General features: G+C 44.6%; 1 protein-coding gene across 2 annotated transcripts; it reads right to left on the reverse strand.

The window, feature by feature from the left end:
- Positions 1-41653: 41653 nt before the first annotated feature.
- SPP2 (secreted phosphoprotein 2) lies at positions 41654-53691 on the reverse strand. Of its 2 annotated transcripts, none has more exons than XM_075029266.1 (7): positions 53500-53691; positions 53271-53395; positions 51900-52022; positions 50323-50433; positions 48585-48639; positions 48101-48208; positions 41654-42102 (listed from the first exon to the last, which is right to left on the reverse strand). In XM_075029266.1, the coding sequence occupies exons 1-6, from the start codon at positions 53606-53608 to the stop codon at positions 48111-48113; spliced, it is 621 nt and encodes a 206-aa protein (XP_074885367.1). In that variant the 5' UTR covers positions 53609-53691; the 3' UTR covers positions 41654-42102; positions 48101-48110. The 2 variants fall into 2 exon arrangements, with proteins under 2 accessions (XP_074885367.1, XP_074885368.1); XM_075029267.1 differs by having other exon boundaries at positions 41654-42105.
- Between the last annotated feature and the right edge of the window lie 7257 nt (positions 53692-60948).

A 60948-nucleotide genomic window follows, 5' to 3' on the forward strand; every position in this document is an offset into this window, starting at 1 on the left:
CATTTAGTACAACACACTTTCTATCTCAGCCAGGTCAGCAATCTAAGCAGTGCTTGATGCTCATGGCAAAGAGCCACCTCCACCCGCTGAGAAATAACACAGTTTCTGCCTGGTGAAGACTTGGGGCAAACTCCCTCATCGCTGTGCAGCTTTCAGTGTTGCCTCTATTTTTGCAGCAAGCTCATCTTCAGGAAGGTCCAGTCTGACTCAAATTCAATTGCCCTACACCAAGGGGTGGTCATCACTTGGGGCAAGGAAAAAAAACCAAAACCACACGCCTTCTTCAAGCTTCAAACTACAGAGCATTAGAAATAGAAGAATCCTGATATGTATCAGAGGGCCCTATTAAGATCATTATTTGCTGTCAGAAAGTCTTCAGGCAGCGTGCAGCCTGTTCTAAATATAGATCCATTTAAAGCTTTTGTAGGAAAAAAAAAAAGGGGGGGAAGAAAACCCCAAAGTAACTTAGAATGTGGAATGGCATGAATACAGAGCCACAGCAGCATAGACAGACTCTGTGAAGGTGATTTTTAAAAGCAAACCTTTGCACCTGCACACACACACTCCTTGGGGAGAAGATTTTTCAGCAGAGAGCTACATCTCCAACACTCTGCTGCATTTGGTGTTGCAACACCATCAGTGATTCCTCCTCCGTCTTTCTGGGAGATGCCTGCCAAATCCCTGCCCAGGAGGGAACCTGCCTTTGTTAGGTGCTCTGCAGATAACTAGCACATAAGTGCTTGTGACTTACACCTTGACCAAAACCAGTTTCATGGCTTTATGCACTCCCTACCAAGATCTCTGCACCACAGCAGTTCCCAAAGGGTTGGATGCCTACGTGTTGCAATTGAAGTCAGCAGGAGCATAAATCTCGTGGACTGCCCTTGTAAGCGGTTGTTATAGGGAAAGGACAGGAGACTACTGGGAGGAAAGTTGGGAAGGGTATCAGCAAACATTGCCAGAAAGCCTCGGTCCCTGCTCTGAACTATTGTGCTTTTTCAGAGCTGTGGCATAGCCAAGGACATTGCTGCATGTGCCGCAGATGCACGACACAGAACAGCCCCTTCCACCCACAGCAAACCCCTTTCTCTCCTTGGGTAGCTGCAAGAGCCACAAGTTTGGGTCTCCAGAGCCTTGTCCTCCCTTTCTGGGAGGGAGCCAGCCCGGTCATCCAGCCTTACAGCAGCAAAATTCAGTGTTGCTTGCACTGCTGAAAAGCATCGAGCCAGCTCTGACGTGCTGACGCTGAAGGATGAGTCTCACATTTCAGACACAGAAAACAGACTACTCCATGGCTGATATATTGAAAAGCCAAGGGCACCCGCCAGCCCTTCAGGCTGGAAATGACTGTTCAGGGTGAGACCCAGTACAGGCTGTGCTGACTCATGGACACTACCATCTGGGCTTGGAGAAGGAGCCCATGTGGTCCCCAGCCCCACCAGCAGCCACAGTGTGTCCCAGTCCTTCTCCTTTGAAGAGGCTGGTGTCTGTGGGTGGAGAATTCCCAGTGGTCTGCTTAATACGGGTAGTTAAAGGTGGCAGAGCCCCAGATGTGAAGGTTAATTTCCTTTTCAAAACCCCAGTTCACTTTAATATTTACTCTGGGGGATATTGTCATTTGTGCACATAATCCCCTTGGGAATCCTGAAGCCCTGGCTTGTCAGAGGTTCTTACAGCAATAAATCCCTGGGGCTGGTTATAAAATGCAAAAGTGCTTTTGATCATAGGGCACATGCCGGTATGCAATGGTGGGTTTTGCCTCTTTGTTCTCCTGTCAGAAGGGAAGATAAACACAGGATTCTCCTTCCCTTCTCTCTATGCCATTGACAATGTCATAGCATTTTCTCCACTTATTAAACTGAGGGTACAGAGGAGATGGCCTCTCCGTGCTGGGGTGCTGAGAACAACTCCCGCACTCCCAATACCTGCTGCAGAGGAAGGTGTCATCTGCAGCATTTGCCTCTTACAGCATCCCAGGTGAGAGCAAGCCTGGAGGGCGGTTCTCTTTTTTTACATAGCAAAATATTGATAATATAACTATTCTGTTCACAGGCAAGTCCAAAAGACAGATAAGAGAAGGGTTTGTTCAGAGTATATGCTTCCACAGGCAGCATGGGTATGAACATCCTTTTGAGAACAGCCACTTAACTCTGTAAGCCAATTAAACTAAATCAAATAAAAAGCTACTCTGATTCCAAAAGAGTGACTTTAATCATGTTTAGTTTCTCAAATTAATCCAGATTAATTTCCACTGCATATATAAGATACAGTATTCTTACGTCAATATATTGCCCCAGCTAGTAAAAAGATCTTTATTAACATGTTCACGGTAAAGCTTATTCTTTTCTTGCATCTACATAACCATTTAAGCATTTCCTGGGTGACGGAAACTTGCAGACAGGCTGTAACTGGACTCCAACTCCTTCCATACTAAACATCCACCCAACTCAGAGAGACACTGTGTCCTTCCTCTGCATAACCACCTGCTGTTTATTTTCAAATCATATAAAATCACCTGGTGTTCCAGCAGCCACCTATCCCTTGCCTACCCATCTCTTGCAGGGGGCTGTTCGTTTTGCTTTTAAGAACACCTACACACTCTGAAATGAGCAGGCTTGCCTGCCTTCAGGCTAGCCGAGCACATGGTATGAAGTTCACCTCGAGCTCTACACCAAGTAGAAATGTAAGAAAAGAAAAATAATCCATTCAACCCAACATCGATCAGAAGTTTAGCAGCAGACCAAACCTCCTTGCAGCCATCTATGAGGCTGGCTCCAGTGCAGGACAGATTTGCTGCAGGATTAGCGATGCTCCATAGGGCTGCAGGAGAACAGAGTCAGCTCCCGATTCTTCCGAGAGGGACAAACAATTCTAATTTGGAAGCTGCTTTTTAATACAGTTGTTTGTTCTCCTGCTTTTTAGAAATCTGTTTTGAGACTAAATGGAAGCTTTGAAGCAGCACTGAATCTTAATCGGCCTTGCACGTGCACAGGCAGCTGCTCACTGCCAGACTATAGCTGCTTTGGGGAGCTGCTCAGAAATGTGTCTATACCCTTTTCTACAAAAGATGAAGTAGCCTTAAATGCTTTTTTTTGCATTTGAAACAACTGCCTCCACCAGTCAAAGAACATCCTCTCCATTGCAATCAATCTCTCTAAAGGAGAATAAAACCACTGGATCAAAAATAAGGACAGGCACTACACCACTGGCAGAGGAAACCCAAGCAGCTTTGTGGCAGAGACAAAACCAAAGTAATACAAAGCTTGCTCCTATTCCCTCCCTCCAGGAGAGTCATAACTGGATACCCTTACCAGTCTTAGGAGAAATGTTATAGCCGTATGTCCTGTACCCAATCCAAGGAACGGTGATACTGCATCTCCCAGGTGAGGGTCAGTGTGAAGTGAGGAAAACGCAGTTAGTGTTGGTCTGCCAGCAGCAGCAGAAGAGAGGTGGTGCAAAGCTCCCAGGAGAGTAATCAAAGCTGCCTAGCACAGGATGAAACCTATTTCCTCCTTAATGAGCTGCTCCATTCCCAAGAGCTGCGACATTTTTTTTCCCCCTGCATTAGCTGCACTAACTAAAACTCAGCTCCCAGAGGAAACCAAGGTCTTTCCAGAGTACAGGCATGGCAGAGGAGCTTGGACAGGCCACCACACCTGCATTGCACCCTGCAAGGATCACCTTGCCTCCATCCCTTGTCCTGTGCGAGCTCAGCCTTCACACTCCTGATTTCCTAGAACAGCTAGGGCTACTTGTGCCTCAGCAGTGATTTACAATGCCACCACGACAGTGGAAATTCAGAGATCAATGACCGATGACCAAAGGCTTTGTTCTGCTCTGTAGGTTGCGTAGGAGTGTCCATGCTTTCCCCAGCACAGCTGCAGAGGTGTGGGACAGGCTGCTCAGGACACTAGCCACCTCCTAGGAAGGCCTTAGGGCTCCTGAGTTTTTCCCCCAGAGGTGCTCGTTTTGCTTTCCAGAGCAGAAGCAGCCCCAAAGCAAGTTCCCAGCTCTTGCATCCCAGCCTCTTCCCTTGCTTCCAATGCTGAAGGAAAAGGCCAAGGCTCAGCCCTAAGAACCTCTATAAAGAAGCCATCATGGGAGATGTTTTCTCCTACTTTCTTACAGAGCAGAAAAAAAAATTTAAAAAAACACCACAGTGATATAATAAAGACTTCCACAAATCTTTCTGGAAACTCAGTGGCAGAGAAGGACTCTCCTGGCACACCACTTCAGCCCTAGACCCTCTTTCCTTCCATCAAACTGACCACCCCTGGGAACTCAAGTTAGCAGCGATGAAGGATTTACCTCTTTCAGGACCAATATCCTGAATTTTGAGCTGAGAGTTCAAAGAAGGCAATTTATTGATGCAGAGGCTGCGATGCTGCACATGCACTTCTGCACACCAGCCATTTAAGGGCAGTGTTTAGGATGCAGAAATCACCCCAGAGCTTCACAGAGGATGAAAGCACTGAGGGAATGACCTCAAGCAGCCCCAAGAAGTAGAAGACTTATGTTAGCAAAGACTTATGGCAGAGCAGGGACACTTCATGCTAATCTACGCCTGCCAGAAACCACTGTCTGCATCCACTTTTCAAAAGAAATAGAAACTTCAGAGTCTCAGGTAAAGATATTTGATTGCAAAGGAGATATTCACTGACAATGAACTGAAGGAAGAAAGCCAAGTCAGGGCTCTGAGCCCAAGTAGCCCTACTACAATGTATTGCAAAGTGAAGAGAAGCTGCTCTGACAGACAAACCAGAACAAAGAGGATTTCTCTTCACAGATGACAGGTATGAGAGAGCCTGGGCTGTAGCCCACTGTTTGTCTGTCTTTGTTTACCAAGCATATCCCACCATTCATTCGGTCAAACCATTTCCATTAATGCTCTGGGAAGTCAGCATTCCTGGTAGCTGAGCATCCGTCATGGAGGTGGTGAGCAAAGGGATGGCACCATGGGCTAGGGACTCTGCAGGAGAAAGTAGAGCAACTAGACCACTGCTCGAAGAGAGACAGAAAACTAGGGACTCGGCTGCTCCCCAAGTTGGGTATGAGAAACAAAATAAATAGGGAATATACCCTGGGCTAATATTGGAAAGCTGGCTCTGTGGTTTGTACTCAAATCAGCAGCAAGACTCCATCTGCCACCGGGAAATGGACTGTTTGAACAAAAGGACTATTACTTGGCTGCATTACCCACAGCAGATACTGTGCTGCTAGCACTGCAGTTTAGGAGACGTCTCCCCAGTTCTGCATAAGCAACCCTATGGCTCCGTATGTCTCCTGAAGGATCCTGGCACACAGTTGCTCAAAGGAGCTGCTGAGAAGCCTTTTTTTTTAATCCCCAGTCCTCTAGAAACAGCTGTCAGCAAGTAAGACAATCTAGGGGACACCATTTACGCTAGGCTGAGATTAAGTGCTCATACAGGCAGAACAGTGCTGCTGGCTACACAGCTATTTCTCAGTAGGGTGGTGGAGAAAGGAGAGAAGTCTGGCTGGAGGTCTCGGCATGACGTGTGGCCCTGCCTACACCTAAACCAAGCCAAATTTGGCAAGGTTAAACTGAAGAAGAAAAGGACATTTGTCTTTGTGGTTCCTGACGTCAAGGTCTGGAAGGGACCACATGATGCTCCCCAGCACCTGGTACCCTACAGCAGGATCTCTTCCACTTCAAAGATTCTTGGTAAGTGTTTCTCCGAAACCAGTTCTCCTAAAGGTTCTTACAAAACCTCCCACAGCAACGTTGGCATGATCTCCCCAGTTGTTCCAGCACCACACTGTGCTTACCATACTATTACAGCCCAGTTTTGAACTGGTTTTGGCAGCCTGATCTAGATTGTTGAACCTTTTGGATTCTCTTGCAGTCAATCAAGCTTAGCTAAAGGCTCAGCTAAGTGCAGATGCTGCAGCATGATGAGTGCCATGACAAGACACCACTGCCACACTCGCTACACATGCAGCGACTGTCCACACCTACTCACAAGCAGATTTTCATTGTCCAGTCACTGTAGTCTGGATGACGATCCATTTCATGGCATTCATCTCACTCATGAAAACCTCAAAAACAGTGTCTAAGATCCCCCTAAAACAACCCAGTAGTGTAAGACATTCCTTCTGGCCAAGTTTGTTAACATGACTGAAGCTAGAGATCCATCTTGCTGTACAAGTCCACAAAGACTCTTACAACTATGATCTCCATCTCCCACACAGAAGAAACTATTCCCTGGCAGACAAGTGTATCTGATTCCACTTCAGTTAAAATAAAAAAAAAAAAAATCTTCTCTTGTCCACCTCTCAACAGGCCCAGTGCCAATCCATACACATGCCAAGCTTTCCAAGCAAACACAGTAGTTGTTTAAAGGAAGAACTAGGACAGATTTTTCTCCCAAAGAGCTCGGACATCACCGTAACTTTAGAACAGAAGTACATACGGCAGCTGTTGCTCACAAACTCTTTGCAAACTAACATACTCAGGGCCATCATACAGGTACATATGATATACACTGACCAACTCTTTTTCACTGGTACAATCTTAATTGAAAAAGTCTATTGGCATGTAGAGCAGTATAGTGTGCATCTTGGTTTAAAGCAAAATGCTACCTAATTAGCTAGACATAGGGAAGAGATCAGGTGATTCAGGAAATCATTAATTATACTTTTCATGCTGAACACAAGTGTCAAAGGCTGGAGAAGCAAGTGGCAGCTCAAGTTCGAAGCCCCCTGCAAGTCATTTGTGACTTGAGTGTAAATGATACTAAGCTCTATTTCTGAGCCAAGTCCCAGAGCTAGTACTGATGACATTCAATTCATCCTTAGAGTGAAAGACTCTAATATCACATTTTAAAACCCCCAAAACATGAGATGACTGAATATTTTCTAATACTTGTACACAATAAAATTTATGAAACAGATAACAAAAGCCATCCATCTTCATTTATAAGTCATGGCTTTTGCCTTTGTTAAATTTAATTGCTTCCCCTGTGGCTTTAAATCAAGGGCAGATTCTATTAAAAGTAATTACTTTGCCATGCAGCTGGCATAGCAAAGTTGCTTGATAAAGGTTAATCTACTAAGTGGTGGCAGCTACTAAATGAGGGTGATGATTTCCATTAATAACTTCATGGTAAAGATGATGCTAGAATTTACTTATACATTGACATGATAGCCACAGCGACAGCTCCAGAGTGTCTTGTGTGCTGGTTTGTGCTGGAATAGAGTTAGTTTTCTTCATAGCAGCTAGTATGAGGCTATATTTTGGATTTGTGCTGGAAACAGTGTTGATAATGCCAAGATCTTTTCGTTACTGCTGAGCAGTGCTTACACAGAGCCAAGGCCTTTTCTGCTTCTCACCCCACCAGTGAGTGGGCTGGGGGGGCACAAGAAGTTGGGAGGGGACACAGCTGGGACAGCTGACCCCGAAGGGATATCCCATACCATATGACATCATGCTCAGCATATAAAGCTGGGGGAAGAAGGAGGAAGGGGGGATATTCAGAGTTACAGCATTTGTCTTCCCAAGTAACGGTTATGCACAATGGAGCCCTGCTTTCCTGGAGATGGCTGAACACCTGCCTGCCGATGGGAAGTTGTGAGTGAATTCCTTGTTTTGCTTGCCTGTGTGCGTGACTTTTGCTTCACCTATTAAACTGTCTTTATCTCAGCCCATGAGTTTTCTCACTTTCACCCTTCCAATTCTCTCCCTCATCCCACTGTGAGGGAGGTGAGTGAGCGGCTATGTGGGGCTGAGTTGCTGGCTGCGTTTAAACCATGACACTTCTTAGCTCTTGTATCCAGAATTCATTGCCCCAGCTAACCAGTGAATTGGGACACACAAAACACTTGCCATGGGGGCTTGCTGCAGATGCCAAGCTTCCTGCTGAAGACAGGCATGGACCAAGCCCTGGCAGCTTGCTCATTGCCCACATGGTTGCCACTCACGCTTAGCTCCAAGGATGTGCAGACTGGTCTGTAGTCTGCCGGGCTAAGGGATTAGTACCTTGCTGCTGGTCCAGTGTAGAAGCAGCATCTCCCACATGAGTTTGCTCCAAGGCATTTGCTTTTTGGTTTGGGGTTTTTTTTTTTCATGGAAATAAGTCAAGTTCCTGCTGAAAGGAAAGCAGGGGCAGGAGGGTCATAATAATCATGAGATGAAGTGGGACAAAATGCGGAAGGAAGGGGGGAATTGTACTACTTAAAAAAAACCCTCACTTTTCTTTCTATTCTTCCTCCCACTTCAACTCTTCTCCCTACAGAGCAGCAGCCCAGAAATGCAGCACTTCCAAATGCTGCAGCATTCTGGGCAGAAGGCCACCTGTGTTGCACAAATAATAGAAGAAAGACTAGAAGATCAAAAAATACACTTTTTTTTTTCTAGTGCCATCTTTCAGCAGTTTGACAGTCTACTGGGTGATTTTGCCAATTCTCCCACTTATGACCTGAGTGTCCAACTATGCAGCAATAGCACTGCCATTCGCTCCAGACTAACTCTTTGCCTTTAGGCACCAGCATTCAGCCCAGGACATAGATGCCCAATATCTGCTCTGGCAGTTTAAGAATAAGTCAAATTTTTCATGTTTTTAACGATCAACTCCTGGAAACACTGAACCTGGTTTTAGAAGAAAGCTGTAGACACTTCATAGAAAGCTAGCCTAGCTCTCTCAACTGCAGAGAAATTTTACACTAAATCACAAATTACTCTGAAATCAGGAGCACAGACAAAAAGGTGAGAATTAGAAGCTTAACACAGTAGCTATTTTTAATATAATACTGAGAGTAACACCCTGCAACTGACACGCACACACACTCTATGAATAAAGTAAAAAGACAGCCTTCTGCTCACGCTTGCCCCTCTGCGAAGGGAGCTGCCATCTGCACATTGAAAGGATTATTTTCCATGTGGGAGGCCAGAGAAAGAAAAAAATTCCAGAAACCTGCTACAAATGCAGTCAAAAGGGCCAGTTGTCTCCTGTTTCAGCAAGCAGAGGTGGTCCATATGGAATGGCTCTGGCAGAGGGAATTGCTGGCTTTCCAGCCTTTTACCATTAATTCCCCATCTAGTGTACTGCAACGGGCCAAGTAGGAGTACAGCTTTCCCCCTCTCCATCCCAGGCAGCCATCACCAGATTCTTGCTCCTAGCTCCCTCCACACACCCTGGTGACTTCTTGACAGCATCCTCATGCACTGTGTGACTTGGTAAGAAAGAGGACAGTGCCCCTCCAGCTCCGATTTACCCACACTCTAAAGCATGGGTTCCTGCCATTGGTGAAGTGCATACCAAACCCTTGTACAGGAAGCCATAAACCTGCAGAAAGTGGTCTGAAAAGCAATGAGTGCTACCAAACAGAAGGCAGACCCTCTCAGCAGCAATTATGTTCTCCCACAGTCACCCCAAGGAAACAGCAAGACTTACAGACCTAGAAGTGCCCATACTGAAAGCACATGGTGGGGGTTTTAGGACATTTTAGGCAGCAGCAGGGGGCACAAGTAGTTCAAGCACAGGTTGCCTTGCACCTCCCATGGGCAGAGAAAACAAGCGTATCTAAACCAGCAAACACGCCCCTGTTCTGTTCTTGAAAAGCACGTTTCAAGATGAGGTACCTTCAGGGCGAGGGTCAGGACAGCAGAGACTGAAAGTTCTGGCTGCAACCCCTTCATCCACACAAAGGGGTGACTGCTAGATCGCCCCACTGCTTCAGTATTTACCTTTTAACTTCCTGTAAGCAGGTAACACCTTTGCATCTTTCAACCCAAACTGCGCAGTCTTCACCCTGTTAACTGTCGTCATGTAAAGTTTCAGCTACCACAGCCTAGCCAAGTCCCCATCTCAGGTAGTTCCCAGATGGCACGTCCAAGCTCCAATTTTTCTTCCATTAACGAACGACCACCACAAGCATCTCTACTACTGGCCCAGCTCCTCCAGCATGGCAAAGCCCAGCCAGAGCAGCAGCTGTGGGTGCAGTGGGGGACATTGCTGCTCCTTCCTTGCCTGCTGCACATCACATACCTCCAAGCTCCCCCGTTCATCTCTTGGACTTAGAAGCCAATAGCCACCTTGGAGCCATCAAGGTCTCCTTAATCCTCGGTTTCTCTGCAGAAGCAAGTCTCTCTGCCTTGCCCTTGTGTCTGAGACAAGGGATCAACTGGGACTTGTACATTGGGGGTTTCTGTTCTCATTTGTAGTTATCACTCCAGAGCAGTAAAAATCTCCTCAGGTCAGATGCAAACAACATGTGGCTACAACTACCTATAAACCAAATTCTACTGAAAAGTCATGGGAAGCTCAAATATTCCTGGGTCTAGAAAGAGAAAGCAGTTATTTATTCCTGCAGCTACACCAGGCAAGAGCTGAAAACGTGTTACATTGCCGCCAGCTTAGCTACACATTCGAAAATAAATCTGTTTTCTTGGTGGTGGTGAGAGAGTGCAAGTCACCAGGGAAAGCAAAATCAGAATGGAAAGTTGGTAAGGAAGAGATATTTATTCAGACTATGGCTGTCAGAAGGGTCTATTCCAAATAAAGGCTGCACTACTGCCCGTGGGCCACCTGGGAAACATGAGATGCCTTGCCTGCAACTCACAGGGGCACTTGTAAAAGGACAGGTACTCCTCACTGTGGGTCAGGTGAAGTAGCCGTGCAGCGACAGCTCATTTTTAGCACATGTGGGATACCCAGGCATGAACCTCCATCACCACCTGTGCAACTCAGCAACACAGAGCAGCACTTGCTAGCAGCCTTAGCAAAGGGCAAGGGCTGCGTCTGAGCTCCCAATGAGCAGTTTGCTGTGTAATTACGAGGGAACAAGCAGCAATTTCACTGGAGTCTTCTTGAGTTTAATCAATCGAGCCTTCAGTACATAAATGAAGTGGTTTCAACCACCCTGCCACAGTGTCACTACTGTTGTATTGCTACTCCAGGGGAATGGGCTACAGAGGGGACAGCTAATCACTTGGGGACATGAGAGGAGGATGTTTCCAGAGGGAAAGGATCAGGCAGGCCTCATTGCACTGGTCAGAAACTGAAGCAATCCCTAGCACAGGGATCAAGTTTAAGGCAAGGCAGAACAGTCAGATGAATTTACAGGCTGACTCAAATTGCAATCTCTAGAAACAGTAAAGAGGTATTTTAAATCAGTGTTTTTGTGTGACTAGTTTTATGGATAAGAATCATATCATTAGAATCAGGCCACAAGTATATCCCATTCCCCTGCCCAAGGTTTGGTTTTGGAGTTTTTTTCCCCTTCTCGTTTTCTTTTTCTTAGCGTTATTGCTAAGAAAATTAGAACCTGAACTTATCAAAATGGAGAGAAAACAGTAACCCATAAGAGACAGGAAGAAAGAAGGAGCTTAATTGTTCCTGGACAATGCAAAATGCCAGAGCAAAGGCACAGAACAGACTATACTGTGCATTTCAGCTCACTGGGGCAGCATGCAGGAGATTAATATGCAGCCAATGAAGGCCAATGGAGCAGAAGCGTTTCTTTTCTGCAAGGCTGTAGCAGCCTTACAAAGGAAAAAAAATTGATGTCATCTTTTCAAGCTCTGCTGCGCATTCAAGTCAAAAGGCAAATCTCAGGACAACAGGGGAGGAAGACGAAGATCAATCAATCTGCTGCTAGTAACTCCTGCAACATTAATGAAAGCTTTCCAGAGGACGGTGGGGTTGTGCTTCATTCTCTCCTCCTGCCCAGCTGGAAGGAGGAGTTTGAAAGATGCAGGGTGGGACCAGGCTGAAAGCAACTGCAGAAGTAGCTGGAGTTTAACAGAACCAAGCCACCACTGCCATAAGCTCTCACACATTGCTTGTGCAAGCTGGAAGAGCTTTGGAAATAAGATGCATGCTCTGAGATGATGCCAGCTCAGTTGTGCAGCTACCAAATACATTTGATTGCCATGTGGCAGAATGCAAGACGAAGCACTAGGCTTTGTATATGGTTCAGTAGAAAAGCTGCCATAAACAGGCTTCGGCAGAGTGCATGCCCTTCGGCAATTTTGGGGTAGCAACGTGTAAGTTGCATTGCAACTCACACTGGTGTAGTGCGGCCAAAACTGAGGCACCTTGGTTTTCTTCTCACAGCAATGAATGTACCAAAGAAGTGGTGTGTGCTGGATCTTGCCCCAGCATTATGGGTCCACAAGTTCACCCCCCAGTCTTGGCACATCCCAGACATCATTTGCCAAGAGAATGCCTTAAAACATTCCAGACATGCTCAAACTCCAGTTTTCTGTATGCATGTCCTCTAAAGATGGAATAAGATTTATGGGAACTATTCTGAGTGGCTCAAACCTGAAGAGATGTTACATTTTCAAAAGAATCTGATGTGAAGAACTTTAACATAAAAGGGAAAAAGAGGAGCTAAAACTGAATGTTTTGTTTCTTATTTTTATGGCCACTTTCTCTTTAAAAGCTCTTTAAAGGGCTATTAATGAAAAGCAATCACTAGTATACTAGTAGAATAGGATTTCTTTGTACCAGTTACCACATCCCATATAGTTCATCCCACTGTTCCCTAGTGCAGACAGGCTTGGTGAATTGCTGTGCCTGCATTATAGTTGAGGAAGGGAAAACAAGGACTACAATGCATGACCACCACCTCCAAAATAAATAAAAGCCTTCCTACACAGTATTCTTAGTGAGAAGGAAATTATCTTGTTCCAGCACTATAGAGGCATCAGCTGCTGCCCTCTGACTCCACTGGAGATCAAGCAGAGACTGACTTTAATGCAGGAGTAGACCCTGAAACAGGCAATACTGGGCATATGGTATCCATATGAGCTTTGACATTCTCTGTTTATAGAGATACCATTATGGACATGTGTTAAACCCTCTCTGTTTCTACAGCCAAAAGTAGTTACACCAAAAAGCCAATGCATATTCACAAAGATCTCCTAGGCTAGCAGGGACAGGCTGGAGACTTCTGTAGCCACACACAGGTTTGCAGGGCTGCATCTCCAGTAGAGCCCTGCAGTTACACAACCAGCACATCTGAGGCCATGCAGAAACACAAGCATTGCAGCAACCCATGCAGGTACAACTCCATTTTTTCAACATGCCCACAGTCATCAAGGGCTGATGAGAAACCAGCTGCAGATGTCAGAGAAAGAGGAAAGGAGTTTGGAGGGGAGACAAGTGCAAATACTTAAACCAAAACAAACTACATTATTTCACACAAAAAAATAGCTCCATTTGCCAACACAGGAATCCAGTTAAAAAATCTCACTGGAGAAAATGTAAGACTAATTGCAGCCCAATATTTCAGTCTCTCCAACAGAGCCCTGAGGCTGGACCTCACCAGGGAAGCATCAGCAAAAGATGATGCTTTAGCAGTGTCTACCACAGGAAAAAAAACCCAAACCAAAACACCCCAAAAAACAACCACCCTTCAGATCTTCAGCAAGAAACAGAATATTAGATGGCAATAGAGCTCCCCCTTCTTCAGTCTCTGTAGAAATCAGAATGAGACAGAGTACATCCAACCTCATCGTAACCCACAAAGTGGGATGCTCATGAACACGAAGCCAACATTTAGAGCAAACCCAAAAGCAGAACCTTTAATTCATCACAGTTTTAATTGGTTTTAGTCCCAAAAGAAATACTTCAGCAAATGTGAACTGAACCTGGCAGCCACACAGGGATAGAAGAATGGCACACAGTAATTCTGGTAAGAGATCTTTAAACCACAAAACTAAGCCTTGGACACTTGAATTGGTTTCTGTGGAAAAGCAATAATGAAATTTTATGGCCCTTTTACAGCCACAATAGGACTGGTTGAATTTGAGCAACCTTCAGTGAAAAACATACATAAAACAACCCCTTTTTTTTTTTTTTTCCTTTTTAAAGGAAAAAGCTTTCTACTTTAAAAATGAGGCAGGGAGGAGATATTAAAGAGAAACTGGAAAAAATGTTCCCCCCCCCTTTTTTTATTTTTAATCAAAGGGTTTTTTCCTCCCTTGAGGCACCAGAAAGTAAAGATAATCATGAAAAAGCTGAATGAAGCAAAAGTTTTGTGGAGGTTCACATGTGGATTTGACCTAGATACAGTTAACTTTCTTGTGATTAATTCATAGGTTATAATTTTATTCTAGAGTACTCAAACTCTAAAACAAATTGGACAGTGTCATATTACTCTCATACCCCTTGATAGATCACTAAATACCTGCGTATTTTAATTACTTGAAACAGACCACAATTCATTATTTTCCCTTTGAATCCTGCTATGAAGCTGGGTTTTCTTTCATGTTCTGCAAACTGCATTAGACTATAAAGGGACAGGGATACTAAAGGAGTATTAAATCTTTTGCCAACATGTGAAAATCTGTGGGAGGCACCAGGTGCTTATGCCCACACCACACATTCCACTCCACCTGAAAGACTGTTTAAAACTCTTAAAGCTAAAAAAGCAGGTGAACAGGGATTATTAAAAAACAAAAACAAAAAAAGGCAGGTGAATAGGGATATCACTTCTTGAGAGCTTCAGACCCATGGATTTTGCTTGTCCCAAACAGGATGTCAAAGTCTTAAAAAAAAAACAAAACAACAACTCCAAAAGCTCACCAAGTCCTGAATCCATGTTACTTTTCCACTTCTGCTCCCATCCAGAGCTGGGTTTCTTATTTTCAGTGGGCAGTTTCTAGTCTGTCACCCCTTTCCTATGCCACCTCAGATGCCTCCAGGACCTCCCACCCATGAGAAGGCAGCTTCTGGGGGTCCCTGTCCTGGCCTAACCCCACCTCAGCTCACTGGTAAATGGATGTTACAGCATTTAAGTGATCACGTATGTCTTCATGGCATTGGTTGGCATGTGCACCCACACAGGACACATCCCAGCACCTGAATTTATTTGGCTCCTAACACAACTACACAAAATTGCATAGCCAGCTTCTCTTACCAACAGGACCTGCAGCAGGCCAAAGAGAAACATTTGCAGGAGATATAGTAGGGAAGAAGTAGTTTCTATTAGAAAAATTGAGCCTCCTTAGACTTATATTAATTTCCTACAAGACACAGTCTCCAAGATCTGAAAGCAGGGAAAATGCTCTGCCCTCCCCAATAGGTCCCTGGATGATATGTCCTTGCCACACTTAAGGCAACCATCTCACTCAATTAGATGAAAAATAAATTATAACATCTCTGCCAGGGCAGAGCTAATCTGAAAGCTGGTTTGAAGATTAAAACCCTGCTCTGACTTGACAGATGTGAGCATCTAATGACACCGTGGTTCTTAACCCTCCGCGAGCTGGCTGCTGAGGTTTCCTTCATTTTCACCAATTAAACTTTCCCAGCTCACTTTTTCTCAGCTTCGATCATTTCATGAATGTTCTCCTGGTTACCTGAGCAGCCGGACCTAATTTATAAAGTTTTGCATATTTCTGCTAGCAATTAATCCATTGATGCCAGCCTGAACAATCAAGAGAGCCAAAGCCTGGACAGCCCTGTGTGACAGACTCAGCCAGTTCCCTGCAGTAAATAACTGGCTCTACTGCTCAACCTCCAAACACACTCGCTCACGCAGATCACTGAACCTGTCAGCAAGGAAAGAACCCTCTACCAAAGAGCTGTCTGCAAGGGGGTCTCCCTTGACACATCAGTTATTCTGGCAGCCTTAAGTTTGATAAAGCTCAAGGTTCTCCCTTGCTAGCCCAGCCATTTAAGTGGGCTGGGCCACCTGCACTAGTGCTAGAAGAAGCAGAAAAAAAACCAAACCAAAACCCCCAAAACAACAGACACTAGACTCACAAGCGTCTCTCTCCTCTTACCCCAGTGTCCCTATGACCCCTTTGTGAATGCAGCCTCTTTTTCTCCCACTGGCAAAAATGACACTGTTTCTGTACCATGAGAAATATGGCAGGCGACGTCACCTTGCAGTTACCTCTTGACTGGTGAGGAGCAAGCAGCTACAGACAGGGCTCAGCCCTAATCTTCTAGTGGAAGACAAGAGGGAGAAAAGTCCTATAAAAATTAATTTTATGTTAATCACCTTATTGGCTCTGGTTCAGTTACTAGTCTCACCCTCCAAGTTTGCACATTGCTGCCCGATCTTAGTGCAATCTCACATGGTCTTATGCGCTCTGCCGTCATACAGCCCAAGCCTTCCTTGTTGCCATTTCAAAGCCCAGAGATTATTTTACTTGCGCTATGAAGTGTGAGCCAAACCAGGGAAATCCAGACTTTTACAGGGTGAAGCAGTAACACAGAGCTCTCCATGGACTCATGAGCTTTGCACCAGTGTTTGAGTTTGCCTTTTCCAAGATGCTGCATGGGACTCTCCTCAGAAAACACAGTACAAGAAATTTAGCCAAGTTTCTAGCAAGCTCCTGCTACCTCAGAGAGTGCCATTCCTTGTTAAGCTGCCTGTAAGAAGACTCAAACACCAGAGTGTTCACATATTCATTTCAAAATCCCTGTTTCTCAGCCCAAGAGTTTTCTCATGGCCATTTGTGGAGACAAAATAAGGTTGCTTTAGGGAGAAGGAGACAAGACAGCATCATAGCAACAGGCAAGGTACAAGAACACCTATACAAATATCTCTATCATCTCCCAAGTGCTTTGCAGGACCAGCTAGTACTGCTTAAAAGCAACACAACCACCACCTTTGGCCATTTCTTCAGCTGTTATCACTGACAAAACAAGACAGGACTCATTGCTACCACTGTCTGAAGCTTGTCAGTTTTCCTGTATGACCTGATTATTTGGTCAACCTCAAATAGGAGAAGTTCCTCAGCAAGAAATGCCAAAGAAAGCCCATAAAGCCAGGGAAGACTTTGTTCTGCAGTTATCAGCTTCAATTACCAAGCACTCATTGCAAGACACAGCAGAAAGAGGAGAGGTGGTGTTCTCCGCTGCTGATTCCAGCACTGCTTGGCTTTCCTTCTTTAGGTCAACAGCCTGTTATTGCTGTGGCTATCTCCCCCAAGGCTCTAATGGTGAAGATTCTTCAAACCTACACTCCCCTTTTCCATGTGGAGCTCAAAGCCTTGTGAATCCTCCTTGTCTACCACTTGCAGTGCTATCTGGCTGGGAAAGCGATGTCTCCAGGTAAGCTACAGCAAAGGTCTGTAGATATTTCCTGCAGGAGAGAAGCAAGCAATGGGAGGGAGACACTGATCTCAAAGATGACAGTCAGCTCACATAGGCACCTCCGTCCATTGCATGCTTTAGGTATTCACCCAATATGAATTTGTCTTGCCCTACAGACAGCATTTTACATAGAATAGAGGAGAAAGTTTTTCTTCTTACTACTTTGTGCCCAGAAGGCCAAAACCAACATATCTCTGAAAACAGACTAGGACAGGTACTAAACAGCTGAAGAATGTACTTTCCCCTAGGCTATATATGTCTAAATGACATTTGATTCTACTAATGGCAGACTCATTAGTATTTAGAAGAGCAAGTGTGGCAAGTGAGCTTATTTTGAACAGAATCAGCATTGTGGTAGCCAAAGCTCATTAATTATGAATTTTATCAACTGCTCACTGTTCTGCTAGCACAGTGTAATTGCCTGCAAAAGTGATGCTATGGAATGAAGAAATACCATGCTACAAAATAACTCACATCCTTCCTTTTCCAGTAGATATCCCATGTTTGTACCAGAACAATTACAGCGCTGCAAGAATCCTTAAGGTTCTTTAAGCATCTTATCGGAGTAATCATTGCAACAAGTAGTACTGAAGGGCATAATTTGGTGAAACATGCACGCAGAGAACCGGAATGAGCTTTCCTGGTTGCACAGTAGCTGCTGCACAGAGGTACCGCACACAGACACCGTGGAGAGCTGGGGTCCCGGCAGGCTGCTCCGCGTGTCCCACTCAAACAGAGTGCTCCACCAAGAAACTTGTTACTGAGCCTTCCCAGATTTTAAGCAGGAAGGATATTTTCTGCTATTCTGCCACAGCTGGGCTTTGCTATGAGGGCTATATGCAATACCACCCTATATTCCCCTGGGCTGTAGACAGTGAGTTAGCCACCCCTCAAACATAGTGTTACACTTGCTCTTAAGGCTCCTGTTTAAGCGCTGAATTAACAGAAAACATCAACCAAAATCTCTGCAGGGCACAGGCAGCATTTAACATTAGAATTATTTATAGACACTGATTTTAATCAGCAAGTAAATCCTCTCTGCTTAATTTCACTTTACATGCACACGCAGAGGCATATACATACACACAGTCCTGCCTTTACAAAAGGAGATCAGCATTTCCCTAGCTATGAAAAGGATCGTCCTCAACAGAACAACACCTTTACACAAGGCACTTTGCCAACACGCAAGCATAGAGCTTACACACACATGCTCTCTGGGTAGTTTTATTTGAACAAGTTACCAACCAGTTTAACCAGCACCTAGAAATTCTCCACTGAAGCTGTTTCACTGAGAGCTTCTTCCCTACACAGAGGCTGCTAATACTGACTTTTCAGCCCAATTACTCCCCACCTTTTCTCTCCACTCCTTACCACTCTCTAGTGTGTTTGCCTTTGTTTAAATACCATTTTCCCAGAGGTACCCCACCTATGGCTGATGGACTGGGCTGTGCCCTGGGTCCATTGGGGACAGTTGGGACCTTCACAGAGACCCCCCTGCAGCCCCCCCGGCAGCTCCTGGGCACCTGCACACCTGCACCCAGTAAAAATCGCTTATCACAAAGGGACTAATAAAGGATTCATCTGTATTCAAAGAGCAGTTGTTGGGCTAAAACAAACTACTTCCATCTCGGAAGTAATAAAGGATATAAAATGTTATCCCAGCAGGTGCTAGTGAATTAAAACCAGCCTGGGTAATGATGTTGTGGGAGTCCTGGAGGAGCTGGCTGAAATCTTCATTGTTCACTTATGGTCTTAATACCAGGAAAGCTCTAAGTGTCCAGCTGATGGCATAGCACCATTCAAATTAGGCAACTGAGATGATGACCTTCACATTTACATATTCTATTAGACAGAGACACAGAAAATGTGCTGTGAGGTTTGACTTGCCTCCTTTGTTGCCCTGATGAAAGCAGTAATACAGCTGATTATTATAGAGCTCTCAGTCAGGTAGGTTAATGACTATGTAAAGAGTTTCTGTTAATCAGTTGTCAATGAACAATGATATTTCTAGGATCATTTCCAGATGCAAAGCTGTTAAAGAATATTTTCATTGATGATCTGCATTACATTTCCTCCTAATCAAGTTCCCAGTGATATTTTGATTGGGATGAAAGGAGATAGAGAAGTATTACTTAAGCTGGAAGAGATCTATTTCTCTCGTTAAGTGGAGCCCCTTCAAATAAAAGACATTTAAATGGCATGAAATGCTGGCCACAAGGACACATATCCTGCCCCAAAATGGGAGAGAAGTGCAGTGGGGAATCAAATTTGAGCTGCCAGTTCCGTGTCACTGTAGAGGACAACTATGGTGGTCCTTGTCTGGAGAGAGCATAAGACATAAAATGTGCTAAAAACAAGATAGATTCACAAAATACCATGAAGCTACAAATAATGGCAAGTTCATACTTGAAGGAAGCGACTGCAGAATGGGCAGCCATCTGTGCTTGGCTTCAAATACCCAGCCTGCCAAAGACTGTGATTAACGCTGTCCGGACAGATCTTCTCCTGTCTGCTGTCAGCAGCGCTGTCTGTTTCAGAGCCTGCCCGTGGCACTAACAACAGATGTCCCTAGCAGTTCAAAAGCTTGCACAAAGCTCCGAGTTTGCATTTCAATTTCTACGGTGCAAGATGTATCACTGGAAGATATGGGAAAGGTGCATTGAAAAAAAAAATATATAAATCCTCTTCCTAGCATTTTAATAAATAAGCTAAAAATGTCCACTTTTGGCATCTTCTCTACACTGGAGGAAACCTCAGCAGAGTTACCACCAGGTGGGACACTGAAGAAAACAGCACAGAAAGGCAGGCACGGCTATAGCTGAGCTGTCAACTTGAAGCAAGGATCTGACATGCATTGGATCCTCCCTCAGAGACAGCTCTCAGCAATGCTCCCTACTGCTATTTTGGAAAGATTACAAAGGTTGTGCCTCTTGTTTTCAATCTAGGATTTCTTGCAGTTATTCCTATAAGGTACCGTACATCCCATTGGCATTGCTGTTAAAATATAGGAAAGATCCTGAAAAATCTCCCAGGATATATTTTTCTAATTACAGTGCTTTCAATTAGTGCTTTTCAATTTGTTGACACAGCACTGTATTTGTTGACACAGCTTCAAGCCCAGCCAGGTTAGATGACTTGTTCAAGCCCATATATCAAGCCAGTGATAAGCAGAATTAAGATTCAGCTATGCTCTCCACTTGCACTTTTCCAGTGAGAATTTCACAACCCCCCAAATACATAAAAAAGAGAACAAAGAAAAAATCCACCACAAACCAGACAGTTGAGTAGGAAATAAATGGTCCAGAAGTACGGCAATAGTTTATGCATATTTGAAATACCCGACAGCTGCAGGGTCTAAGCCGTGTGAACAGATCTTGGTAAGACCTTCGGGGAACACTCTCAGTCGTATTAGCTCAGAGAAGCAATCATCGCAGAAGCGTGACAACAAACATTCATATGAAAAAGCCTCTACAAAGCCACTGATAGCTGTCAAGTTTGAAAGAAAGCAGCAGGAAAGCCAGGGGCAAGCTAGAGCTGATGTAAAAGTTGAGAGTTCCTGGAAAGTATTTTGTTATTGGGCAAAATAATTATCTTAGAGTGCAGTTGGTTATTGCTGTTAATTTATAAGTAGTGTACTTAATATAAAGCTCTAATCTGAGTAGCAAGTCAGAGCATTAAACAATAATTTGGCAAGTGGAAAAGCATCCCTAGCTACATGCATTACAGAGAGGTCATTCTCCAGGTAAACAGGTAGGTGGCCAGGTTAGTCTCATCCCACCTAGGTCCTCAGGAGACAATATCATTTCGGTGCTAAATTAATTTGAAAGGACACAAAGAGCACCAGGGATGCTGAGTTTTGCTCCTTCCTTAGTGATGTGTCTCAGAAACCTGCTGCAAACTATATCAAAACCCTGGTTACTGTCTGCCAAAACACCCACAGGACACACAAAACATCTTCCTACCATTTGCAAGATACCACATTAGAAGACAACTGTAGGAGGCAAAGGTCTCAATATTGAATTAAGTGAAGGAAAGAACAAGGATGTCCAAAAATCTTGCTAAAAACTGTGGGAAAGACTGGAGTTAGGCATGTCATCCAGCGGCTTCTACTCAGCAAGTGCTTTTTCTAGATGGGAAAGTATTGTGGACTGTGAGTTGACTTTGTTCAAAGCTCTTTGGGGATCTGTACCTTAAGCACACAATTCCCAGTGGCACTTTTTACAGCCTACACAAGGTGACAAGGGCATCCAGCATCCTGCCTGCTTACCAAGTTCCTCTTGGAAAAACTGCTGATGTCTCAGGCAGATTTTACAACCTTTCATGTAGAAGGAGCCCTAGCATATCAAAGGTGATTTCAAGACATCTTGCAGGCTGCTCAGCATTCAGGTCCTGCAGAATCCAAGTTCCCACAATTATGGCTGCAAAGAAAGCTTTTGAAATCCAAGTGCATTTTATCACCTTGGCTGAAAAGTGACAGACAGCAAAGCTGACCCGGATTTTGGAACTACTAGTTGAGTTTGAAGCATAAAACTTTAGGTTGGCTTTTTTTCCACTTTTCTGTGACTTACTGGGAAATCAGCATGCAGCCACATAACCCAAAATAGAGAGTTTATGTGTGACACAAAGTGGTTTTCTTCCAGAAAGCTGAAGTGGAATTGGGACTGTAAGTGTAACAGGATATTTGACAGTCACTCCTCAACGCCATTTCCAGATAAGAGTAATGATAGGTATTACAGCTTGTTAGAGCTTGGCTTGACTCATTCTTCACAGTCAGACATGAGCCAGAAATGTCAGCACAGGATGGTGTTGCGTTTGTCCATGGGAATCAGCATCTCTACCATCACAACAGCATTACTAACTTGCATTCAAAAGTCCTAGCATTTCTTGGCTTACATACAGGGAAACAAGTTTGGTTTTGCAAAGCTAAATTTAAGTGGTACATAACTGTGTAGTAAAAGCACTGCTGGAAACTCAGCTAATTAATGGGCCAAAGAGGAATTACCAGGAATTTGTGTATGCATGGTCACCCTCCATATGATCTCAACACTTTACAGAAAGGCTCTTGCCAGGAGGATAGCGAGCCCTGGCTAGGGGCACTTTCCCCTATTTCCCAACATAACTGAAGTGTATAGAGGGACCAGTTGATGCAAGTGATGTTTTTGCCCCATTTGACAGCCACTCCTATTGGCCTTATTAGGAGATGACTGAAGGCAAAGAGCAATGACTCAGATTTTGTGGGTTTGCTTGCCTTTTTAAGGACACAACTGATTCATACTACAAGATAAAAATTTATCTTGGGGCAGAAAAATCCTGAAGGCTCCTGAAGACAGACAACCTGTATACTTGATAGCTCTAGTGGTATTTTTGCATTGAGCCCAACTCTGTCCCAGTTATTTACTGAAGTCACGCTGTTTACAGCAGTCTGTATCATCCACCCCCAAAAGTCTGAGACATGACCACTATTTAAATGGACTGCTAATGCTATGAAGAATTTGGAGAAAATTTAACTACTGCAGCAAAATTCTGGGGGCTGTACTAGGTCAGACCCAAGACCATCCATTGCTGCATGAATTGGGTGTGAAAAGGCTAGAAATAAGAGAAGCTGTTACTGTGCAGCTGGAGACCAGCAACTGATGCTTACTGCCATCTGCCCCTCATTTTCACCTAGATGGTGAGAGCATCTCCAAAGCCATATCCCACACCCATGTGCAACCAAGGTCAGCCAGTCCTGCTGAAGGGTAGAGACACCCTATGCATAGCCCAACTCCTCCTGTGAGCACAGCAAACCCTTTCTCATGTCACGGCCTGGTAAGAACTAAATATTGGAGAAAGTGACTCCTAGCAGCTCTGGTTGGCAATGCAGTAATAGATGCCAGCGTTCACACTGTTACAACTATGGTCTATCATTGATGGTTAAGGAAGGATGAGGGGAAGAGAGGTTCTTTTTCTCCACTTCTGACTCAAGCAGTCAACAAAATTCCCTCTTTCACATAGAGAATGTTCAGCTTTTAACACTAATGAATGCAGAGAAAGTTAAAAATATACATTTAGGCTTACCTCCTTCTCAAGTTTCTGAGTCATGGGTCAAATTTTAGTGTCTGCTTAAGTCATTCTCAGGGTAAGGAAACAGGAACCATTTCTGGGTGTGCAGGAGTGGCAACACAGCAGCAGTTCTTCCTGCTACAGAGGGACATTGATTGCTTCAGGGGAGCAAATGAGGAAAGGCTGTGGCAAGGATGTGGACAGCCTTGGACTTTCACTTTTCCACCCCATGTCTTTGTATCAGGTTAGGATCAAAGCCATTTTAAGGACTCACCACAGCTCCCCCAGCCCTCTCCCTCTACCTTCTTCCAAGCACAGGTCTTGCTCTTGTTTAATAAGCTGCTATTCCATTCAGCCTGAAGAATTTAAAATCAGAGAACACAATTGGCAGCAAACACACATGCGAGACAGGATACACGCTTCAGGCCTCTTTAATTCAGCAAAGGCTTTGCAAGCGTGCTCACAAGATAAGGTGGGAGCTGTTTCTGAAACCATCACCTCACCTTAACCTTCACCTGCTTCCCATCCCCGCCCAGCAATCTGCTCTGGATCAGTGGCATTCTTGCATGCCGCTTCAATTTCGGCATCTCATTAGCTCATTCGTTTCTGCTTTTTAGTTGGATGTCAGTGATACAGAGTGTTCACATTTACATTTGGCATGACTAAAGGGTATTCTTCATTTGTTTTCATTCTCCACATTCCTCCAACTGCTGGCTTCACCTTCTCTTGTCTTACTCTGCCCTCACTGTCTGAACTCCAGGAGCCTCCAGGGCACTGCCAATTCACAGCAGCTGTTACCATCCTCCTAACTCATTAGCAGGGAGCATTTTCCTATAGAAATCCTAAGAAATCTTCTTCATCACAGCTGGTGCAAAGTGGAAGTGTCAAGTTTCCACACAGCAAAAAAAAACCAAAACCACCTTGAAGAGTATCAAATCTGATATTGGCTCAGTCAGATTATTTTGAGGTCAAGATTAAGTTAGTGACTCCAAAGTGTCTCCAAAAATAGAAGAACTGGTTTTAAAAGAGCTCTCCAAAAGATTTTTTCAAAGGTGGGAAAATTGTCAGAAAACAAGATTGCAAATGGTTTCTATCAGTGGTGTTTTTCTGACTGGGCACCTGCTGTTTCCTAGAAACAAGCTAGGAACAAGAAGAGTTTAAGGAATTTGCCTTACAGTAAGGAAAGTACCTATACATTCACATCGACAGACCAAATAAAAGTGTTTACTGTAGATTTTAGAACAACCTAGATAAGGCTAGATACCTCAATAGCAATGCTGCATAATAAGAGATAACAAGGACAAGGGGCAACAGAGAACCATATACTTCTAAAGCTCATGGCCAGGTAGTCAGGGATTTGGGGAAGAAGTTCTCTAAGATTTAGAAACTAGCTTACAAAGGCAATCTCAGGACAATTACAGATGAGAAAATCTGCATAAACAGGAGCTCAACATCCATGCCATAATAAAGGTCCTTTTTCATCATCTTCTGGCAGGCAGAAAGTATCTCGAGCTCCATGAGAGAGACCTGAATCACTGTTTGGATAAGAGCTTCTTTTGGACTCTGGCTATGAAAACTGCCAGTTCATTTTGCCTCCAGCATTTTCCTGGTCTTCTACCCTCCGTTATTTCAGCAGTACTACTGTCAAATGGAGCACTCTACTGTGTCATCCAGACACCATCAAGAAGTAATTAGAAATTGTTTTTTCTGCTATCTAATACGCTTTTGAAGCCTTTGTGCAATATCAGATGCTTGGAGTGTGCATCTTGTATTGCACACATCTGGTTTTTGCTCTATGCATTTTCTGATTTTAAATCAGGGCACTGCGGTTACTCTAGATGTTTACAAATCTTTTGGAAAAGGAACCTCAGCCAGTTCTGATTGGCATATCTGAAAAACTCCTTCCAAACAAAAAGCTAGGTCTACATCCAAGATACTGCAGGCTATGTTCTTAAAACACATTTTCCTGAGAAAACGTGGCTGATGGCTCATCAGAGCAAACAAAACCAGGAGGAGGGTAAAAAGGTTCTTTACTCCATATACCCAGCTGACGTACTGGCAAGTTCCAGAGACTTGGAGGTTTTGTTCAATAAACCATCCAGCTCAACTTGGTATGATATGACTTGGGGGCATTTAGCACAGTTGATGAATTGGGCCCAGATTTTTCTGTTCTGGAACAAGATCTCAGCTGCCTGGACTGAAGAAGCAGCTCTTACAGCTAAGGCCCACAAGCAGCTGTTACTGCTGTAGTAGCTGCCAGAAAAGAAGTGGGAGGACCACAGACTTGAGTTTGCTTCAGATATGCTAGTCTGGCTGAACAAGCAACAGCCTATTTTTACCAGCATGGAGAACATTCCTGCCCACTCCACAGGAAAATCAACACTTGCAATCTACCCCCAACCCTGCTTTCAGTTGCTGGGTAAGCCAAGAAGCTAGAACTTCTGCGGTGGCTTCGGGTTAAGTGCCGAAATCATGAATGCAGTTATGCAAATGCTAAAATAACATAAACTTGAAGTGACAACCTATTAAACTGTCTTCAATGCTCAGTATTGTAAAGGATTTATTAAACACTACTTTGCAAGGCCAGAACGAACAGGGAAATAGGAATTTTAAATAACTTGGCAATCTCACCACAGCCTCAATTAGGACAGTTATCAATTGAACCCCAAATATTTCACAAGAGAAGGTCAATGTTGTTTCCTGCGTTGGACTTAGAAATTAAAACCCCGAGGACAAATTCATTTGCCCACAGTCCAGATTTCTGATGTCTCAAACCATGTTCTCCACTGTTGTAGCTACTCTATTGCCTCTGCCCAGTACGAAGGAGATGCTGGGTGCAGAGTGCAATTGTAAAAGCATGTTGCTTGCATCAACAAATCAACAGAAGCTGATGAGCAAAAACATTTCTGTGAGGCTGAGAGGCTGCCACTGATGCAGGTGCAATGGGGAATCTTGCATTGAAGTGATTATTGAAGATATTGGGTTTAAGTAGCAAGGCATTCCCCACCGCCAGACACAGCTGAGCCCATCGGCAAAGCTGGTGGTGCCTCGGGGATAACATATTTAAGAATGGGCAAAAAATGTCAGAGAGCAGTGAGGAGTGAGTTTTAAAAAGCATGTGAACACCAGGGCCAGAGGATAAGGAGGGGGAAGAGGTGCAGCCCATGGAGAGACCACAAAAGAGCACGTATTTCCCTGCAGACCGTGGTGGAGAGGACCACAGTGGCGCAGATGTCCACACTGCAGCCCATGGAGGACCCCATGCCGGAGCAGTTGGATATTTCCTGAAGGAACTGAAGCCCATGGAGAGCCCATGCAGAGGCATATTTATCCTGAAGGACAGTAGCCTGTGGGAAGGACCAGTGCTGGAACAGGGGAAAAGTGTGAGGAGGAAGGAGCAGCAGAGAGGAGCTGGTATGGGCTCACCGCAACCATACCCAGTCCCTCAGGGGACAGGGGAGGTAGAGGAGTCAGGAATGAAAGAGTGACATTGAGCTTGGGAAAAGGAGGATGGGGAGAAGGTGGTGTTTTAATTTTTGTGTTTGTTTCTCACTATTCAAATCTATTTTAATTGGCAATTGTGGTGGGTTGACCCTGGCTGGATGCCAGGTGCCCACCAAAGCTGTTCTATCACTCCCTCCCCCTCAGCTGGACAGGGGAGAGAAAATACAACAAAGGGCTCATGGGTCGAGATAAGGACAGGAGAGATCACTCACCAATTACCATCACGGGCAAAACAGACTCAGCTTGGGGAAAATTAACTCTATTTATTACCAGTCAACCAGAGTAGGGTAATGAGAAATAAAACCAAATCTCAAAACACCTTCCCTCCACCCCTCCCTTCTTCCCTGACACAGCTTCACTCCCAGATTCTCTACCTAGCCCCCCCACCCAGTGGTGCAGGGGGACGGGGAATGGGGTTTATGGTCAGTTTATCACACGTTATCTCTGCCGCTTCATCCTCTTCAGGGACAGGACTCATCACACTCTTCCTCTGCTCCAGCATGGGGTCCCTCCCACAGGAGGCAGTCCTCCACAAACTTCTCCAACGTGGGTCCTTCCCACGGGTTGCAGTTCTTCACGAACTGCTCCAGCATGGGTCCTTTCCACGGCGTGCAGTCCTTCAGGAGCACACTGCTCCAGCGTGGGTCCCCCATGGGGTCACAAGTCCTGCCAGAAAACCTGCTCCACGGGCTCTTCTCTCCGCAGATCCGCAGGTCCTGCCAGGAACCTGCTCCAGCGCGGGGTTCCCACGGGGTCACAGCCTCCTTCGGGAACCTACCTGCTCCAGCGTGGGGTCCTCCACGGGCTGCAGGTGGATATCTGCTCCACCGTGGACCTTCCTGGACTGCAGGCAGACAGCCTGCCTCACCAGGGTCTTCACCACGGGCTGCAGGGGAATCTCTGCTCCGGCGCCTGGAGCATCTCCTCCCCCTCCTTCTGCACTGATCTGGGGGTCTGCAGGGTTGTCTCTTCTACATATTCTCACTCCTCTCTCCGGCTGCCGTTTCTGTGTGCTCCACAACTTTTTTTTCCATCTTAAATATGTTATCCCAGTGGCACTACCACTATTACTGATTGACTCGGCATGGGCCAGCGGCGGGTCCGTCTTAGAGCCAGCTGGTATTGGCTTTGTCAGACACAGGGGAAGCTTCCAGCAGCTTCTCACAGAAGCCACCCCTATAACCCTCCCACTACCAAAACCTTGCCACACAAACCCAATACAGCAATAAATTAAATCAATTTCCTCCAAAGCAAGTCTGTTTTGCCCATGACAGTAACTGGTGAATGATCTCCCTGTCTTTATCTTGACCCGTGAGCTTTTCCATCTTATTTTCTCTCTCTGTCCTGCCAACAAGGAGCACTGAGAGAGCATCCAGGAGGGTATCTAGCAGCTGGCCAAGGTCAACCCACCACATGCAGAGAGAAAGGGACCTCCTGATCAGATAACTGCTTTCAGAGGTAGACCTACTTTTGGCTTGGAGTTCAGTTCTTGCCTGTCCTATCCTCTCCCCACCCCCGCCATATTATTTCATGTTAAGGTAAAAAGAATGACAGCTGATTTTTCAAGTCTTGAGATACTCTTCTGACATTTGCACAATGCCTTTTAGCTGGGAATCTGCAGGCAGCAGAACTGGCTTGTTCACTGCCACTTTCAGTGGAGCAGTCATCACTGCTTTTCACTTAAACCAAGAGAAGACAAGGTGCAGCATGCTGCACTGAAGATACCTTTGACTTGGAAAATATTTTTTGGGTTTTTTTGATAAAAAAAGTATATGTTTACTGTGAGGGCAAGCAGCTGATGAAACCACCTTGCCAATCTCTTTCAGTATGCCATTTTATTTTGCTCTGCACCATTTTCTTCTTACAAGCCATCTTTTTTAAAAAATGAATTTTATTTTTCATCCTTCACTTTACTCAAAGAAATCTCAAATCATAAGTACAGTCTGGCTTCTGAAACTGGATTTAGCAACTGTCAGGATTTCCAATGCCCTGAGATGTTTGTGTTATATCCAGCAGAATGGAAGAAGGGCAGGCAGGGAAAAGAGCATGAAGAGCAGCTGAGCATTACCCTCTGTATTCCCAGCATCCCAGTAAGCCTGCAAGATGTGCCCTTGCAGAAGCCAGGGAATGGTTGCAGAGGAGTCCGAGAGCAAGAAATTGGGCCACAGCACTTCTCCTAAGGCTTCTCAGCTCTCAAGACCTCACAGGAAAGCAGTCTTGTAGGAAAACAAGAAAGATTGCTTCCTTGTGCCACAAAACCTTTACCAATACCATCCAAGAAGAGACCAGTCCACTTGGCTTCTGCACAGCTCTTCTTTCTCTCTCTGTCTCATGATGATGACACATCTTAGAGGTCATTGGTCTCAAGGGCTTTCCAGCCTACACAGCAGCAATCCAACATTAGATGGGTGGTCTTGATGACATGACACTTGGTAGCTTTCCATGCCCTGGAGTTTTCCATGGAAGGCAATTACCTAGTTATTTCAGCAAGGGACACCTTTGCAGCAAAGGAAAGGCTGCAAGGTCTGGCTTTTCTGAGGACCAAAGGAAGTCACACAAGTCCTCTGCAGCATCAAGGACAGCACAGATTACATGGAGTGATCACATGGAGATCTCATTTCTGCCTCCTTGTTTTAATCCCTTCATTAAAAAAGATTCATATTGTGTACATGGGAAAAAAATTGACATTTGGATGCATGCCTCTTGATGTTCAGCCAAAAAAGAGGCATAGTTGCAGTGCCCCACTGGCATTTAACCATAACATAGCCCAAGCGCATGGCAGGAGTCAGAGCAAGTTTCTTCAGAGGCAAACCATTATGGGTCATTGTTCACAAAAGTCCCACAAGTTTTGTAAAGGAGCCACCCTAACAGCCTTGTTGTCAGCAGGAGCAAGAGGAGGGAATGGCTCTTGTGTAACACCTCAATGGTTTCAGAAGAGGTCCTTATCTCCTGATGTCAGTGCCTTGCAGAAGGTCAGCCAAATTCACTAGCTCATTACTTTGTGCTCATGACTTTGTGCTCACCAAATTAACAAGTACCTGAAATCCACCTCGGCATTTAAACAATGATGTCATCCAGCCCAAGAGTCCCATCCAAGCCTTTGAAAGAGCATGCACTCCCCAAAATGTGGTCTTGCTGTTAAGAAGAAGAAAAGAATGAGCAAAGGACAGACACACAGAAATATGGGGGGGGTTTCTTAATCCTTCTCCAAGACCAGAGCTTACATCTAGCCTAGCAAGTAACCAACACTACAAGCTCTCCACCCGCACAGCTACAAAAGACTGAGCATACCCCATTTCTACAGCACAGCTACCCAGGACTAAATTCAGGACTGCTTAAAAATCTAACTTTTAGTTCTTTGACAATCCATTCCATGTAAGTTTATTGCCCCTGGGGAAATACACAACCTTCAAACAGAGCTGTTTTTCCCTGTGCAGCTCTTAGAGGCAATACAGGGCTGCAAAGCTAGCTGCCTCTCTATTTACCAGCAAAAGCAGGAACAGAGCCCACATGATGTTGCTCAGAATATCATCTCAGCTACCAGGCCACACTGAAGAGGTCACTCATGTCAGAAAGGAAAAGGTGAAGAAATCTGCCATTTCTATACTGTGTGGTTTCTATACAACAGTGTCCTCCTAATCAATGACAGCTGAAGAACTGCAGAGCAAAGGGGGAGAAGAAAATCTTCTAGATATTAAAGACAAACATATTTATATCTGTATTTACATACATGTGTCTGTGTGTAAATGCACATACATATTTAGCCTCCAGCCACCCCAGCATTAAATAACCAAAAGGTGCTCAATTTCTGGGAGAAACAGCATCTTCCTGGTGCGGCTTTTGCTATAAGATTGTACAGTAGGAGGTAGCCACTTGTTAGGACACGCTAGCCATGGAAAGCCAATGCGTGTGTCTGCAGTTCTGGAAATAAAGAAGTCATCTGATGGGCCCAAAGAGACTGGTTCTTCAAGCTAACTCCTGATGAACAAGGGTTTGATTGTCAGTATTTTGCACTGTAAACATTCGGACCTGAGCAACAGTGATGTATTTGTGTTTTTAATGGCAAAAAAAAACCTTGAGGGCATAGCTATGTCATTCCAAAGTCTGAATCTATTAATCTAACAGCAGATGCAACGAGTTCCCACAAGCCACTTTCCAAGTTTGAAATCTTTCCTCTCCAAGAGTTGGCGGGGGGTGTAAACATAGATCGATCTCTTATTTAGACTGCACTGACACAACTATCAGCATGACAGATTAGCTGTTATTTGAACAACTCACACCAACATTCTGCTTTCCTGAAATAAGTATCTGCCAGGAAAAAGCAGAATGAGATCTGAACCCCCAAGGCTGCTACTGCCCCTATACAGAAAGCCAATGGAAGCCCAGGAGACCCAATATTCCTGATACACCAAAAAGCCTGCTCTGCCCAGGTGTTCAGTGGAGGGCAGCGAAGGTAAGAGCAAATACCAATGCGTAAAATGAAATGCCTTCTTTTTGATCTGCCTAAACAGAGAGGGGGTAGCTGTGCAGATGGTAAATCCCGATACCAAATGATGAGTCAATCCTCTGAACAGCGTAGTAGTGAGGGGCATATTTTAGACCCGGTGGGGTGCAATAAAGCCAACATGAGGTTGACTTGAGGGATTTACTTGCCTTCTGGGAGATGCTGCTCTTGCACTCTTTCCTCTTCATCATTCACACCCACATGGCTCCTCTCAGTTTCTGTCTTTGGGATCCAAACAGTAATGCAATCCCATGATAGGCTAATCACACCATTTCATTAATCATTTATTTCATCAATCATTTCAAGCCATTTCCCTAGGGCCACACAGCCTTGCCTACAGCTGCCAAATTTCAGGCTCGTTTCATCTCTAACCTAGTTTCAGAGCTGCCTTGTCTCCCTGCCTTTCATGTTTTCAGCTTGCATTTTACTTGCACATTTGAACTGGCTGTCCCTGATCAGTGAAGAGCAGGATGAGGGGGTACAAAAGAGGGGAGCCAGACTTTTATTATTGTTTTTGCTAAACTCAGTGTCTTGGAACCAGATGGTGGCTGACTTGTTTAATTCTACTCTAAAAGTGGACTCAAAAGAGCAAGTAACTTCAAACTGGGCAGCACTCCACGCTAGCAAGTATGTACGAGTCTCTAATAATTGCGAAGCATTTGTTCACTGTATCTTCATGCAACAGCATGTCCTGTGGTTACATTAATTGGGATGAGTGCAAGAGAAACTGGCCAAGAGTATTGGCCCACACTAGGCTCAGCCACTCAGAACATCATTTGCCAACTTTGTAACGAGCAGTTGCAATATTTTTTAACGCATTAATGGCTGGAGAGGTGTATTTTCAGGACTCCAGCAGCACAGTAGCCACATCATACTCTGCACTCACAGGGACAGCAGGTAAGAGAGAAGACATTTGGAGAAGGACAAAAGAAAGTGCTTACAAGACTTTCAGCTGAGCCTTCACTGAACTCTGCCATCTATCATGGGCTGCTACAGGGTAAATTTTCCTACTCTTGGCAAATCACGCATATGGGCAAAGAAAGCCTTCATGCCTCCCTTTAGCTGGGATCTGGAAAGCAGGTCTTCCATGCAAACACAGATCTTTTCTCTTTCTCCTTCTCTCTAGAAGGAAAGGGGAGGCACAAGCATGAGAAACCCCCTCTTTTGCCAAATCAGCCCTTGGCTCTGACAGCTCCTATATGAAACAGGCCCACTTCCTTCCAGCACTGCACATAGTGGGGCTGTATAAACGGTGGCAGATCTAAGAGTGCTCAGGGTTGGAAGGAAAAACACTCACACACAGATGCCTTATCCTTAAATTAACAGCTCTAGCATCAAGTACCCTAGACAAAGAGATAGTTTTAAAACCCAGACCTGAGTCTTGCAGTTTCTCTGATTGCTCAGAGGTGCACATTGCAGAGATCACACTCCAATCCTACAAGCCAGGCTCTTGGGCACATTGGCTTTTGAAACCCCTGCAAGGCCAAGCCCAGAGCCCTGCAGTATCATCAGAGCATGGGTACGAATACAAAACAGATGGAGTCTCCTGCATCACCAGCAGCATTCGCATTCAAACCGTGGCAGATTCCAGCCTACCAGCATGTCCCTGTGGAACTCCAGCCCTCTGCTCCAAGTCGCTCCTCTCCAGGAGAGCCAACACTGCAAATGTCAATCGATGACAGGCATGAGCACCATGCTGAGTATCTGTGCTTTTGTTCACAGTGGGAGCATGCAACATTTTCAATAAATAGTAAGTTCTCCTAAAAATAGAATTTTTAGGGAAACTAGATTATTGGCAACTTTTTGCAGAGTTGCTTCAGCCAGAGAGGGGCAAGAAACTCAGAAGTGTCAGAACATAGCCTGTTGTGCAACAGCAGATAGCAATGAAATAGTAATTTCACTATGAAATAGTCATAATGAATAGTCATTTTAAAGAAGATTCAGTCATGTAATTGGCGCAGAAAGCCAAGGCCTAATATTTCAGCTTCAGGCTTTTTTTCCATCTTCTTTCAGTGAAAGAACTAAATCCGTGACACTCTTTAAACCACAGGCAAACAGCAACAGCACCCAACCATTCACTTCTGGTCTTTCCCCAGACACCCCCACTTCAGTAGGTGTATTTGCAGGCTTTGGCATGTAAGGTTTTTGGACAAAAGGCTGTGTTCTGGTTCACTGAACATATTGCAGATGCACAGATCCACTGCTCTGACCCTTTGAAAGAGGCAGGCTTCGAACGCTGCTCCTGTTCTTGTAACATTCTTTCTCGATGCAATAACCTCATCTATTTTAATCATTTTCTTTCTACTAGGAAAGATGATGTGGGGTCTGGGTTATCTTTTGATACTGCATGTTCCAGAAAATTCACCATCAGGACCCATGAATCCTTTAAAAGCATTTGGGAGCTCAAGAAGCTAAGAACAATTCCATGGACAAGTGTTTATTTCAGTTCCTTCCAAGATGCTAAAAAGTTTGCAATTAATAAAACAACAGTTTTTAACCAGCTTAGAAAACCAAACAAGTCAAAGGCTCTTGCAATCAATTCTAGCATTTCCTATAGTCAGTGCTTCTTCCCCTCAAAATACTCTGCAAGACCATTCCACTAAGTAGGAAAGGTATAACAATATTCCTTAGTAGCACCTGCATCAGAGACTGTCCCAGGGGTTTCTGGGTTTTTTTCCCCCTCTAGATCTCACAAAGAACCTGGCAAACCTGCTTAATGGAGATTTCTCACTATTGAACTTTCAAATACGAAAGAAAATTAAAGACCTTTAAAACATGCACAGAAAAAATTATCTGGCCTTCGCTGCCCCATCCCAGTAACCCACAGGTGTCATGTAGCCCTCTTCTAGAAACATGATGCTCATAAGGACATCAACAAAACTATTCAGACGTTGTCTGCAACAAACAGCTCTGCACCAGCTGCATGTGTCAAGTGCCGTCCACTCACTTTGTAATTTTGTCCATGCCAGTTTTTGAGCTGTGACACTTCTTCATCTTGTACCACACCTATTTCACTTCTGTAACAGTCTCTTTAGGAAGGCCTGTCAGAAGGCTTTTGGGAAGTCTAGATCAGGCCTCTACTTTCCTGATCCATCCCAAACACCTTTCTTCTGCAGAACAGCACTGGCAAGACTTCACTACATTGCTATACTCCAGGTATACTTTCAAGATAATTTCAATTTATATACTTGGTGTGGACATGAGGCTTACTGCTTTAATTGCCAGGTTTAAATGTTTCTGGCCCCCATTATTCTGCATAGTACCTCTTTTTGATGAGATTATGGGCTTCCCCCACCCCCTCACCCCCCCCATTTAAATCAACAGCCTCCAATTTGGGAGGCTGTTATTTTTTTTCTCCATTATTCATTCCAGATCAGGAGGCTTAGCCAGCAGCAGCACCTCCCCACTGCTCAGAAAAAGATTCAGTCTCCAAAAGCACATAAGATTCTTTTTAAGTTCTCATTAATCATGGCCTGTAATCCCTGGGATCCTGCCAGGCTCTGCGGTTTTCCTGGTGGTCTCCTTCTTCAACTCCAAGTCTTAGAGATAGCCAGTGCCCTAAACCAGTTTGGTCTCTGGAGGCCAACAAGAAATCCCAATTTCCTTCTTGGACTCTATTTCTTCCAGCTTAACCTCCCCCTGACTTAATCTGCAATGAACATCTAGACGAATTCCAGGAGCTTGACTTCCTTGAAAGAGTTAAGACCCATGTTTTAAGCTTCCCTTTCTAGCACCGTGCTAACACTGGCTTTCTAGCACAGACTCCCAGCTTGTCACAGAGAACAAGCAATGCCTATAGACACATTGTCACCACCTTTTCAGAAGCCTTCACCACATGGAGGGTTGCCAAGTGCATTATCGGCCATCTGACGTTACCTGGATTGAAGCTGAGGGAGAAATCCGCTGCTGGTCTTTGCAACAAGTGCCACACATGTTGATAATCAAGGCAGATATGCACAGACGGATCTGGCGTCAGTACCAGTCCAAAGAACAAACAGTGTTTGGAAGATGGGGAGGGGCACGTGCCTAGGTACTCCATGATCAATGAATCTGACAGGTTCCCCAAGTATTTTAGTACTTGAGGTGTTAAACAGGGTTAGAGCAACCAACTTGAGAAAAAAAGATATAAAAGCGTTCTTCTAATGCTATTAGCATCACGGCCTCTCAGTAAAGGATTGACTTCTGGTTTGCTTCTTCCTCATGCTAGGAAAAAAGTTTCGTTTGGCTGCTGCTGCTAAAGATTCAGACTTACAGCTCAGTTGGGAAGTAGTAACAAAGTCAGGACTGGATTCTTATAAATCACTGCTGGAAAAGAATCACCAATCACCAAGAAAGTGACACAGAGACAGTATGAAAAAAAAAACAAAGTAGGTGGGAAAGGAACATCACATTCTGGGAAGAGAAGAACCAGCTAAGGCCAGGACAAGCACATTCAACAAGTCATTCAGTGCTTCCTTCCCTGAGAGGTGTTTTGAGCCACCCTTGACTGAGACCATCAGCCAGCAAGGCACGTGAGAACATCATAAAGGAGAATTGAGCTTTCCCTGCCGATGCCACAGGAAGAAAACTACGAGTACACATGACCTTGGCCAATATCAGCTGGGAGACCTTCTAAGGACATTGCATGGCAGCTCTGACTGCTGAACCACCAAAGCCCACTAGCAACATGCGCCGACCCTCATTCAAGAAAACCGGTCTGAGGTTCCAGTGATCTGCTGGCGCTCTGTTTCCTTCAGAGAGTCCCCACTGCACTGTGAGACTGAAGCAACAGTTTGTCCTGGGAAGGGGAAAAAAGAAGGATTTTAAAGCCAGCAGAAGGTCTAAAAGGAGAAAATACAGTGGCAGCTGTGAAGTGTCAGACAGCAGCAAATTTCTTCCTGGTTGCACAAGCATTAATTAGTGCACCTAATCTTTAGAGCCATTACAATGCCCTTGCTAATGTTAACCAGCTGCAGTGAATGAGCTGAGCTCTTGAATAAGAGAGGGAGCTAGGAGCAGGGGTGAGGGGAACAGGTAGAAAACTTCAGCCATAAAATTAAATCTCTCCAACCAGCTTTTCTCTAGCTTTCCTCTTACCAAAGGCACCTTACAGCCCATAGTCCAAGGCAAGGGATGGCTGGGAAATCTGATTAAAAGCCATTTTATCAAAAAGGAGAAGTTTGTCATGCAGGAAAGAGAAAACTGTACTGTGCCTAGGAGTAAAAAGCAAAACCACCTTTGTGCCTGGAGCAGAATTTAAGCTCTGGGCTCCAACGTGCAAAACAAGCACTCTAACCTGGCCAGGATTTTTTGTCTCCGTCATTTCTCCTGCTCCTCCCCTGTTCTGATCACCATTTAAACAATCCTCCTACCCCAAAAGGCATTTTATGGTACAGCAGGCCAGAAATCAGAAGGAAAAAAAAAATCAGAATTATTTGAAAACTGGGATCCTGTCTCCCCTGTGCCAGCCTTGCATTTATTCAATTCTGACACCTAGTGGGCATCACTACCCATGGGAAGTAGGAGCAGAACTGGCCAGCCACGCTCACACACAGCCTTAGCAGTAATGCTGATGCTCAGCATTAGCTACAGACTCATTCTGTCACGAGGGACATGCTCCATCCATAGCACAGCTGTGTCTCCTTAAACCCTCCCAAGCCTCCCCGTTGAACTTGCACTTGCAGACATACTGACAACTGCACATTTTATGGTAGAGTCACGACTGGAAAATGTTCGGGTCCTGCTCCCAGCATCTCACCACTCTGAATCAGGACACGGGCTTGGAAATTAAGGCCTATCCTTCATTTCAGAGAGATCATCCAGGGGTCAGTCCAGTTTGTCACCCACCTGAGAATAGGTTGCTGACAGTAGAGTGTATGCCAGGAAATCTCCACATTCCTTCAGGATGAGCAATAACCTTCTTTCTAGCATGGGCTAGGCTCCATCCAGCTTTCACTCGAGATGATCTCTGCCCTTTGAGAAATTTCTTCAACTAGTTTCCCATAGCACCGAACCCCTCTTAGTTGCTGGTAATTCTACCCATTCCCAGCTAGCCCAAGTGAACAGAATTGCTCTGGGGCTATCAATGCACCAGCACGCTTCCCATGGTGGCACAAACCATACCAGCATCAAGCACTATATGCAGCAATTATCACCAAGCATCTATGGCATGACAGCAAAGAGAGAGTCAGGGATACAAAATGCTGTGGCACCCTGGACCCCAAATACCGCTGTGTTTCCCCAAGTGTTGACTGAAGGGCAAGAAGGGAACTGAGGCCAGTTTTTCTGCAACACCACTGTATGGTAGTGTCCTTCATCCACACCACACCATGGGAATCCCTGCTGAGACCCTGTCAGCATAAATCCTGTTGGGGTGTGCAAAAAAAAAAGAGAAAATGCATATAAAAGGACTGATTCTGCCATAAATGCAGGTTTTACTACCTTTTCATAAAAAGTGAAAAGTCAGCAGTTTCCCTCCTTCCATGGGGACAAACTGAGGTGCCAGAGGTCTGCATAGGACATGCTTGCTGTGTGCAGGGACGGATCTCCTGACACTGCCCCAGCTGCAGCAGGGAGCTGTGGTTGTTCCTACTCATCCCCCAAATTATTGCACAAGTCCAAATCAACATCAGCATAACTCCTCACTTCTTTCCTCATCCTAAAACTACTGCAGATGCTCTGCATTGGAAGGGTGGCTACATTTCTACTTTCTGCTGAGGCAACACTCAAATGAACTGCCACAAAGTCCCTGTATGGAGCAAGGCCCAGTCTAATACCCCAAGGTTTTCCTGTCTTCCCTTCAGACATAGCTCCCTTTTTTGCTGTCTCAGAGTTTCTGAACAACCTCAAAGTCTACAAGAGGAGAATTTCTACTCTGCATATTCCTACCACTGCAAGTACTGTCTCTAAGCAGTGCGGGGAAAGCTCCCTCCCTGTCCCTGCTGCTGCATAAATCTTCAGTCTCCAAGCAAAATCCAATGACAAAAACAGTGGTCCACTTGTCTAGAGTCTGCCTCCTCCTTGGTGTACTTTGCCTCTTGCTATTTGCAACATTCCTCCTTTCTAATGCTGATATCCCTTGTACAACGTAGAAGGAAGGTGGTGTCTTACCTAAGGAACCCCTGGTTCTCACTTAGCAAAGCTACTGTAACTAATAGCTTGGGGAGGTGCCCATGGAGAACATAGCATGCAAATGGACCATGAGTCAAAATATTTCTTGGTGCAGGAGTGCAAAAAGGGCTTGATGATAACGTTTTCCATTTGAGCTTGCTCCCTCCGAGGCAGGCAGTTTTGGAACCTGTCAGTGTACTTGGAGGCTGGGACTCCACAAATGTGAGGACGTGGCTGAACACAAACAGAAGGAGGACCCCAGTGTGATTTCAGGCTTAAGTCACAGCAAGGAGAGATTTGCTCTTGGACATGGTTGTGGTATTTCGGACCAAACTCTCAGACATGGGAGTTGGAAGGGAACATTCGTAGCAACTATCATTGGTATGTTGGAGCAACAAGTGCTCAAGTCAGCGATTTGAGGCCACAAAAGACTTGAGTAATGTGGACAAATCAAATATTACTCCCTAGTGCCAGATAAACATCTGCACAACAGATGCCACATCAGCTTCTAGGTGTGAAGTTATTTGCATACATGCAGCAAGGAGCTTAAAGTACCTGTAATCCATTTTGCTTGGGGGGGGGGGGCGGTACTTTGCTTTTTTTTTTTTGAGAAGTGCACATATCATTAGCATATAGGCATCCCATGTATACTGGAGAGGGCTGGCCTTTTACTGATTTCATTACATCTATCAAAAGGAGATGTTGCAGCCCATGCATGTGCTACAATGGTGCCTGCAGACAAGCTCCTGCCCTCATTCCCAAGGGACATGACCACAAAGTCCTGCCTTCTGAGAAGTTTTTGCTTGTGGGACACCTGTGTTAGCAATGCCAAGAGATCAGAAGACCTTTTCTGTGCAAGGGTCATATCTGGAGGTCAGAGGCAACCTCAGTTTTCATTCTTTAACGGCAGTAAGATTTTTTTAGCTCAGACAATAACTGTGAATCTATAATCATCTAAATGTCCATGCCTTGCCAGTGAAAATGTACTGGCAGTGTATCCCATGAGTGATGGAAATTACTGTGGGGACAGATCCCTGCCGTTGAACTTCTGACCAAGGACGGCAAGTAAGGTAAATTAATGGTACTGGAAGTAGGTTCCTGAAGGAAAGTGGTGCTCCACTCTTGTTCGCACACAGATAGTTATTTCCTCGAACACACTGCACCTGAAAGAGCAAGGGACAGGCTCTGTTCATCATTCCAGCATCAGCTAGCCAGCCCTTAGCTCAAAGACAAGTTTTCTACGCCAGGTCTTGAAAGACCCACTATCAAACTCAGTAGTCTCTTCTGTCTCTTTTCCCTGACATACAGAGCCATGCTACAAGAACTTCGTAGCAAACATGCTCCCCTCCTATTCCACTGATACAGAGGTCTGCCACTACTCTCAATCAGCAAAATACGACTGCTTTTAGGCCAAGAGAAGTGTCTGTTGGGAACTGGGAAAAGCAAGAGTGCAATAGGGAAGAGTACAAGCACAGCTGAAGTTGGCTCATGTGTCAATTCACCTCATACCTTCCAGGAGACAGTCAGGTCTTAGAAGAACAGCCCAGGAAGTTCTGGTCACCCATGACTTTGCCTAGGACAGGAAGGCATGCATGTCTACATGAGAAAGCAAAAGGCCACCATCACTTGAGCTCAGGAGTTTCAGAAAGCAGCTAAGGTGTTTCTTTGCACCAGCTTTTAAGTGGAGAGTCATGGTTCTACCTAAAATCAGCACAAAGGTGTGAAGTCACCCCTATTAGGAAAAAGATGCTCAGCAGAAATTACTTGACTGCAGCAGACAAAGAGATTATGCAAGGACTCTGGAGCTGTACATTCACAACGAACGAAGGGGTGATGTTCCCAGTCCTGTTGACGCAGGCAAAGCAAAACCACCACGAGAAAGGAAAACAGTCCTTCCTCTGCTGGAACTCTACACCTTATCAGCACCTGTCGTCCCCTTCTACTCCCTGCTGCTGCTATGGGTAATGATAGAGGGGTCTTCTGACTACACGTTGTCACGCTTATGAGATAGAAATCCCTACATAACAGGTTTCTTTGCTGCAATTAGTAAGGAAAATTAACTGAGAGTCAAACTGGATGGGAGAGTTGCTTTAGAGAGAAAAATCAGTTCATTTTGAAAGGAAGGACAGTTGCACAGCTGATAAGGAGCCAATGATCAATTCTGCAGCTCCCATGACCGTCACTTACTGAGAAAGCCAGCTGAGTACCAGGAACTGCAGCAGCAAAACTGCAAACCAAGCCAGTGTGCTGTGTGGTGGGAGTGAACAGGGATGGAAATAGATTTTAAAACCCAGCTGATACTTTTTCCTAAAGAAGACAGTTTTATTATGTCCACATGTTTTAAAGATTTCTTTGGCACTAAATGGCATTGTTGTATTCCACCAGATATCCAACTAATTTCACTGTTTCTGTCTCAGAAGATTCACCTGTTCTTTTGATCCAGTTTGGCACAAATCCATCATAAGCATGATAGAAAACACCTATCCGGATCTCCAGTGCTCAGGCAACGGGCATCTCCCCCAGAGGTCTCTTCCCAACCTTACCAGAAAAATGGTCCTGAAAACAGGGAAAGAAAGACATAGAGAAAGACAGGGAGAAAAACACATTCAGTCCCAGAACTGCAAAGTCCTCACCTGGTTTCTTTCCATCGCAGCCAGGAGCAGTGGAAAGCCACGCTTCACAGAATGCTTAGTAAGAAGAAAGCTCTTTCATTGGGATCTCACCATCAGGTAACATGAAGGGAATCACATCACCCAAAGAGGTTGACTGCAACAGGAGTCCATCCAGTGCACAGTTTGAATCAGGGTCTGCAGCTCAGTCAGGAGAGATTCCCTGCACTGCAGGGCTGCTCAGTCCTTATAATCCTGTTGATCCAGGCACTTGCACGACCAACCCAGCATATAGGTGAACCTTTGCTGTTATCCCAACTACGTGCAAAACACCTCTTCAGTACCTTCACTACGTACATGACAGTTTCTGTAGGAACAGCTTCTGTTGCCTATTTACAGATGCCTTGTGTGCGTCCAGCGGGGTCACATCTGCACTAAGTGAACTAGGTGTGCATAGAAGCACAGCCCTAATACCAGCCTACACCATAACCAAAGAGCAAACTTGGTGGCAAAGCCTTAAAAAAACAAACAAGAAAACTCCAAAACTACACAGTAACCTTTCCCTTCTGAAAGGGCTGCAGGGTGGGCTCTGTTGCAAGAGAGAAAGGGATGAGACTGAAAAGACCTGTTTCCCAGGACAGGAACACATCAAAGGTCTGTGCTAACCTGGCGTAGTTCCCAAAGCCGTTAGTACCTGACAATCACTGTCATTAGCTTCCCTCAGCTCCCCACATTTGTGATCAAGTACCCATTAAAGCTAGATTGCTGGTGGGCTAAAACTCAAGCCTTTGGATCTGTAGCAAGACACCTTGTCCACAGCTGTTGCACCCCAGAGAAAAAGGAATTAAGCAGCTTTATTAGTTTGAATGAATCAATAATTAGCTACAAGCATTGCAGAAAATTACAAGCAACCAGAGAGCAACCCAGAACAAACAGATGGAATAATGATCCTTTAATAGCATCATTATGGGTTGGTACAACACATACTGGACACAGTTAGCCAGGCATCTGAGACAGTCCTTCCAGTGAGCTCTAACACATCAGAAAGCAGATATCGACTGACAAGCACACACATTTAGCATCTCATGAGTTCATTCAATGGCCATTTGACGTTATAGCAGGAAGTGAGTTTAGGGAAAGACTGTCGCTTCATTACAGAATAGTTTTTCACGAAAAAGGAAAGGAAATGGCATCAGGTTCGTTCTTCTTTCTGCTTAGTTGCTGGCTGGGGTTAAACCACAACTGGATCTTCCAATCTTGATTCTTCTCATTCTCCACCCTACTTCAAAAAAAAGGGAGGGGAGAGAAATATCATAGCTCGAAATTTGTCTTGTACTTCATAGAGCTAACCAAACATCCATGGCCTTGGAAAAAAAATGTGTTCAGCTTCACTGAGTTGCTTATTAATTTGTTTAGCGTCAGAATCACACCATGAGGAATCTGTAAAAAGAAACCTGCATATGCAAAACACTTCAAGTGTGCACAAATGTCATGTCAATTGCTAATTAGTGTAAAAAAAAATAAAATTAAAAAAAAACCCAGACTGCTAGAAAAATTAACAACAGTGAAGTAAGTAACAAGGGACACAAATCAACACATATTGTAAAGTCTCAGAAGCAGAGATGGTTGAGGCTATAAGCTGATGTATGGTCTTCTAAGAAATGTGTCTGAATTAAGAGCTACAACATGCAGAAGAAATTTGAGATATGTTTTTCTAAGGAAACATGTGCCTGCTTCTACAGCAGTTTGTAGCCTACACTGTTATCTTCAGCAAGTTTGTCACCATGGCAACCTGAAATTTTTCTGTAAGGCAATTTTTTTAGTAAAATTTTAGGGATAGATTTGTGCCAGAAAGGAGTGTCCACACATGTGGTAGTGATAGATATAGTGACCCTCTGAGAGCAGCTTGTCCAGGAGCGCCTGGGTCCTGCCCAGCCCTGGAGATGGGGGATGCAGGCCAAAGAACCAGAACCAGCCACTACACTCATCAGTGGGGACCAACTGACAAGAGAGAAAACAGGAACAAGTGGGAATGTAGGAAATTCCAGCTCAGTTTCAAGAAAAATCTTCCCCCAAGAGTGCTCCGGCACTGAACCTGGAGCCCAGAGAGGATGAGGGATCTATATTCAAACCTCAGCTACACAGCCTCACAATCCTGGCCCTGCTTTGAGCTGGGGTTGGGCTTCCAGAGGTCCTTCCCAACCTGCATGACTCTTTGAGGAGCTCATTTCCAGTGCTTGCAAAATACAACAGTGAGCACTAGGCTGGAAGTCAGCCGAGAGCCCTTTCTATTCCTTCAGTGAAGTCCTCTTGGCTTTTTCCAGGGATTAGATTAAGGGGCTTGCAATCAGGCCTTAAAGACACAGTAAAGTCTAAGGAATCCTCCAAACTTTGCATCCTCCAGAAGCAGGAACAATTTCCTCAGTGCAGCAGTGGGTCTAATCCTTCAAAACAGATACAGAAGAAGCGGACAAAGGGCAAGGCAAAAATCACTGCTGTTCAGAATAGCAACAAGAGATTGTCACAGCGATTCTCCTCTCTGCTATAACACCTCTGCTTCATCACCGCACCACGATCTGACCTGAGCATCAGGAAAGGTCCTGCCTGGGTCTGTTTCAATTGCAGTTCTTCACCTCTGAACAGATGAAAGTATGCTGTCTTCTCTGCTACAGCATGTCACAGATGCCAGGTGACACCAAGGACAGAGCTATCACAGACAGACCCCAAGGCAGGAGGAATATAATGGTAGCCTGTCATTTCCTCCATGTTGCCTGAGCGGTAAATTGCCCTAGCTCTTACTCTCAAAGCTGATCTGCTACGGACCACTGTGCAACAGATCCCATTCTGCGGGGATTTTCCTTCCCTCTGATGCTTCACTTTTTTCCCCAGAAAGCAATAACCTGCTTTCTGGGAACTGTAGAAAGTGGAGTGGGTGAATGGAGAGGAAAAAACAAAGACAGAATATATGAAGTCATGAGAATACAAAACTGGGACTAAAATCAAGCAGCTTCTTAATGAGGACACTGGGGGTAAAATATCTTCTTTCCATGGCCCAGGAAAGTTATGCACCCTGCTCCATTATTATTTTTATAGAAGGCAGACAAACAAGCATCCATTTCACTCTGAAGTTTGGATCCTGGATTTCTTCCATGTGAGAAAAGGCCCAATGTTGCCAGTTATTCTTCCATTGAAAAAAAACCCCTAATATTCAAGGATGCCGGTCTATTCACTTCTGCTTCTGCAAGGCTGCTCATCAGTTTGTAACAACTGCCATCACCACATTCCCACCAGCAGTGAGCTATGGAAGGTGACAACTCAGCCGGAGAGTCATTTTAAGAAAAATGTAGAAAACTCGAGGAGGAAATCACAGCTCCTTGGCTTGATGCAGAAGGAATCTGATTGTCTGTTAAAGAACACTTTCCTGTGTGTGATTAGTGACAGTAAGAAAAGATCAGCATTCACAGTCTACATGTATATTGCAAGCAAAGGCAGGAACTTTCTTCTTAATTTTCCTGCTCAAGGAAATGAAGCATTGCTGGTGAGACTCCAGACATAAGTCATAGGTTGGACTCCACCCTGCACAAAAAAACCTGCCTTAGGCAGTTGATTTTGGAAGAGCAGAGCATTGGGGCCCTTTTCTTTTACTTTCTGGGGTCCAAGGTGTTAGGTGAGTTTGAGCCATTTTTTAGGCTCCTCTTTGCAACTCACAGCCACAAACACCATTAAGCAGATTCCAGCTTAATGGAACCCATAATTCCTCACATGTGTGCACACTCTAAAAGCCTTTCATATTGTGTGTGTGCTAAACAGCATCCTTTCAGAGCAGGAGTCCCTCCTCCCCAAGAGTTTCAACAGGGGATTGACTGCAGCACTGACTTGTCTTTTGCTGACACTGTGGCAACTGACACAGCTCCAACAAGCTCTGCACATACCTGGCAGGCCAAGCTAACTAATGACCTTAACACTTGTTGCAGGCTAAGGCTGTTAACCACTGATCAGCTGTTGTAGAGCAGCTGTCTCTCCTGCTGTCACTCGCTCATGTGCCTGAGCTATTTGTTGGAAAGACTGGTCCGCAGCATGACATGTGAATTTTACAGTCTTCCTAGTTCCGGAGATGCACTAGGAAATAAATCCAGAAAATCTGATTAGGACTTGTCACTGAAGTAAGCTCATTAATCATTGATGTCGTTCTTTCATATGCAGTTTGCTAACTCCTGCAGGCACCAGCAGACCGGTGGGTCTGAAAACTGCAGACTTGAAAAAGTTCTTCATTATATAACAATTGCACTGATTTTTTCCTCTTGAATATTTAGCACATTCTAATAAATAAAAAGAGCCACAAAGCACCAGTGCGATCATTTAGCCTAGCTTCTTGCATAGAGTCAGGCACAGGATTTCCCTGAAATAATTCCTGTAGCCAAAAAAGATAAGAAGATCTAGTTCAGAAAATGTAAAATTCAGCAAGAGAAACCCTGTCAGCCACTTGCCTTAGTAATTTCTGCAGCAGTCAGTTACCCATACTGTCGCATAAAAAAAAAAAAAAGAATCACATTTCATTTCTCACCTGAACTTGTCTAGCTTTGCCTGTCAACAACAAGTTCTTTGAGTAAGAGATGAAAGTCTTCTATTATTAAATTGCTGTTTCCCCAGCCTCCCCCAAAATACTCTCAGCTAAGCTAAGCCAGCTGAGCTACTGCCATCTTAAAACACAGCACATATTTCCCATGCCCCACCAAACACTGCCATCCCGGTATGGCTTGTAATAATGCCAGACATGATCACACAGGTGCCAAAACACAGGAAAAAAAAGCCATGAATAACTTTCCCTGGCCTCAAACACATGAAATAATTTGGATACCTGTGGTTCCAGTTTAAACCCACGGATGAAACCTTCTAATTCTGGATACCAGTGAAATTGGGAAGTAAGACTTCTCTCCAGACTTTACAGCTAATAATAAGTCAAATTGACAAAAACAAGAGAAACAAGGACTTTTGAACGGTTTTGAAATTCTCCCTTAATATCCTGATGTATCTGCATCTGAGATGTCCAAAATCTAGGACACTGGTATGAAACACAGCTCCATAAATGACACTTGCAACCTATCTTCAAGAACAAGCAGAAAGTATAAAAACTCCAACTGCACAGGATTTCAAGAACAATAAATTTCTCCCCATTCATTTTGTGTTCTCTTTCAAGATGATTTTACAGCTTACTTCTGGTTTAGAGATTTGTTAGACATTAGATACAGGAACACAAAATATTTATGATTACTGCTTAATGGGGATAGCTCCTCTTGAGAGCCAAAGAACTAATTTAAGATATCTGATATTTTCCAAATGCAAACAAAATGATGTCACCCCATTTTGAGCACAAAGATCTCCTTCCCCACAACTTTTCTGGAAGATCGGTTGAAGAAAGTTCAACCCCAATTCACCCAGCCAGACTGAGACAGTTTGGTTCTCAGAAGCCAACAATGGTCAGGCATTTACAAAATTTGTCCCTCTCTTCCCTGGAACAGAAAGTCAACCTTATGCTACTCTTCAGTAAGCCTCAGTCTTTCCACACCATCTCCTTGGATTAAAGGTACCCAGAAGGACACAGAGTGCACACCAGAATGCCACTGCAATATGCTCAAGGAAGTTCAAAGACATTTAGAAAAGTTAGAGACTCCTGTAAGAGGAAAGGTAGTGATTAAAAAAGTCTATCACCTTTACTGGCTCATGGATAAACTAAAATAGCATATGGATTTAATGAAATCATTTTTACAAACACAGACCTGACCTAGCAGAATGACTGGGTTTTCCTTTCATATCTAGTTTCTAGGAGAGTAGGGGGTATGTCTCCTTCAGCACATATAGGTTTACCACAGATATGCTTATGAGTAACATGTGTTAGGTTTTGGTGAGTCATCGGTGCTAAATTACAACTAAAACTGTCTTGTTTCCAATGCAGCAGGCCTGAATTGAGCTCCACGCACATGGAGCATTCAGTTCTGGCACTCTTTACAGGGACAGAGGCCTGCTAATGATATGTACCCAAGTGAGCCTGCAAAACCTTTTTCATCACAAAGACATAGTGCTAAGTAATTTCCTCTTCCTTTCCCAACTGCTTTAAAAGTGTTTAGCATGCCAAAGAATGATGTCCATTCTGTGTTGCTAAAACTCTTTCAAAACCACTTCCCTTTAGATTAACTCCATAAGACAGCAGGTAAAATATCAGCAGCAATTAGAGCTGCTCCCACATACAGCCTCAGAAGTAGGTCAGCAAAGGTGGTTTGTATAGGATAGGCCTTGCCAGCTCCAATGAATCATGAGTGCCTTTCATTACCATTCCCATTAATTGGGCTCCAAACATCTCCTTCACAGCTTCTCTGCAACAAACACTTGCCCTGGGTAAACTGCATCTTGGTTCTCCCGGGTACCTTACTACCGCATTCGTTTTTTGTTTGCTGAACTGTGCGGCCTTGGGGCCCTGTTGCATTAGATTCAGCACAAAGACATGGCGATTCCTCCAAGCGTCTGCAGTCTAAACAGACACAACAAGCAATGGCTGGGAGGAGAGCACCAACACAAAGATGGCAGGTGACTTGCTGAAGGACCGTGTCACCCAACAACTCACCTGTGTCTTTGCCAATACACATCTAGAGCATGTTCCAGATCCCACAGCCAAGTCATACACCCCTGCTAAGGGCAACCCATTTGGATAAGATCCAAAGCATCCACAAAACATTAGACAGAAACATGTCTCTGCCAGCCAAGACAGATGGAGGCAAAAAGGCAGAACTGTAGCTCAAGGCTTGGGCCCTATGCTAAACTCAGGCCAGCAGATTGATTTTCTTGCACACCGTTCACACTGCCTGCACACCAGGACACTGGTGTTTGTGTCAGTATATGGAAAGGACTACTCAAGAGTGAGTGAAAGCTGTGAGCTCTGTAATTGGGATGTCTTCCTAAAAGTGAAGCAACAAGAGGGAAATCAAAAATGTCTTCTGCTGCCTTGACAACTGGTCAGACCCCTGTTCTGTGAGCCCTTCCGTAGGCACCAGAGATTGCCACCCCATCAACATTTGTCGATGGTTCTGATAGTGCTGTTTGTGTCACTGAATTTCCCCATAAGCAAGTCCTACAAATGCCTGGAGTAAAATGGCTTTTATCATGCTCGCAGTCAAGAACCACATTCCCAAAGAGGTCCTTTATCCTGAGCAGTCACTTTCCCATCCTGCTGCAAAACCTGCAAACCTAGGATGCATAAAAGCTACACTTTGAATTGTACTCACCCAAACCATACTATTCAATCTTGTCAGAGCCGAAATAGCTTGGTTTATGCCAGCCTCCACGGCTGCCGCCTCTTCCCCTTAAAGGGAAGGCTTCAGGACCCAATACACCTTTTAAAAAAAGAACATGGAGACATACGGAACATTATATGTTTTCAAACGTGAGTTCATTCAGCGTTCTGCACAACATCAAGAAAACCTCAAGGATGCATGCAAGTACGGGTTATGTGAGCACAAATCTGGCAATTCAGAAAATTCACAGAGTATACAAACCTTAGCATTGCCCTACTTTGCAGCCTAATGCCCTCACCATTTCCTCAATGAGACACCCCTCTGCAAAGGAAAAAGCAGCTGGCCATGACCTGAGCAAACTGCTGGTCTTCCATATTTTCTTCTCCCTCAGACAGATGACCTTCAGATGGTACAAACAGATGATCCAAAAGGCAACCATGTGCCAGGATAGTCCAGCATGGCAGAAATGGCTTACCTTCTCTGCGACTGCTGCCCCGCCTGTTGGGGTTCATTATCGGCATATGCATCATCTGTAAATTAAAGATGTTTCTTTAAAAAACTCATCCGTCGAGAAGTCTGCCTCTCCTTCATTTCCTCGGCTACTATGTGATCACTGAAGTAATTCCAAACTTCATTATTAATTTCTCTGAAAACAATATTACTGCTGATACTATTGCAAAGCAGTGCTGTTGCTAAGGAAGCCTGCAGTTACAGGTAGGCTCTCAGGTCAACATCTTTCGTACTTCGTACTTTACCTGACCTTCCTGTAGCACAGATACAGCCTGAAGAGCAGAGCCTGGAGAGCAGAGTTAGTCAGTTGCAGTCACACAGGGCACCTCTGACTCATTTATCCCGAATTACTCTTTTAAAAGCTCTCTATACTCTTCTTTTGTTGGTCTCTATCCAAGTGATATGATCCCAGCCTCAGCCAATCACGATTCCTTCTCATATTGAAATGCCACCAGCACTACAGGAGCTACACCAACACCATCCACCACAGCTACACCACAGCATCTCAGCCAGGCTGAGGTCCCTTGAACTGAGTTACAGCTCTAGAGCAAGAGGTATGGTGCACTTGCTACAGCTCTCTGCAGAAAGAAATACTTTCCTTTTCAGGTGCAATAATTCCCTTTGGCATTTATTCCTTATTAACATTGCAGGAAATACATTCCCCAGCAGGAATATTGGCAGCAGTACTGAATTTTAAGTGATGGTTAAAGACAACTTGCAGGAAGATGTCTGCTTGTAAAAGCAAGTGTTTGTATTATACTGAGTGCCCTATTAAACAAGACTTATGCTTAACCCACAGAGGACAGGCTGAATATCCAAGACTATGTTACATATTTTAGTACTTCACATGCAGTCTTTCTGCTCTGCAAATCAAGACTTCCTGCGGTACATTCACTAGCTAGCTCTGAATAGAGATTCTGAACAAACAAACAAAAAAATTGCAAGCTAATTTGGCAACTCAAACCAAGAGAAGGTGCCACAGAAACCTATTTGCTTCAAGTTATTCATTTAGTAACTTGCACTTTCCAAAAATAAAAGCTGTCCATATCCTCTAGCACCTTGCTTGTGAAACTGTCTTTGTTCCCTGCATATAATCCTCAAGCACAACACCCACTGTAGATCTGTGTTGTAAGTGCAGGCACCCAGGTTCAAGTGTTGTCAGTTCATGGAAAAAGTGGACACTGGCATGATTTGAGAACAGCTAGCAGGAATTCACAGGTTGGGTCAGCATTTAATCACACCTTAAAAACCAAATAAGAGCTCAAAAAGGGAATACAAATCTCAGTAGAGCAAGTGTTCTTCAACTATACTGTGATTACATGCTCAGTTGAGCTGGGCTTGGTAACAGAGCCAGAGCCATCGGCATTTGTTTCTGTCTATAAGATGTGCCAATCACTGTTCTCCAGGCACATACTCTATATGTCAACGAAGAAAGAGTGTCGGAGTTGGTGGATGTGCCAGACTGCCGCAGAGATTCACACTGTCCCCAGGCATCCATCAAGCAAGGTCAAACCTCTCAGCTGATGAAAAGTGAAGCATTACAGGAGACAGCTGGATTTCAAACCACATTTGGTTTTCTGATCAAAACCTCCAACTGCAACAGGAGTTGCAGTTCACACATATACACCTGACTTCTCCTTAAAAGAGGATGAGCAGAATTTTCGCTCCCCCAGGCAGCAAAAATTGGTTTTCCCCTTCCTTACCTCCTCGCTGCTCATTGAGTCGGAGCTGGATGTGCCACGGTGGCACCGCACGATAATGTTTGAGATCAGCTCACCAGAGACTTCCACAACACTTCTGCAGAAAGCAGTTGACTGTAAGAGATCAAAATAGAGCAAATCTCATAGAGCGAGCTACTGTGCAAACCCTCCCATGGGAGTTTCACAGGGAGGTGTTATTGTGTGCAATAACACAAGTTGTTGCATATTAGGTGTATGAAGTCTTGACCCTGCTAGAGGCAGAAGAAAATCTCCAAGTCCTTTTCATGCCTCTAGCATTGCCAATCACAAACAGAAAAGCTGTGCAAGGCTATGCTGATGGCAGCTCCAGGTCTAGAAGTTAAGCTACCTTTAAAGAAGCTGTCTCTATAATTTGACAGAAGCTTCAGCAAAACCTGCCACCCAAGTTTGGAAAACAGAAATCCTCATACCGTATTGCCTCAAGAAGAAAAGAAGAGCCATGGTGTCTGTTTAGGATACAGTGATAACTTCCCAGCAGCCAACTCTTGTGTCTTTAAAGAAAACCTAGCAACAGCCATCAATTCCATGTTGTCCCATCTATATGCACACACAAGCTGCTTAGCTCAAGAGTAGTGATACTTGAAGAGATGTTTACCCCCCTCTTCATGGGGTAAACTACCTCCTGAGGTAGTAGCATAACTCATAAGCTATGAGGAAAGCCTTTGGGCCATATGTTCAGTGCCTTCCCAGAATCCCTTCACTTCCCTAAAGACTGTGCCCAGGAAGGACAGCTAAGTTTGGCAGCCATTCACAGAGGAAAAGAGGCGAGAAGAGCTCAGCTTGGAGCAGCACAAAGAAGCAGAGATAATCTCTGTGGAAGTCTGACGCACAGTATGGTATCATAGTAGAGAGGGACTCAAGAGCTATTCCACATGCTTTGTAAGATTTGTGCAAGCAGTTAGGACACAACCACTCAGAAGCCTGCAATGGGAGCCATGTTTTGACAAAAATAACTACGCATGGAGAAGTCCAGATTCAAAAATGATGTATTTACACCAAAGCTGGTCATCTTGGAATCAGAGCAGAGCAAGAGCTATATATATCAACAGCCTGATCTGTGTTTATTTCAGGCTGAAAAGAGAGCTGAAAATCTGAAAAAGATTAGCACTGTCAGCAAAAGTAGGAATCTGCACTGCATAAGAAGATAAGCCTTTATATGGTGCCCAGATGCATGATAGACAAAAGCAGGTCAAATATCAGGTTTTCTACCCTCTTATCTTAGAAAAGAAGCCATACCTTCGTTCCAGGATTTGGCTCCAAAGCACACAGACACTTTTACTACATGATGCTCCAAGACACGCATCCTCTTTTCAGCTCACAGCAGCTCCTCTATTCCCCACTGACCAGGCAGAAGAGTTTCCCAGCACTGATACTTCCCACCTAACACCCACTCCATGCTGCAGGTTGTATTGGCTTGGGTTTGGTTTTGTTTTCAGAAAGCCAGTCATTCTTCATTCTGCAGCACTAGTAGTGTTTCAACACGCCCATCCTGCACTGAGGGGTGTGTGTGTGTGTGTCACATTCACCCCAGAGGCACTCACCACAAAAGGCCCAATTTTGAAGTCGCATGTGAACGGGTCTCTCCCTGAGGCTTTTGTGCACACAGTTTCACGAATGCTGAACTGCAGGTCTAGTCTATAGGTATCGCTGTTCCACCAGTCAACCTGGTAAAAGGAAGGTCAACACAACATATAATTAGTGCCTGTCATTCTTCCATGCCCACTGTGTGGCAACCTTGCTGCTTTGTCAAGCAGAAGCAAGACATAAGGGCATTTTGTGTCAGTGCCCGATTTAGAGCAGATTACTGTGTGTGAGAAAGGCTATTTTATCGTGCTCAGGAGTCATTCTCTTGGGCAGATTTGGTAACAGCAACACAGAACAGCTTTCCGTAGGGGTTTTACTTAAAACCCCACAGCCACTGTGGGATCCTCCTACTGCTCAGAGTCAGTTTGGGGGGCTATAGCTGTCAAAGGTAGATAAGTATAGCATTACCCCTGCATGTTACCCCCTCTTCTGTGGGAACCAGGGAGCTAACAGCTCTGCTTTGGATATCTAGACTGCTGGGAATTCTATTGCAAACACATGACTTGGAAAGTAAATCACACGACTGCAAGCAATTGAATTAATGCAGTTTATAGAGTTGCTCCTTGTCAGCTCAAACCCCCAAAACAACAACAACAACCAAAAAAACCAACAAAAAACAAATCCCCACTGCTTTCAAGTACTTCCCCCCCAAATGAGATCAACCCCAAAATCATCCTGTCATTCATTCCTGCAGAAGAATTGATACATGCCATCTATAGAAACAGAATGGTTCTGAGGATGTTTGGGAACATGGACATGCTAACTTTAAATTAGGAAGTTTTAACTCCTTGACTCTGGGAATCCAATATAATTCTTAGCAACACAAATTAAAACAGATATGGGTTTCCTGCCTGCATTTATACATTAGCAGATTTAAACCAGAATTAGTGCATAGAGACAGACAACATAAATATATATTGGAGAAAGAATCCTGAATGTGTTTGTGTTGACATATAATTAGCAGTGTGGACACTTATCAGCTGAGACCTTCAGATGAACCAGATTACTTTATGCCCAAAGCAAAGCAGTTAGCTGGAGGTATTTAAAAACACTGCTTTTGAACAAAATCTTACAAGATATCCCTCAAAGACTTCTATACTAGGGGTGGAAAATTTGAACTCCTAAAGTATTTTTAATTACAAACCAACATACGAACAATATTTAGGTTCCTAAAGCCATCACTTCAGATAATGCCCCAAACCCACCCTCTTCCAAGCAGCATCAGAAAACTCCAACTAAGTCTAGGTTTCCACGGTTGGGTGAAAAAGAGCTTTCCATCACAGCAAAGTGTATTTCAGGTAAAGGTTCCCCATTTTCTGCACACTTACTCTTGTGACATGGCTCCTGACAACACCGTACAGGTTTGTCCCCCATGACTGAGAATTGATCCTTGCAATGGAAGCATTGAGAGCCTCTTCTGTGACAGGGAGTTCATAGTCGTACACTGGAAACCCTGAGACAGAGGCACAGTTCCATTAGAAGTTCATCATGGTCCTGTACTTTTCCTCCCTAAACCACCATAAGAAAGAGGTCGTGGCTCCATTCTGAGCAACTTACCTGAACATGAGAAAACACCCAGTGTGAGGACAAAAATTAAGATCCTCATAGCGTGCCTTGCAAAATCCTCTGGTCTTTTTCCCTTTCTAAGCAAGGATTTCCAGTGCATATTCCTCTGTCTTTATATAAATGCAGCCTTGATCCTACACCTGACCTTCCTGTGTCCAAGCTCTGCTACAAACATTGCACTTTAAACAGAATTGATCTGAGAGTAAATATTTGCTGTCAGCTTTTCTCCATTTAGCAGTAGTTCTCTGATAAGAGATGGGCTGCACTGCCTTTTTCCCAGGACTGCAACTAAAAGGGAGCACTGAATTCCTGGTATCTCCACAGCCAAAGGCAGAACGTAGTTATTTTGTTCACTTTTAGCCATTAGTTATCCATTTAAAGCTGGTGAGTCGACTATTTCCTTAGCACTGGACCCAGCACCTTTGTGTCTCAGCAGCAACTGAGAGCACTTACAAACTGGAGGGGACGATTCCCCAGCACGGAATGGGAATCCACCTGTGTGGACCTGTCCGACACTACCACCCTGCAGGCCAAAGCATCCAACGGAAGCCTCCTGGGCTCACAGCAGACCCTTGGGACAGCCCAGGTCTGTTTGCCATGCAAGCTCCTGGGATCTCTGGCATTTGGTATGCACCAGAAGAGCTCCCACGTTGCTTTGACTCATGCCAAGCCTGAGCCCAGCTAACCAAACAAGCTGTGGACATTTGGTTTCCCCTGTCAGATCCCCCTGAAGCTGAGGCTTCATTTTCAGCACAGAAAGTAATGGGCTTTTTGAAAAATTATGGCCTGACTTCAGTACTGAAAACACCATAAGGAATTACAGGGAGGAGCTAGACGTGACACCTCAGCACTTAGCTAACTGGAGCCACTTGCTAGTCTTGGTTTCCAGATACAGGCAACCTATCTTATCACTCTACCACAACTGCCCCACAACAGAGCCACTTCTAGTAAAGCTCAGAGATACACCTGGGTTTTAAGTGCTTAAAGGCTGTCTATGGGAGTTGGGAGGCAAACTTGCCTTCAAACAAGCTCACCCATTGCTGACTGTTCACAAGGCAGAGATGTGTCTAGCCATATTCATTTTGAAGATCCCATGTGTGAAATTCTTCCATTAACCTTCAGATTGCAGTTCTACTTGAATTATGTGGCACAGGGTCATTTTGAGAACTTCCCAAATGACAAGCACTCAGGGAAAGATATGGGAGCATGCAAAGTACCAGGGCTTAGATTTAATAAGGAAGAGGATAAAACTGGTTCTGGTTGTTAGGCTGTCAGATTGCAGGACAGCACCCAATCACAAGGTTGCACACTGGGGTTCACACTGACTCTTCAGGTGACAGATGGAGTCGGGTAAGCATCACTCACACTGCAAACACTTTAAGGCAAAGACCCATAAAGGCAATGCACTTCTAAGACACAACAGAAACAACTGCCCAGGTGTGGGCCTTGATGGTCACTGGATTCATTCCCCATTGTTACTATGAGATACTAGAAAAAGAACCTGTTGAGCCATGGTGCACCCCAGGAAAGAGTTTGCGTGCCAGTTAGAGCTGCGCACAAACACAGAGACCGCGCTAGGAACAAGCTGTGCCTTGGGGGTACAAGCAGACACGGCGCCAAACAGGAACCTTGCCAGGGCCACATTACGGGCTAGTGTCACAACATGTGTGTGCCATCCCACCCAAGCACTGCTTCGAGAGGGGTGGATGTGGGTGCGTATTCCAAAAAAGGGGTGGGCATTTTTGACCAGCCAACTTAGATTTCAGCATTGGGAACGTGATCAAAAACGCCGATTGAAACTTTGCCCAGTCAAAAGCCAGAGCCTCTTCTGTACATCCATTTAGCTTGTTCACTGCAGATGAAGACGCTCTCTCCTGGCTCTTGGACATGCTCATCCGTAGCAGGGTCTCCCCTTCCTGCTTCCCAGTTCTTAACTGCTGTCTGTGCCATGGGGAGGCCACTAATATTCTTCTGTGGCTACAGCCATGCCAGAGGACCACAATGCAGAGGATTTAAACTGAACTGGAAATTCTCAAGAACAGAGTCTGTTGTGCTACGCCTAACTTTTCTGCAACCAGAGCCAAGACCATGCTGCCTCAGGCCGAGGAAACCTTCTGATACCCTGTTTGACCTACTTCTACAGTGGTTTCTCTGCAATCAATGGTGCTGCTGCTGCAATAATGAAACACAAGAAACGAGACCGTTCAAACCACTTGAATGGAAAGAACTTGGCATTTGGAGCCCCAAGGTCCTCTTTGTTTTCCAGCATGCTTCACCACCAACTCGCTGCGGTAGTTTGGGTAACATCTAGCTTTCGACTTCATCTCTAGAAAAGGAACCATCTGCCTCTTGCATGCTGGGACCAGTTAATATTCCACCAGAACCTGAATATGTAAAACTGCTTTCTAACTGCTGAGCCACAGCATTGTAGCCAGTCCAACAGTAATTTTAATTATTGAACGAACTGCAGAGTTTAAAGATTTTCCTCTTAGACTAGCTACTAGGAAATGCTGCCAGCAGGACTGTAGTAATGTTGAGTGGGGCTTGAAAAGAAAATGGTTTAATGACATGAAAGTTCCTCTGCAGAGCTCTGGCTTTGCTTTGTGGCATCCAGAGAACAGAGACGTTTGCTATTCCACCTCTGAATCCTGGCTCATTAAGTCTGTAATGAAGTTGGTAAATATTTCTCCTATCTCTCCACAGATACATTACACACTCTAGCAGATTCACGTTACAGCAAAATTGGTTTCATCCACTGTCCGTGTCAGAGGTGTGTTTGGGTTGAGGGTGCTCAACCCAAACAGAGATGGGAGCTAGGGAAGAGGTAGAAACTAGGGGTGGGCAGGATAGGAAAGGAGAGAAGGGAGAGTCTGTGGAAAGAACAGGCTCAGGCATGTGCTGGTGAGAGAAAAGGCAAGTCTGAGCCGGGTGCAGCATTGTCCCCACTCACAGGTAATGCATCTCCACAGGTACCACCTGCCTACTGCTAACGGGCCAGGTGCAACCAAGAAAAGGACAGTTTATTTCTCTTTGGGGCAGGAGGTTGAAAAAAGCATGCTTGGGAAACCTCTGCTTTCAGTAGATTTAAGCAGTGGAACCAATTCTACATTTTCAGACTCAAAGTGTCCCGAGTTCTGGGTTTCTGAGGAGGTCTGAGGTTTTCACCACATTCTTTGGACTGGAGACTGTAACTGAAGTGTCAGGTTAGGAAACGCCACTAAATTTCTAAAGAGCGACTGGAATTCAACCTGAAATTCAATACTTTGCAGAAGGCCTCCAATTTCAAATTACCAAACCCAAGAGACTCTTCAGTTACTGGCTTATTCAAAACAGAAAGTTGTTGTTTCATCTGTGCTAAGGAAACAACAGGCATGGCCACGCAGACCAAGGACAACATGCTCTTGAAAGAGCAAAGCATCCTTCCCTTCCTCTAGAGACCAGCTCCTGGCATTTGCTGATAAGGACCCTGCTATGAATTACTAGGTACTACAAGCCATGGTGGTGAGTGGTGCCGTGGCACATGGAGAGGTGGCGAAAGGTGAAGCCTTTGCCTCAGACCAAAACCAGGGTGGAACAAAATGGAGAAGGTGTGAAAAATGAGACAGTGAGTGTTTCTGGTGTGTTGCCTGCTACCCTACTGCCGCTGCCTTCCACATCCCCGGGAATTATACAGGCTTTCATGGGAAGATGACCCAGACACCACACAGCACTGGGAAGAAGCCACAGGTTTAGTCTGCAACTCTATGAAAGCTTCTGGTTGCAGCAGCAGCAGCAACGGAGCTCACAATGTCTCTGATCAGGAAAACGTTTTTTTTATCCCCTGATTAACCAGACTGAAGAAGTTTGAGAAGACTTTTAGAGAGGGCTTGCAGAGCAGATAGAAAAAGCATATGGACACATACATATACATCTTTTTAGAAAGGACAAATGTTACAGTTGAACCCCCAAGAATACAAAACCTCTTGAAACTTGAGGAGGGGCAAGATGGAGAAGGACTTTTCACAATATAAGGACTAAACTTTGACTTATACAACCAGAAAGTTCCAGATGCCGAGCACCTTGGGGCAGAGGGAGGGGATTGTATCCAATTTAATCTGCACAGCAAACAGATATGTGCTATTTAAGAAAAGAGGAAATTAAAGAGCTTCTGTTAGATGACTATTATCAGACCACTTTCACTCCCAGCAATCAAGTCAGCTCTGTTCCCAGACAACTGGGAGAACAACAATTTCTCTTTGAGTGAAATTTTGATAATTACAAGATGCATTTTCATTTAAAATGTAAATCATCCAACATCATCACATGCCTGTATGCTGAAAACAGTCTAAACAGCATCCTAGGCACCGAGGAACTATTCCTGATCCCTTGTTTCCTGGACATTCAGAAGACAGAAGAAAGTTAATGATATCCCTTCAGATAATAGAAAACTGGACTAAATTCAAAGCAGCATGTTCTCCCCACCCCCCCACCCCCCCACCCCAGCTCTCGCAGCATGGCATTGGCAAAACCAAAAGTCTCCCTGAAAGTTCTTCTCCATGGGTGACTTCTTTATCACTTATGCGGAAGACTGTTGTATTGACATCAACTGATAGAGGTAGGAGAAAGCGTTCTAGATTTTGCTCAGGCTAACAGAGGCTTTGAGAGTGATCCATAGCTCATAGACACCAACAGAGAATCAGCTTTGATTGCCTTCAAATCTTGCCTGCATGTCCCTTGAGAAACTAACAGACGATCGTACAGCCAGTGCAGACACTGCCTGTGGGCTGCTGAACGTTCTCCAGCCCTCCACGACCTGAGAAGGAAAGTAAGTCTTTGTTATTCCAATTTCTCTAATTGCTCTCACACTCTCATAAGACGGTACCCTCTGCCACACTGGCTGCATTTGTCAACCCCACATACAGCTTTTCACTGTAAAGCACTGGAAGATTTGGTGGTCAAAAGGAAATTAAAGTGAAGACAACTGAATATAGTGACACCTCAGCTTTCCATACCTACAGTATTAAGAATGAAACCAGATGAATTTCATAAGTCTGGAGTTTATACCATGGAAGTTTCATACTCTGCAAGGTTTGCCATTGGTCTGGGAGAACTCACTGAGTTGTTCTATGTCCAGACTGAAAAGCACTGGAACTGATGTCTTAACAGTAATTTTACAAAGATTAAAGGAACCATTTCAGTAAGGGTGTAGAGGCAGTGCCTAACCCCTTTAGCACTGCACTTCCGAGGTGCACCATACATGCTGGTTCCATGAACGCAGCTGAAACCCACACAGTTTCTACTGCTGTTGCTGGAAGTGGACTTTGAGAGTGAAGCAACAGAAAGCACACATTACAGCAAACAAAACCTCAGTAAGACACACCGGATGACTGTTCTGAAACATCACAGGCTGCAGCAGAATCTCAGAGGTCTCACTTCACTACTTTAAGCCTTTGAAACTTTAAATATTTATATTTCCTCTGCCTGCCAGGTCAGCAGTAATAGCTCTTACGGGGTCACTAGCACAACCTGGTAGCTGATGCAAGGCAAACACTACCTCCAGACCCAAAGGCTGTTACCTGAAGACCCAAAGAGCTGTCTCTCTTTAATTTTTTTTTTTCCAAGTTTTGCTGACCATACTGATAATTTTCAAGGTTTTCTCCCTATCCCTAGGGCATGTTCTCAGATAGTTCAGCTGTTACATTCTTTTGCATTCTTAGTGAAAGCTACTTGCAACCACTGGTCAAACCAAGCCCTGGTAAAACTTGAAATCCTAGGTGAAACCAGGCAAAACATTCACATTTCTGAAGCCATCAACAGCCAAGTGCAGCCACCAGTGTCATACCCTGTCCCTTGTGAGCCTCATGCTGCCATTTCTTGAAAGTGGCTTGCACTGCTGAAGTAGGCTCAGCATTTCACTTTACCAGCATTTTCTTTTAATGTTATTTCAACCTTAGCCCTCAGCATCGCTGTAAGTCAACACACAAAGGGTTGTTTCTGGCTGCAAGTCATGAGAAGGTGTACACACAGAGGAACATGATTTATGAATTTTTAGCGTGAATTAATTAAAAAAAAAAAAAAGCTATTTCTTCAAGTTACAATGTTTCTGTCCATAAAAATATTTAGAATATTTTCGTAATTTCCCACAGGCATTAAGATCCATAACCAGAAAAATCAGAAGTCCAAATTTCAGGGATTCTTAAATACCAAATCTGTCATTTTCATCTCTGGTTTTTAGAGTCTCTGAGCAGTTACACAAGGTTTTAGACATTAGACAAAAAGCCATTGATGGTGAGGTCAAGCTTTAAATCAGCATATATTTTAGATAATTACTTTAGTTGTGAGCAGCAAACCCAAGAATTAGCCAAACAGGATATTCCAGGCACTGTTTTGTCTCATGTCCTGCACAGCAGCAGCCGGGCATTTACCAAGGGATTCAAAAGTCTCGGGGTACACATGAAACCACAAAGACTTTCAGATGCTGAAAGGGACCGATCTGGTGTCTGAGGTTGTACAGAGGTGAGCTCAATATCATGAAGCAAAGAAAAACCCAAGAAATCACTTCTGGTCCTGGTTCAACAGATGGTGCATAGCCACAGTCTCTGTAAAAAAAACACCACCAAAATCAGGGATGCAGGCAGCCCTCATGCTCATTAGAGACACTCCTAGAAACAGCTCACTTGTGATCGCACAACTGAGGCAGAGGCACTGACTACAGAAAAGAATAAATAAGTGCAAATAGTAGAAGGAGGATTGAAAAAAAACGTACAAGGACAGAGCATCATAGCGTGCCAGTCCCTTGCTAAGTGCACACCACACGACGGAGGCCCTCTGCAAACCCACCTCTTGAGGGGAAGCCCTCAAACATAAAATTCAAGTACCCAACCCTCCTCCTCCACATATGCACATACCTCCAGGCAGCCACTGAGCACAAGCACAGTTAGGAGTGGACACAAAACTCAGGAACATCTCAGTAGCTCCTTCTACACTATCTGACCTACTCTGGATCCCACCACCAAGCCTTGTCCTAATCAGCCCTTTCCCCCAGCATTGAGAATAACACAGCCCCTGCTCTCCCAGATTAGATGTGGCATGAGCACCTGTGTTCTCTCTGTGGAAAAGATACAGCAAAGTGGTGTATTTTTTTTAAGTAGGACTCATTTAATTACTTGGAGCAATTAGTTTTATGAATTCATTCAAGGGCTGTGCTTGGGCACCTGACAAATGGTTAAATGAAACAGCCAGAAAGGGACTTGTCTTGCACATCTGCTGACACTTTTTTCCCCTATGAATTGCTGAGGGCCATGCAGGTGAATCAACTCTGCTTCCAAGCACACTGCTCTCAGAAGAGGTATTATCAGCCCTACATTATTATTCAAGCCAGGCTAGCTAAGCTCACATTTTACGACCAACAGAATTAAAGCCCAAAGCTAGGAGAAGGCCTCTCCTCTCTCAGACACACCC

The sequence above is a fragment of the Buteo buteo genome, chromosome 5 (genome assembly GCF_964188355.1).
Source record: "Buteo buteo chromosome 5, bButBut1.hap1.1, whole genome shotgun sequence".
Classification (NCBI taxonomy): Eukaryota; Metazoa; Chordata; class Aves; order Accipitriformes; family Accipitridae; genus Buteo; species Buteo buteo.

What these genes read in the sequence shown, in the direction of transcription:
- SPP2 (XM_075029266.1), bottom strand. Translation starts at nt 53,608, where the DNA reads ATGCACTGGAAATCCTTGCTTAGAAAGGGAAAAAGACCAGAGGATTTT. An exon ending in GGGTGTTTTCTCATGTTCAG is followed by an intron (nt 53,396 to 53,499) that starts GTAAGTTGCTCA and finishes CCTCTGTCTCAG; the next exon opens with GGTTTCCAGTGTACGACTAT. An exon ending in GGGCAGCAGTCGCAGAGAAG is followed by an intron (nt 48,209 to 48,584) that starts GTAAGCCATTTC and finishes TTTTTTTAAAAG; the next exon opens with GTGTATTGGGTCCTGAAGCC.